Below are 67,642 nucleotides of genomic sequence, written 5' to 3' on the forward strand. Positions count from 1 at the left end.
GTATTTGTGTAAACCCAGCATCACAGCTTAGCTAAAACGAGGTAGAACTTCTTCCTACTCTGAGAAATGATTTGAGGCCAGAGTATTTCAGATGGATCTGGGGTGATGCTTTCTAACACCTGGAGTTCAGATCTCTGTCTGAGATCTCAGGAAGGAATGTTTTGTTGTGGGGTTGCCCAGAGCAGTGGTGGCTGCCCCATCCCTGGAGGTGTTCAAGGCCAGGTTAGATGGGGCTTTGAGCAACCTGATCCAGTGGGAGGTGTGAGTGGCATTGCCTCTGTTTCCTTTAGAGTGACATACAAACACAGACAAAAGAAGACTGGACAGCTGGTACTATTAAGCAGAGTAATTTTAATGAAGATGAAAAAGAGTGAGTAACAGAAAGATTAAGTCTGCAGTTTTGCAAAAGGGTCTTCAACAAGCAGAGTGTGTCTGGTATCGGATGTTGCTCTCTCCATGTAAAAATGGCTGAGTTTGGCACTCCAGATGTGTTTCTTGCTCACAGAGTTGCTTCCAGATAATGTTCGCTGCCAGGTGAGGCACAGCGTGAGTGCCTAACAGGAGCTGCTCTACCAGATGTCATCTTCAGTGACGTTTATAGCTAAGCAAAGTGGGCTCGTTCATGGTAGAACACTCGTAGAAACTCCTATTACTATGACAATACCAACTGGCTGTGAATTAACTTAAAAGGCAATGTTCTCGTGCCTGAAAGTCTTTGCTTGACCAACATAAAAACACCTCAGTACTTGCTGTAATTCAAGTTGCCCTTTAGAGGAAGAGTTGAAGAAATAGGAGATAGTAGAGAGGTATGGGGTATTCCTACAGAGCCTGGCACCTGCATGTCCTGCTGAACCCAGCCAGAGGAACAGGTGCTTGATGTTTCTCAGTGCCGTGAGCTTAGCCGTGAATCCATATCCTGCACTTCATTTCTCGGTTGCTATTTCTGCTGGTTCAGCATGAATAGCAGTTTCCATAGCCGTATCTGTTCCCAAAGAAGGGGTAGCCATACCCAAGTCCATATGAGCCCCCATACCCATAATTGCCTCCATAACCAATCAAGCCTCTGTTCCCATACAGGCTCCCAAAGCTTCTGTAGCCGTACGGGCTCCCGTATTGATTCCGGTAGTAGCCATATGGGCTCCCAAATCGGTAACCACTCAGGCCACCCAAACCATAGCGATATGGTGAATAGAACTCGTTGTTGTAGAGGCCGTTGTAGAAAGTCATTGCTCGTTGGTGTAGGTAGACCTGAAACACACACCAAGAGCCAGATGAGTTTATAGGCTTCCGACAGCAGAATAAAAGGCTCAGAGCTTGGACAGAGCTGAGGAAAAGGAAATTGCTCCCTCCTACAGGTGTTTTTCATCCTTTTAACCATCTCATTTATTTATGTAATCTCCTGAATCCAAAACAACTTCATTCCACCACCCCGAGATGTAAATAATGGCTGACTGTATATAGAAAATATGTTTTTTTACCAACTTAGAACTGAACATTCCCATTCCAGGAGTAAGAGAAATGTGAGTAAATGAAAGAAAAATATGGCAGTTCAGGTACTGATGCTTATTCAGACAAGATCAACAGCTTATCACATGTGTCCCCTTAGCTCCTGGAATGCTGCATGCCACTCAATGTAGGATAAACTCAAAGAATCCAATGAAACAGAGCAATTTCCTTCCAGGATGTCTATTTAAAGCAATAAATGTTTCACAAAGTTTGTATCTAGGTATTGGGATTCCCAACTCCCAATGAAAATAGTCTTGAACTGAAAATTCCTTATGACTTCAAAATTGTGGCAGTAAACTACAAAATTTCAGTGCTTTAAAGCTTATAAATAAATAAGCACGGAAAACCAAAAAGGTTTCTGGGAGGGAATTTGTTAATGTTGCAGAGAATTTTCTGTTTGGGATTGGTTCCAAAATGACAGAAAATTGCTTACACAATGTCTGTTCATAGAATCATAGAATGGTTTGGGTTGGAAGGGGCCTTAAAGATCATCCAGTTCCCCACCATGGGCAGAGACACCTTCCACTGGATCAGGTTGCTCCAAGCCCCATCCAACCAGGCTTTGAACACCTCCAAGGATGGGGCATCCATGACTTTTTGGGGCAAACTGTGCCAGGGCATCACCACCCTTACAGGAAAACATTTCTTCCTAAGATCTCATCTCAATTTCCCCTCTTTCACCTTAATATATATATATAGACAAATTCCGCATACATCATATATATGCGTCACACCAATGGTTTTTTTATACATCAATCTCCATGTGCACCCACACAAATATTTCTACAGGCAAACAAACACATATAGACATGCAAAAATATGTGTATCAGAAAAAGAGAAGAGTTGGAATTGATTTACCTTGTTCACCGATGGAAGTATCTTGAGAGAAGTGAATAAAATTCTGGTGTAGTAGGTCTGTATATATATACCTTCTTCAACTTAGGTGTTAGTTATTCAACATATTTTGTAGTATGCATTATTCCCTCAAGTGATGCTATTGGAGTCAGTGATTTCCATAGTTTCAGAGTTTGATGTTATGACGCATGGGTAATACCTTTAGAATTTCTTTCATCTTAAAACACGAAGAAATAGGCTCAGCACATTTCTAGTAAAATTGCGTGGAATTCTTTTTAGTCAGAGTTGGATAGATAGGGATAATTTGAGGAGATGTTTAGGCCATTGGTGGTTGCTCGAGTTGCTTGTAGGTGCTCCATTCGCTTTGCTTTGGCACCTAAGGTACAAGGGATAAGGGAGGACAGGAGAAGGTTTTCTTTAGTGTGCTGAGATGTAGTAGAGCTTCTACTCAGCATCACGATGACCTGTACGTTCTGCCTGGCGATACCGGTGGGGATCTCTTGCCAGCAGCTTTGTTTGACTTTTGTCTCAGGTCCTACAACAGATTTTGAATAAAAATTTCAGCTTCCTTATGAATTTTGCCAAAATTTTCTTCCTATTTTAGACGAGGTGTTTTTTTATTGGTTTTGAATTTCATAAAGCATATCATCACCTTATTTGGACTTAGGAACAAGAAACTTTGATATGTCTTTTAAGTGACCATATTATTAAATCTGGCGGTGTCTTGGTGACAAACTATTAATATTTAAATACTGCAACACTTTGCAAATTGAAAACATTAATGAGTGTTTGTGAAGTGCTTTGGTATTCAAAATTCTGAGGAAGCCTCAGCATCCTGCTGACTCATTATTACCCTTATTTTCTATTCTAATTAACACCAGAAACTAGGTGAAGGTCACACAAGGAGTTCTGCAGTGAACTCCAGCATTCTTCACTATCGTGTAGTACCTCATAAATGAGTACATTTACGCAAAGAAAATATAAACATGATTCCTTGGAAAACAGCATTTAGTGCATCTCACAAAGTCCTTATCATTTATTGTTTTCTAGATCAAGGTCATTCTTGTTTTCTCCGCTTTGTTCTGCTGAACTCGCGGTCAAACCCTCCTGTGAATAAACTGCAAACAATGCTGTAGTCGTTGATTTCTGTTGCAACAATTCCTTCTGCTCGTGCAGCAGCATGACCTGCATTCACCATGAATGCTTTGGAGGAATGCAATTAAGATTTATTTGTAATTTGTGCTGAATTTGCTGTGTAGTTTAATATAAAATGCCTAAATAAATATTTACATTTCTTTTAAATGGGAATCCTATGCCATGGCGCAGCAGAATTTCTGGTGAACAACAGATATTTTCAAACTTATAGGAAGGTTTTCCTTTTTTTTAACTGAAAATTTCTCTCCCTCCGATGGCTTTGGGAACTTCTAAATGCTTTTCTATTCCATAAAAAATAAACTTTAGTTTTGACAGTGATGACAATAAAATGCTATCAGGAATGTAGTTGGCCCAGAAGATTTTAAGATGAAAGAAACCTGTAATATATGTCACATCTGGGAGGCTGGGAACACACTAATAATCCCAAACAATGAAGAAAATTATATTAATTGAAGATATGACGTGTACAGGCAAATTTGTTTTCCAACCAATAAGGCTGCGAACCTTTTGAATACAAAGAGCGTCTTAGATAAGCCGGGCAGGCGAAGAACCAGTATAAAAAGGGCTCCGAGCTCTAGGCTCCTCATCAGCTCTCTTGCCTTCCTCCTCCTGGTGACCTTGGTAAGCCTCTTCTCCATTCAGGCTCTTCATAATGACTAGACGTTTCAATTAGATAATTTCTGTTTGGATTGATTGCAGCTTCTCTGAAACTTAAAAACTTCTCTGTGCCTCTTGTTGACTACATCGCAGGGACTGGTGGGTTCGGATCTTATTGCTGGGACTGAAACTTTCCTGGTGGTGTTGGTACCTGGGACATCTGGTGTTGCTCGTTATTAGACATATCTGTAGAGCTGCCTCCAGTAGAGCTGGAGAAGGGTTTCCCTACCGTGGCCCCCGATGGGTTCTTCCATAAGTCTTCTTTTTAATTTTGAGGGAGGTGTTCAAGTCTGTTTGGAAGGACAGAAGATATTTGGAAGGACAGAAGATGTCTCTCTGAGGAGACCTTAGAACAGCCTTCCAGTAAAGCGGGCCTATAAGAAAGGGAGTCTTGATCAGGGAGTGCAAGGATAGGATGAGGGGAACGCTTTTCAGCTGCAAGAGAGGAGATTGAGATGAGATCTTAGGAAGAAATATTTCGCTGTGAGGGTGGGGAGGCCCAGGTTGTCCAGAGCAGTGGTGGCTGCCCCATCCCTGGAGGGGTTCCAGGCCAGGTTGAATGGGGCTTGGAGCCCTTGATCCAGTGGGAGATGTCTCTTGGAGCAATGGATCTGATGGGTGAAGCACGATATCATGGCAAATACCAGACAATTCAAGCTTTCTTGAAGGATTTTGGAACATAGAGCTCTATGAAAAGCCGGTATCCTAGAAGAAATGGAGGATTGACAACTGCTAACAATATTCTCTAAGAACAATCCTGAAACAAGAACCAGGAGGTTTTGATCACTAGCAGGTTTATTCCATAGTCAGTTCTTTCACCAATCGCAATAAGCAAGAAATGAAATGGTTTAAAACAAATGGGTAACTGAAATAAATACCAATAGAAATGGGGTGTAACAAAGAGCTGAGGAGTTTGGTCATAATTTCGCTTCTGTCCTTGGTCTTGTTGGGTGAGTGGAGAGGTCTGTGGGCTCAGAGACTGTTACCAACACTGGAATTATTTATTACTTTTGCTTTGCCCCCTCCTGCTGCGTTTCAGATTTGCCTCCATCGCAGCAAGATGACTTACCTCCAAGGACTGTGCGACGATGACTGCTATTCATCCTGCAATTACGGGAGCCTGTATGGCTACCGAGGCTATGACTGCTGGAATCCTTGTGGCTACCGGGGCTATGGGGGCCTCTATGGCTACCGAGGCCTCTATGGCTATGGGGACCGCTACGGCTGTGGTGGTCTGTACGGTTACCGGGGCATTTATGGCTCTGGGGACTGCTATGGCTATGGGGGTCTGTATGGTGGCTACAGGGGCTTCTATGGCTCTGGGGACTGCTACGGTTACCCAAGCTATTACTCTGGCCGCTATGGCTACCCCTTCGGTTCACGTTATGGCCAAAGGTTCGGCTACGGCGGCTGCTACTCCTGCTAAACTCAGTGGGAACTTCCCTGAAATGAAGATCTACCCAGACCTGGCAAGCATGGACTGACATCAAATCTTGGCAGCAGTGGTCCCTGGTGATGGCAGCCATCCTCCACAGGGGCTTGGAGTGATCTGTGCTGCTGTTGAAGTGCTTGCGATGATTTATCTCTAGTCTGCTCTGTGCCTGCTCTCTCTCTCGCCACCCAAACTCTCCTCTTGATCCAAACCTTACTTCTTCTTGATACCGAGTTCTTTGTTTGTCACAAGGATGTACAAAACCTGAATGAATGGTATAGGGAAGGTGTAATGTGTCTTTGGAAATGTGGTCTTCTAGTTCTGTATGGCTTTAAAAATATATCCATCTTTCACCCTTATTAAAAGTTATGCGGCAAAAATACTGCATTTCTGGTGTTATTTTTCACTTGCATTTCTTAAATATCTTCAAATCAAGAGCATCGTGCAGGTTGGGTGACAAAGTTATTGACTTTGTGTGCTCAAGGATTTGCTTGGAGAGAATCGTTCTCCTCAAGCTGAGAAACATGGGCTTTTGTAGCTGCAGGAAGCTTCAGCTCTACCTCTGGTTTGCGTGTTTCTACAAGCTTGAACTCATGCTTGGTGTACTCCAAATAAATGGTTCATTCAAAATACGTCAGTGTTTCTGTAGGGTTGATGTGATCAGGACATGATCCGTCACTACTTGTGATCTGATATGGAAGATGTCATAGGCATCTACAAATGTGCTGTCTTATTTGTGATCAGGCTTTTAATGGGGGTCTCCAGGAAAGCTGGGGAGGGGCTCTTGATCACGAAGGGCAGGGAGAGGAGGAGGGGAACAATTTTCAGCTGAAAGAGATTGAGTTGAGATGTTAGCGAGAAATGTTTTGCTGTGCGGGTGGGGAGGCCCTGGCCCAGGTTGCCCAGAGCAGCAGTGGCTGCCCCATCCCTGGAGGGGTTCAAGACCAGGTTGATGGGGTTTGGAGCCCCTGATCCAGTGGGAGGTGTCCCTGCCCATGGCAGGGGTGGGACTGGATGGGCTTTGAGGTCCCCTCCATACAAAACCATTCCATGAATCTCTGATTCTATCACTTTGAAACGAGTTTGCGTTTTACAAAGAACCCAAGTTGGAAGGGACTGGGAAAGATCAAGGCTGAAAGGTTAAGGGTTCTGTGATGGGCAATTGGCAGTAATTAATCTTTCGTAGTGTAAATATGTTGGCAGGAGAAATGTAGACCTTGTGGCCAGCACCTCCGAGACACGGCAGCAGCGCATTTTTGTCTGTCACTTTAGGGAAGTGCACTCAGAGCTCACTTTCTGGATGGAAGCAGAGACTGATTTTTACCGGCTCTTTTTTTTTCTCCCACTGAATGTTATGGGCAGAGGCTGCAGAACTCTGGAACAAGAACATTTGAAGTTGATTTCCAGGAATAGGAGAATATTCTACTCACATGGACATATTTACTACTCTCTGTAGAGTCCTGGACTAACTATTTTCCATTTGAAACATTATTACAAAAACTATTACAGCCCTATTATCCTCACAGAAGACAATCATGGAATCATTGTGGTTGGAAAAACCCACTAAGATCATCCAGTCCAACCCTCAGCCCAACCCCACTGTGCTGACTAAACCATGTCCCAAAGCACCATGCTCACATGGTGTTTGAACCCCTCCAGGGATGGGGACTCCACCACTACTCTGGGCAGCCTCTGTCAGGGCTACAACACTCTGTCAGTAAAGACGTTTCCCCCAGTATCCAGTCTAAACATCCCCTGGTGCCACTTCAGCCCATTTCCTCTCATCCTATCACTTGTCGCTTGAGAGAAGACATCAGCACCCACCTCACTACAACCTCCTCGCAGGTAGTAATAGTCACTAGGTCAACCCTCAGCCTCCTCCTCTCTAGACTAAACAGCCCCAGGTGCCTCACCACTCCCAGAACCTCTGTGCTCCAGAACCTTTCCCACCTCTATTCTCCTTCTCTAGACATGCTCCAGCCCTCAATGTCCTTTGAGTAGTGAGGGACCAACAGCTGAACGCAGCACCCTCAGGTCCTTTTCTGCCGGGCAGTTTTCCAGCCACACTTCCCCAAGAAATGCTTGACTACGTTCAACTATGCTAGCTTTAAATCACATAATTGTTTAAGTTAAACAAAGGAGAGGGAGAAATTGTGGCATTTCTTGATTTTTTCTGAAGGGTAGAAGATAAGGGGAAAATGTAGAATCAGAAAATGGTTTGAGTGGGAAGGGATCTCAAAGCCCATCCAGTCCCACCTCCTGCCATGGACAGGGACACCTCCCGCTGGATCAGGGGCTCCAAGCCCCATCCAACCTGGCCTGGAACCCCTCCAGGGATGGGGCAGCCACCACTGCTCTGGGCAACCTGGGCCAGGGCCTCCCCGCCCTCACAGAAAATATTTCTTCCTAAGATCTCATCTCAATCTTCCCTCTTGCAGCTGAAAACCATTCCCCCTAATCCTGTCCCTGCCCTCCCTGATCAGAAGCCCCTCCCCAGCTTCCTATAGGGCCCCTTAAGTACTTGAAGGCTGCTATAAGGCATATTTGCTGAGACAAATCAGCTGCTCTGGTTGTAGAGGTGCGTGAAGTCCTCTGCAGTGCTAGGGAACAGAAAAAAAATATCTAGGATGTTGCTGCCTTCAGTATATTCATGCAAACTAGGGAGAAAGGAAAGAAGACAACTTGAAGTCCAACGTGTTTTTCATGCAGAGAGGTTTTAATGCAATAAGAAAAGAAGTTGGCACAGATACAGGAAGATTATAGTTTGGGAAGACTGGAAAGAACTACAAGAGGTGAGTCATGGCACTATGCTGTACAGAACGTTCCTTTTTTTTCGGAGCTGTGTTGCTCATCCTTTAAGTAGTTGTAAATCCAGATCAAAGGAGAGACAGCTGTAATACTTTTCCATTACCCAGTACTGTAGTACCTTACTGGAAGTAGTTATTGAAAATGCAGATGATCCAAAAGCCAATTTTGCAGAAGTCCTTTAACACCGCTGAATCAACTGTAAGAAGCTTCAAATGAGCTGTAGATTGTTGTTCCCGTTGCTAGAGGGGTGTAGGGGGGTTTAAATGCAGTACAGTATCAAGAGAGAGCTCATAGTTGAGAAATATGGAAAGGAAACTGAAAGAGCAAAAGGAATAGAAATGCATAGAAATTTGAGAGAGCAGCTGAGCTCCCCATTTTCAGTCACTTCTGTTGCTGTCATGGGGGGCTCAGCACGTTGCCTCTGAGATTAGCCATCCGTCTTTGCTTGCCGGGTCAGCGTTGATTCTTGATGCACAATTATTGCCAGTGGGTTTAGCAGCAAGGATAGCAGCACGAGTAGCTGTAGTTGCAGCAGGTAGGGTAGCAGTACCGGGTGGTGCATGAGTTGTACCTGCTCCGGTAGCTGTAGAGGCTCCGATAGCAACAGGGGTTGCAGCAGCTGTAGGTCCGGGAGCAGCAGACGGCCCTGTAGCAGGGAGAACAGCACAAGGCGTAGCACGGGTATCTGTAGCAGCAAGACATAGTGCCGTGGAGGAAGGGTAGCAGGCAAATCTGAAACAAAATAGGTAAATGGGAGGCTTAGCTTGGCTGGAGGAGCAGCAGAAGTGCCTTGATGGCATGAGTATGATGGGTTTGGAAAGAGATATTGAGCGGATCTTTCAGTCTTTGGCTTCCATTCCTGTGCTTCTTCCTTTTTAAATTCAGCTCTGAAATACAGTTTCTATTCTTTAGCTTCCTCACTTAAAAGTGAACATAGTATCCTGTATTTTAGGATTTTGGATATAGGAGGTTCACCTTGCAGATATACAACCAAAAGTATGTGTTAGAGAACATTTGGTGTCCAAGCTCCTGGGCAGCTGAGGTCAATCCTGACAGCCAGGCTGCGGCTCAGGACGAGCACATGAAGGTTCCTACTATCTGACCTGAATCGTAGAGTGGTTTGGGTTGGAAGGGACCTTAAAGATCATCCAATTCCAGACCCTCAGCCATGGGCAGGGACACGTCCCACTGGATCAGGTTGTTCTCGCACAGGGTTTTCAGAAGTCTTCAGAAGTGTTCATACACAATATAAGTTCATTAAAATCATCCTCCGTGTCTGGTTGTAAACTCTGCATGTAAATGATTCCTTTTCCTGTCTAACATTGGTTCACACACCTTGTTAGTGCCAGTTCTAGCAAGGATACAGAACATACTCTGCTGTGCAGAGAAAAGCTAAGGTCTGAATCCTCTATCATTTGAGGGTTAGAACTAGATGCTCTTTAAGGTCCTTTCCAACCCCAAATATTCTATGATTCTATGATCATCGCAGATCAGAGTGGCTACGGAGAGACTAAAGCAATTCCTGTGACCTCTGTGTTCATTATTGCACCATCTTTCCATCAAAAAGCCATTTCTACTTTGCATAATACATGTTCTGCCCGTGAACCAAACCTGCAGACATTAAGTATCACCAAGTTAAAAAGACTATTTCTACTGCGTTAAAAAGCCAAAGAAGTAGAGCTGTTGCCTTCTCTTAGGTGAAGACAAAACTTCTTACAACGATTCCCATCTTACCAGTGATATCTGAATGCCTTGTCTGAATGTTCATCAATGTCCCCTCTATTTTTACTGTACAGCTCAAAAGAAGACAGGATAAAATTCTCCTACTATCGTTATGAACAAGGGAACACTAAGAAAGGACTTATTCCAAAGAATCTCTATGAGAACAGTATCTGAACTTACCAAGATCACTGAGGAGAGGAAACCAAGAGGAGCGGTGTGAGAAGTATGGGGTGGTCAGTGCTTTTATAGGGTTCTTTAGACCCGTGGAAGTCTGGGCAATTCCCGTGTTAGTCACCATACACATTTTTGAAGAACATCAATTGCTATAATTGTTTTCATCCACATTCAAGTCAATTTTCAGATTCCTCTGCTAGCGCGTTGTGATTACACCCTGTGAGGTTCATCTTAAAGCTTTCCAGGACAAAGGGATTTCTGGGAATTGACCCAAGGGACAACTGGAAATGAAACTGGAGGATACACATAACTGTTCCACCTACACTGCCAGTTTAGCCGAGGGGGTCCATAGGCTGTTTCATTATGTTATCCTCCAACAAGGGCAGTGGATACTGCGCATTGATGAGTGACGTAAAATATTGAGGAGGAAAGAGGAATTCTGCTATGTATTTAGGGCTTTTACCAAGCATTTTGATTCATTTCCGACGCAATTAATGACAGGCATTCCATTGATTCCTTTAGGTTCTTCTAATGTCTATAATTTGGCATATGCACTATGAGACGTTCAGGCCAAGACACCATATCAATTAAATAAGCATCTAAACAATGTGGTTAAGTCTTACGGTCTGCTTTTTTTTCCTCTCTTCTCTCTCCTTTCCGAATGAAGTGATTGGAAAAATCTTGCTTGAATCAATGTCTTGTGATATCATGCGAGCCCCCTGATCCAGCGGGAGGGGTCCCTGCCCATGGCAGGAGGGTTGGAACTGGATGGGCTTCGGGGTCCCTTCCACTCCAACCCGTTCTGTGATTCTATGATGTACGGATTCATAATACTGAGGCAAATATTGCTGCAGGATCAGAGCAATGTAGAGAAATTAGAGAAATGGGGTACAGCAATCTTTTGGGAAGGCTTGGAAGCCAGTAGGATGGTGACTAGGTGTTCCTGGCAGGTGAGAAGGCTTCAGGGAGTCCTGATAGCAGCCTTCCCGTACTTAAAGTAGGCCTACAGGAAAGATGGGGAGGGGTTCTTGGCCAGGAACTGCAGGGAGAGGAAAAGAGGAATGCTTTTAAGCTGAAAGAGGGGAGATTGAGATGTGATCTTGGGAAGAAATGTTTTGCTGTGAGGGTGGGAAGGCCCTGGCCCAGGTTGTCCAGAGCGGTGATGGCTGCCCCATCCCTGGAGGGGTTCCAGGCCAGGTTGGATGGAATGTTGAGCACCTTGATCCATGGCAGAGTGGATGGAACTAAATGGGCTTTAAAGTCCCTTCCAATCCAAAGCATTCTATGATTCCATGATTTGCTGGGCAGAGCAGCTGGAGACTCTGTTAGCAGGGAGGTGGCCTGGGAAGTCGCTTGCTTTTAAATGGGATTTAGTAGAGCAAAAAGGCTGGTGATGGGCTATAAGCTGCCCACTACAGAAGGGGTTTTTCTTAACAGGGAAAAGAGAAATCACTTTTTAGTTTCTTTTGTAGTGATGTTATGCAGTGAGATAAGGCCGTATCACTGCCAGGCTGCACCATGTGAGGCTGATGACTGTAGTGTCTTGGTTTCAATAAAGAGAAACGTTGCTTAGCCCAGGGGTTCCCTTCCCCGTTCTGTTGTTTATTATAGAACATCGAGGCACCATTCAGTAACAAACCATTAATACTGAAATAATAAATACGTTGCTAACGTAAGTCTTTAATGACTGTTTTGGATGAGCATTGATACCGTCAATTCTGGTGAGGCTCAGCATTTCTAGAACGTCTGTTATTATCCTCATTTAATATGCAAATGAGAACTGGCTCAGTGCAGCGAAGGTCACACAAGAATGTATTTGTTGAGGAAAAAAACCAAAGAAGGCTCTTGACTTTGTGTTTTGCTCTGTTTTCTTTGAGGAACCAGGTTTAGATGAGGCTGAAAACCAGCATTAATAAGTTTTGCTGTAAATCATAGTCAAGAGGAGGCCACAAAGATCGTTGGAAGCCTGGAGCACCTCCCATACAAGGACAGGCTGGGAGAGTTGGGGTTGTTCAGCCTGGAGAAGAGAAGGCTCTGAGGAGACCCTAAAGCATCTTCCAGTACGGGAAGGGGCTCGGGAATGTTAGGGAGGGGCTCTTGATCAGAGAGGGCAGGAACAGGATGAGGGGAACGGTTTTCAGCTGAAAGAGGGGAGATTGAGATGAGATCTTGGGAAGGAATGTTTCGCTGTGAGGATGGGGAGGCCCTGGCCCAGGTTGCCCAGAGCAGTGGTGCTGCCCCATCCCTGGAGGGGTTCCAGGCCAGGTTGGATGGGATTTGGAGCCCCTGATCCAGCGGGAGGTGTCCCTGCCCATGGCAGGGGTGGGACTGGATGGGCTTTGAGGTCCCTTCCAACCCAAACAATTCCATGCTTCTATATTTATAATTTTAATTTCTAAATATTCTGCGAACTTCAGTGTTTCAGAACTTAATTTCCATTTGCTTTGGTGATGAACAGAAATAAATTTTTATGTATAAGCAGGTGCAATGGTGAGATATAGTCTATGCGATTAATTTTTCCTCACTCCCTCTTTTACATTTATAAGTTGATAACAGTTACACAAATGAATGCTGAACTGCCATAAATTCACTTGTTTTCCATAGTGAACCAGACTGAAAAGAAATATTATAAAGCTATAAAAATAAGTATTTTAGAAGAAGAAGAGAAAATCTCTCTTTTTTTCTCAAATACAAACTCCACAGCCACAAGTAGGAGGCAAAGAAAAGTGGTGCAAAATACTTTTGCCTCCTCTCTACCTTGGCAGCAGGATTTTTTGCTACGTAAGGCAGAGAGGGTGCACTGGGTATTATTTATAAATGTATATTAATTATATGTCAGCATACATTTATTTTCCCTCTAGGAAATTCTGATGTAATTCAGGCTATGTGCAAGTTTAATAAGTTAAAATCATCCCAAATATATGATTTTTTTTTTCTCAGTCATCTCTAGGCTGAGGGTTTTTCATTCTCCTGACAATTTTAGTGTCTCCTATCAATTTTGGTGTCTCATCTAGAGGGTGACCCAAAATGTTTTAAGATGAAAGAAGCCTCCAGTGTTCGTCACATGGATTTGAGAACAGTCTAATGATCCTTGTCGGTGTAGAAACCAATTAAACCAATTGAAGTTGTGACGTGTGCAAAAAAAACCTTAATATTGTTGCTGTTTGTACAGGTCAGAAGATCATAATTTCCAAGTGACCAAGCAACCTGGTGACTGAGGCCACATCCCTCACAAAATAGCTGAGGAGCGCTGAAATGGTCATTAATTGTCCTGGAAAGTTAAAAATGTTACCTAAATGCTTAAAATTAATAGAGAATTTTCATAGAATCATAGAATCATGGAATGGTTTAGGTTGGAAGGGGCCTCAAAGCCCATTCAGTTCCACCCCTGATTTTCTTTGTATAAAATCTTATTATTTATAGAAAGATGGAGTCAAATTCACACAGGAAAATATATTTAGATACCTATTTATGAGCGCTGACTCATAAGAACATTGCAGCCCGAAGCGTGTTTATCCCTGCGAAATTCCAATTGCTTTGTGTCATTTTCATTGGTCAAATGATTTCTCCTACATTATTCCTTTTTTTGATGTATTTTCCAGCTGTAGCTTTTATAACAGAACCAACAAATATTTGAAAGTCTGCAAAGCTCCTGAAAAACTTAATGAAAAATATTGATATTTTCTCTCGAGATGAATGCTTGTGTTTTCTCTTTAACCTTTACCTTATCAAATGTCATCTCCTATCACTTAAATATTTTAGATTTTCTAGAAATAATACATGTAATCCTAAATACATACAAATAAGATAAATTTGAATGTTTGTGAAGATACGTTCCCATGTTTGTGTATGTAATCCTCCATTATTTCTTGACCTGTGATTCACCTTTCCTTGAAGACTTGCTGTGATTGGCAATATCTATAGAAAAAACTCCAGTAATTTAATTTTTATTGAAATAATGAAGCATATTTCATATACATTTAAATATCTATTGGTTTTTGCATTTACGTACAAAATTTAAATCTAAATCTTTAGAATAAGTGAAAAATTATTCTAAAGAATAATACAGAAAAATACTAATGGAAAGACGATCTGTTTCCTATTTCTTTTGTGTTCGTCTAAAATAGGAAAATCTGATAGACTGCATGGACTGATCTCTTCCCTTAAACATTTAAACCAAATTTATGCATAAACCAGAGCTACTTTTAGTTGAATAACTTTAGGTGGTGAATTTACACATCGTGACCAGTTGAGGGAAACAGTGATTTGCATTTTTTGGCTGTTATATCAGACGAATATATTCAGTAGAGGGGAATTCCCATAACGTTTCGGCACCGGGAGCCTGAAAAGCCTTTGTTAGAAGGTGTTTTGTCGCAAATAATCTTCCAGAAGTACTCAGAGCGTGGTTGCAGAGCAGAATGTGAATTTTCAAAGCAGAAAGAATGCCTTTCCCAGGCTTGTTTCCTCCAGATTTCTCTTCTGCAGTCTCCTTTTGAATAACCCGTTGAAGAAGTGTCTCGGCTCTGCTTCATTTCTATGCTCCATGGATGCAAATCCGCGTGAACATCACTTCTGCCGGGAGTTGGTTGCACCTGGCGCTTAGGGGATGAGGCAAGAAACCCTACAGCGATCCTTTGCCCCCGGTCTACTCACCAGGGAAAGCGCCAAAGTCCATAATTCTGCTACCTTCCCGCGCATCAGAGCTTGCTGGAGAGCTGAAGGTCCTCCAGACTGGGAGGAGAAACTTTTCCTGTTGGAAACGTCTTCCAAAACTCCGTCGTCTTAGGGCTCTGCATGGCTCCAGCCTGGGAACCGTCCCAGTACATTCATCGCTCCGTCATCAAGCTGGCAGTCGCTTCTACTTGAAGCCAACTCTACTCCCTCCCTGACACGTATCTTCCTATTAATTATGGGGCAGAATGACTGCCGCACCTTATCTGGAATCGGTGTTCTTCTCCTCTTCCTTGGTAAAACAGATTCTCCGGATGGCCAAGGGTGGCACATACTTGCAGGATACGTGCCTAAACCCACCCTGGGCAGGGTAGCGTTGGGGAGAACGACGCTTACAGCTCACACACAGGACGTGAACCACACAAAGTAACTTCTAGTGGAGAAATGGCAATGTTTAAGCCTCAATGTGCTTTAGGAAGAGGTGAATGTGGGCTGCTGTGTGCTCTTATATCAGGGGTCTGTTTCAGCACTGTTGAAATCTTACAGAATCTTGCTTTCTTTTTTGTGTGTCTCAGTGCATTTTTGATCCTCAAATGTATCATAAGCTGGGCTCGATGTAGTGACAAAGTGCTGATTTAAGCTCCATGTATTTTGAAGGTGGTCTTTTGAAAACAATCAGAGTTTTGGTGCGTTTGGTGGAAGAGGATCAGAATTAAGTCACAGTAGATGGGAGTTCTGAGGACTGGGACGTCTGAGCTACTGGGATGTCCCTGCCCATGGCAGGAGAGTTGGAACTAGATGATCTTTAAGGTGCCTTCCGAACCAAACTATTCTATGAGTCTATGACTGCGTTGGAGGAGAAAGAAATTGAGGTGCTCAGTAAGCCCTCAATCAACGTAGGCTCTCCTGCATGCTTAAAATTGCACACTTGAAAAGCTAGTGCCTCATTTTTTTTTGCCACGGGTCGGGTAAGGCATTAGCAAAGTTAAAAATAAAAGAAAAATAACAAATTAAAATACAACAGGAAGAAGAAATGTGATGCAAGTTCTTTTAATAGAAGTCAGAAGCAATGAATGCAGCATTTATAGCCCGTAGAGGTACAGAATTGGAGTGTCAAGAGGTTCATACATTCTTTAAAGAGAGAGTTCCTACATTTCACAGCAGATGATTTGGTTTTGGACCATGTTGGTGTTTGGAGAAGAGCAGAGCCGTCAGCACAGTGTCTGCTCTGCTCCATATCTGCTGTTGCAAAGCTACACATCAAAACCACACAGTATATAAACCAACAAAGACTGTAAAGGAGGACTTGAGGCTGAAAGCAGAGTACTCGAAATAGCTGCAGACATTGGAGAGAGACGCTAAGCACTCGGGACCGTTCCTGATCACAGTGGCTGTCACGGGAGCTTAGCAAAGGTAAAATTCATCCAGGATCCATCAATCATTCTTTTATCTTCTGTATACTATCAGTTGGTCATGTGGACGGGTTTAGCAGCGGTAACAGGGGTAGCAGCTCCTGTAGGTACAGTTGCGGGTGTAGCAAGAAGAGTAGGGGTAGCAGTAGGTGTTGCAGGGGGAGCAGTCGCGATATCCGCACAGACTCCTGTAGCCGCAGGGGCTCCCGCAGTCGTAGGTCGGGTAGCTGCAGGGGCTGCAGGGGGAGCACCAGGTCTCTTTGCACTGGGTCTGGTAGCAGAAAGTCATCTTGCTGGGATGGAGGGAGGTGAGTCTGAAATACGAGAGAAGAGAAGAAGGTAAGGTCTGCTCCAGACTTCTGCTGCTAGCAAAACCTGTGTAACCGTGGGAAAGCGGGAGAAGAGACAATGGAGAACACAGGAACTGAACAAACATCTCCATTCTAGACTATACCCTGACTCCTTGCCCGGCTCACTCCTTTCTATGTTTTTGCCTTCTTTTCCCCACCGAAATACTTAAAGTTGCTTTTCTTGCTGCCATTGTTTAGAACGACCTGTCTGGTTTCATTAGAGAGGATGTTATTAGAATTAGGTTCCTTCTATCAGTGCCTGATGTTTCTCCTAAGACCTTAAGTGATCAGACACTCATCAGGCATGAATTCAGCCAGGACAAGGGACAACACCATGGAGGAAATCCTCCTCTTGTGGAAGTGTGCCGTGCTTTGCTGGAAAAAGCAGCTTGCTTGTTTGGACCAGTGTCCACGCTTGAATAGCCAGCTGAATAGATTTCTTCTGCTAGAAATAATAGGTAAAAAGAATTATGTACTCTTCTTCAATATGTAGAATGTTTCAGTATATCATAAAGTAAGGAAATATAACGCATGTCTACAGGACAAAACCTTCAAAGCTTATGTTGGCATCCTCATATCACACTTTTAACCAGATAGATTTTTAAAAGCGAAGGCTGGGATTTTATAGTCATGCAAGTACAATTCTAAATCATAGAATCATAGAATAGTTTGGGTTGGAAGGGACCTTAAAGATCATCCAGTTCCAACCCCTGCCATGGGCAGGGACGTTCCACTGGCTCAGGCTGCCCAAGGCCCATCCAACCTGGCCTTGAAAACCCCCAGGGATGGGGCAGCCACAACTTCCCTGAGCAACCTATTCCAGGGTCTCACCACCATCATCTTGAAGAGGTTCCTCTTCACGTCCAGTCTAAATCTGCCCCTCTCCAGTTTATCCCCATTGCCCCTCATCCTATCACCACAAGCTTTTATGAACGGCGCTTCCCCAGCTTTCTTGTAACCTCTTCAGGTACAAATGCCATCTGTAGAGCAATGCAGACAAAACACGGCATCTGGACATCAATAAGGACATTGGAGTAAGTCTGACTTACCAAGCTCAACGAGATGGTCAGTCCAGAGACGCGAGTGGAGAGCCCTGAATTTCTCTCCCTTTTATATATTTGTCTGGCCGAGCCTACCGTGCTTTAACCTCATATTCAGCACCAATCAAATTCCCTTCTGCACATGATTCCTCCAGTTAATGTCATTGTTTCCCTTTATTTGTGATCATTAGTCAGGTCTTGGCTTCCAAATGCATGACATTGCATTGAAGTTCTCTTTCATGTTCTAACTGCCTGGGTCCATTATAGTTGTCGAATTAGTGTGGTGACACCTGAGTTCTAGGAGGAAGGAGAAGGAAGGATATTGAGAACAGAATTGATTGACGTTCATAATTCCAGTTAGGGAAATGGACAAGTTTCAGCCTATGAAGTCTGCGATGACTTTCGAGAAGGAAGAACCTCAAAATTTTTTCAGAAATAATCATCCCTCAAAATAATTTATTGTTTGTTTGTTTGTTTTAATTTCAAACTTGAGAATGACGCTCGCTTCTCACGCACAGGATGTGAACCAAGCAAAGTAGTTTCCGGTGGAGAAATAGCGATGTTTAAACCTTGACGTACATTTGAAAGAGGTGAATGTGTGATCCTGTGTGTTCTTGTATTTGGTATCTATTTCAGAGATATAGGAATCTTAGAGAATCTTGCATTTTAAATGTACCTCAGTGCTTTTTGGATCCTCAAAATTAGCATAAGTTGGACTGGATGTAGTCAGCAAGTACTGATTTAATTTCCTTAAATCTTCATGTGTCAAAGATGGTATTTGGAAAATAATCAGTGTTTTGGTGTGTTTGGTGGAAGAGGATCAGAATTAAGGTGTGGTACATGTCTGTTTTCTGGATTGTCTTGGAGGAGACAGAAATGGAGGTGTTCGATATCTTAGAATCATAGATTGGTTTGAATTGGAATGGAGCTTAAAGATCATTTACTTCCAACCCCTTTGCCATCTGCAGGGTCACCTTCCATTGGATCTGGTTGCTAAAAGACCCCTCCAACCTGGCCTTGAACACCTCTAGGGATGGCACAGCCACCACTGCTCTGGGCATCCTGGGTCAGAGAGTCCCCACCCTCACAGACAACATTTCTGCCTAAGATCTCATTTCAATCTCTGCTCTCTGAGCTCAAATCTTATCATTTCCAAGGCAGTATTTTGGAAATTGGCATTGGTTTGGTGTGTGGTGGAGAAAGGTCAGAATGAAGACACTGTAGATGTGAGTTCTCAGAACTGCCTTAGAGGAGGCAAAAATGGAGGTATTCAATATGTTCTTGCCACAAATGAGGATATTATATCTGACTTGTATTTAAATGAAAGTTATACTTTAGATAGGCTTCGATGAGAAGGTCGCACTATTACTGCATGGATGAAATATATGAGGGAAAATTGGGTTGTATGTACTTATAGAAAAAGGATTATATGTGCGCATGCAATTCCCTGTGTTGCTTAACCAAGATTACAAAGTTTCATAACGCTTATCCCCATTTCCCTCTATATTTCTGTCTGGGCATCTGGCATGGACTTGTTCCTGAATTCAAATCTGAGGTTTCACAAATCAGACTCTCAGGCACTGGATTCTATATAAGCATTAATTTAATAGAAGGGTGTAGTGGCATGGTTGTCTCTGGGAAGAGAGAGAGTCCAACACAAACCAAGAAATCCCGGGGTTTGTACCCTTACAGGCGATATATCTGTCCCTCACATGATCGTTCCGTTCAGTGTGAATTTGGGGTCTGGGATCTTCTCCTTCTTGTCTTGATGGCTCTGCTGTTGGAGATCTGTCTCCTTGAAGCCTCTGGATTTTTCTGTTTTTCGCTGAAACTGGTGGCCATGTATTTTCTCCAAAGGTTGAACACATAGGGGCAGTTTTTAGTTGGAAATTCCCTGCCTGTGGCATTGTGCTTCAGTGCCAGCCTCGCAGCACACTGAATCATACATTATTACGTCTCTAAATGTTTTATTCTATTTAAAATGGCAAAGGGGTTGGAAGCAGATCATCTTTAAGGTCCCTTCCAACTCAAACCATTCTATGATTCTATGGCAAAATGTTATTTATTTAGGCTAAGCAACTCATCCCCGTTAATGAGGAGAATTGCCTGGTTGTGCAGCCCCGCTGCCATCTGGGGGCGGTTTCAAATGGAGTAACCAGAGATCTGTCATCGATAAAAGATATCATTGCTTTGAGGAACACATTTGAGAAACGTCCCATCAGGAGAGGAGAGATCTTCACCATGCAGGCACTCTTCTGAGCAGGGCGAGCTCAGAGAAGCCTCATTTAGGCTGTCCTGTGCATGGGATCAAAGTGATTGATTCGTGGTGCAAATGGCATATAATAGAGGTATGGACCTTTATTGCCATTCATGGTATTCCTCTAATCCTTGTGGGTGGCTTAGAGGAGTTCTTGGCTCAACTTAGAGGAGTTCTTGGCTCAACTGTGGTTGAGTCTTTATATCCTATGGATCCTGGACCAAACTGCTGCTGGTTTGGTTAAAGAAGAGGAGTGGAATGCATCTGACAAAGCCCTCAATCACCTCAGACTCCATGGGATGCTTAATATTGCAGATCTAAAATGCTAATGCCTCCTTTTTGGCCATGTGTGAAGTAGATAAATTGCAAAGTAAAACATAAAACAAAAATAACACCTTAAAACATAACGGGAAGCAGAACTGTGATGCAAGATCTTTTAATGAAAGTCAGAAACAATGAATGCAGCATTTACAGCCTGTAGAGGTACAGAATCGGAGTATCAAGAGGTTCATATATTTTTTTAAAGAAAGAGTTCCTATATTTAACAACAGAAGTTTTGGGTTTGGACCACGTTGGTGTTTGGAGAAGAGCAGAGCCGTCAGCACAGCATGTGCTCTGCTCCATACCTCCTGTTGCAAAGCTACACATCAAAACCACACAGTGTATGAAACAACAAAGGCTGTAAAGGAAGACTTGACCCTAAAAGCAGAGTACTCGAAATAGCTGCAGACATTGGAGAGAGACGCTAAGCACTCGGGACCGTTCCTGACCACAGTGGCTGTCACGGGAGCTTAGCAAAGGTAAAATTCATCCAGGATCCATCAATCATTCTTTCGCCTTTCATTTCCTATCAGGTGGTCATGTGGACGGGTTTAGCAGCGGTAACAGGGGTAGCAGCTCCTGTAGGTGCAGCTGCGGGTGTAGCAAGAAGAGTAGGGGTAGCAGTAGGTGTTGCAGGGGGAGCAGTCGCGATATCCGCACAGACTCCTGTAGCCGCAGGGGCTCCCGCAGTCGTAGGTCTGATAACTGCATGAGGTCCTGTAGTTGCAGGGGGTGTAGCAGATATCATCGCATCTGTTCTGGTAGCAGAAAGTCATCTTGCTGGGATGGAGGGAGGTGAGTCTGAAACACAAGAGAGGAGATGAAGGTGCTCTAGAGAGTTTTGGTTGTAGCGAACCCCACGTGAGCACTGGAAAGCGGGAGAGGAGAGGACGACAAAGACAGGAACTGAACAAACATCTGCCACGTGTAGAGCACGGCAGTGAATACAAGTTCTAGAAAGCCATAGCGATGTTGAAGTGAGTCTGACTTACCAAGCTCAACGAGATGGTCAGTCCGGAGATGCGAGTAGAGAGCCCTGAATTTCTCTCCCTTTTATATATTTGTCTGGCCGAGCCTCCCGTGCTTTAACCTCATATTCAGCACAAAACCAATTCCCTTCTGCACATGATTCCTCCAGTTAATGTCATTATTTTCCTTTGTTTGTGATCATTAGTCAGGTCTTGGCTTCCAAAAGCATGACATTGCATTGCAGTTCTCTTTCATGTTCACACTTCCTGGGTCCATTACAGTTGTTGAATTAGCGTGTTGACATCTGTCGAATTAGTGTGGTGACACCTGAGTTCTAGGAGGAAGGAGAAGGAAGGATATTGAGAACGGAATTGATTTACGTTCATAATTCCAGTTTGGGAAATGGACAAGTGTCAACGTATGACATCTGCAATGAGTCTCGAGAAGGAAGAATGTCAGAAATTTTGCAGGAATAATCATCCCTCAAAATAATTTCTTGTTTGTTTGTTTTAATTTCAAAATTGGGAGTGATGCTCACAGCTCACACAAAGGATGTGAAGCACACAATCTCTGGTGGAGAAATCGTAATATTTAAACATTGACAGACTTCGGGAGGAGGTGAATATTTTCTTGTATCAGTCAGTATCTATTTCAGAGCTGCAGAAATCTTATGGGGTCTGGCATTTTAAGTGTGTCTCTGTGCATCCTGAATCTCCAAATGTTGCATAACTTGCGCTGGATGTAGTCAGCATTTGTTGATTTTAGTTGTTTTGCGTCTTCATAGAATGCTTCGGGTTGAAAGACACCTTGAAGTTCATCCAGTTCCACCCCCTGCCGTGGGCAGGGACACCTTCCACCGGATCAGGGACTCAAAGCCTCATCCAACCTGGCCTTGGACACTGCCAGGGTTGGGGTAGCCACCACTTCTCAGGGCAGCCTGGGTCCGTGCCTTGTTGTCTCATCTGAATCTCACCTCTTTCAGCTTAAATCTCCACATTTCTAATGCAGTACTTTGGAAATAATCAGTGTTTTGGTACGTTTGATGATGAAAAGGGACAGAATTAAGACATAGTAGATGTGGATTTTCACAACTATCTGGGAGGAGACAGAAACTGTGTTGCAAGTGAGTTTTTTAGATAAACTTGTATTTAAATAAAAATGCCACTTTAAATATAGAGTTCAACGAGAAGGTCATGCTGTTACTTACTGTGTGGAGGAAATAGATGAGAGAAAATTGGTTTGTATGTGTTTATATCTAGAGAGTAATATGTGTTTATAGCAAAAACGTTATGTGTGCGCACCTGATTCTCTGTGTCACTTAAACAAGATTGCAAACTTTCATGATGCCTGTCCCCAATTCACTTTATATTCCTGTCTGGGCTTCTGGCGTGACTTTGGTCTGGAGTTCAAATCTGAGGTTTCACAAAGCAGGCTCTCAAGCAGTGGATTTTATATAATAAATAATTTAATAGAGGGATATAATGTCATGGTTAACTCTGGGGAGAGCAAGCTGTTCTGACGTGAATCAAGAATTGTTACCCTTACAGACAATTTGCTCGTCCCTCACGTGATGATTTGGTCAAGCGTTCATTTTGATTTTGGTGTCTTCTCTTTCTTATCTTGGTGCCTCTGGTGTTGATGATCCATATCCTTAAAGTCTCTGTATTTTCCTGTTCTCATCAAGCCTGGAGGACCATGTTTTGACTGAACACATTGTGTGCGCTGGGGAAGTTCTTAACTGGAGATTCCCAGCTGGTGGCACAGTGCTTCATTGCCAGTCTGGCTACTCATGCAAAAAAAGCTGAGCAAACAGGATACTGGATCATGCAATATTATATCTCTAAATGATCTATTCCATTGAAAATGGTACTTGTTTAGGTTAAACAACTCATCCCTGTTAAAGGGGAGAATGGTCTGGTTTTGCAGTTTGCTGCCATCCAGAGGCTCACCCGCCGAGATCTGTCATTGGTAATAGATCTCATTTCTTCAAGGAGTGCCCTTGAAAGGCATCTCAGCATGAGACTGATCATCACCATGCAGGCACTCTGCTGAGCATGGAGAGCTCAGAGAAGTCTTGTTTAGGCTGTGGTATTTATGGGATAAAAGTGATTGAATGTTAATGCAAATGGCGTGTAATAGAGATATGGACAAGGTTCCTTATTCGTGGTGTTGCTCTCCTCCTTGTGGGTTGCATAGAGGAGTTCTTGCAGCTGCAGGTGAGCCTTTATCTCCTATGGATCCTGAACTGCTGCTGATTTGGTTAAAGCAGGGAAGTGGAAGGCATCTAGCAAAGCCTTCAATCACTTTGGACTCTACAGGATGCTTAAAATTGCAGATCTGAAAAGCTAGTGCCTTGGTTTTTTTTTTGCCATGGGTCAGGTAAGGCATTAGAAAAGTCAAAGAAAAAAGATAAATAATGCATTAAAATATAACAGGAAGCAGAACTGTGATGCAAGACCTTTTAATGAGAGTCAGAAGCAATGTATACAGCAGTTACAGCTTGTAGAGGTACAGAATCGGAGTATCAAGAGGTTCATACATTCTTTAAAGAGAGGGTTCCTACATTTCACAGCAGATGATTTGGTTTTGGACCATGTTGGTGTTTGGAGAAGAGCAGAGCTGCCAACACAGCGTCTGCTCTGCTCCATGTCTGCTGTTGCAAAGCTACACATCAAAACCACACAGTATATAAAACAACAAAGACTATAAAGGAAGACTTGAGCCTAAAAGCAGAGTACTCGAAATAGCTGCAGACATTGGAGAGAGATGCTAAGCACTTGGGACCGTTCCTGACCACAGTGGCTGTCACGGGAGCTTAGCAAAGATAATATTCATCCAGGATCCGTCAATCATTCTTTTGCCTTTCATTTCCTATCTGGTGGTTGTGCCTGTGGGCTTAGCAGCGGTAGCAGGGGTAGCAGCTCCTGTAGGTACAGTTGCGGGTGTAGCAAGAAGAGTAGGGGTAGCAGTAGCGGGAGCTGTAGGAGGGACAGTAGTCACGATATCCGCACAGACTCCTGTAGCCGCAGGGGCTCCCGCAGTCGTAGGTCTGATAACTGCATGAGGTCCTGTAGTTGCAGGGGCTGTAGCAGATATCATCGCATCTGTTCTGGTAGCAGAAAGTCATCTTGCTGGGATGGAGGGAGGTGAGTCTGAAACACAGCAGAGAAAAAGGTGAGGTCTAAACTAGAGATTTTTGCTTCTAGAGAACCCTGTGTAAACATGGGAAAGAGAGAGAAGAGAAGGACAAACATCTGTATGACAATACAGCAAATACAGCTTCTATACAGCAATAAAGCCATTGTAGTAAGTCTGACTTACCAAGCTCGGTGAAAAGGTAAGTCTGGAGGTACGAGTAGAGAACCCTGAATTTCTCTCCCTTTTATATATTTGACTGGCCAAGCCTCCCGTGCTTTAACCTCATATTTATTACAAACCAAATTTTCCTTCTGCAAACCATTCCTCCGGTTGCTGTAATTGTTTCCCTTTGTTTATGATTATTAGTCAGTTCTTGGCTTCCAAAACCATGACATTGCATTGCAGTTCTCTTTCATGTTCAGACTTCCTGGGTCCATTACATTTGTTGAATTAGTGTGTTGAAATCTAAGCCATAACAGGAAGGACAAGGAGGATATTGAGAGTGGAAGTGGTTGACATTCATGATCTCAGACTTGGAGGAACGAACAGTTTTCAGTGTAAGAAGTCTGCGATGACTTTGGATTGGTTTAAGAAGAAAGAATCTCAGTTTATTATTTTTTTTGTATAATTTGTAGCTCAAAACCAGGCATACAAGAAAGGTGTTTGGACAAATCTGGTCTTTACATTGCTGCAATCAAATATACATGGATGTGATTATTCCATGCCGTGTTCTACCAGGGAAAAGTCATGCTGTAGAAAATTAGTGTACTTGTTCGCTATACTCACTCAATTACATTTACCTGACTTCAACAGCCACCTCCTAAGACTACATAGAACTCTTGGTCCTTTTTGGTGTAAGAACAGTGGGAGTATTTTTGAATGAGTTATTGGTTTAATGATGAGACTTTATGAGAACTGTGAAGCGGGGAGCAGTCAATGATAAATCTGAAATCTTTCACAGAATCAGAGCGGTTTGTGTTGGAAGGTGCCTCAAAGCCCATCCAGTCCCACCCCTGCCATGGGCAGGGACACCTCCCACGGGATCAGGGGCTCCAAATCCCATCCAACCTGGCCTGGAACCCCTCCAGGGATGGGGCAGCCACCACTGCTCTGGGCAACCTGGGCCAGGGCCTGCCCAATTCACAGTAAAAATGTAACCGCTTTCATGCAGAAATAATGGTATTTGATGTTTTCAGGCTTTGCACTGGATATGAAACTTACAGACTCAGCTTTCTGGAGAAACAGCTGAAGCAAGGCAACTTTAGTTGGATCCAAAAATATCTGCTTAGTGCTTGCTTACACTCAGATCAGAAAATGATTCACTCAAGAGTTCATTAAAAGGAACGTATCTCTGTAATAACCATAGTTTCCCCGAGAACTCCCCTAAACGCTAAATATGCTTTAACGTGACGTCTTTGTAATGTTGTTGAGATGTTAACTAAGGCTGTTAATGACGGTGAATAATGCTGAGCCGTGTGAATGTGACCTGGTAAAGCAGCAACAGCCTGGTCTTCTCTGGTGACCTTCACCTCCAAACACTGCTGTTTACTCCCATCTAAGGACAGGATAATAACAGGCGTGTCAGATGTTCTGGGTCTTTCTCTGAATTTTGAATAGCAAAACCTTCATTAATACTTATTACGAATTCACACGTACAAAGAGATTTATTATTTAAATATTAATACCACATTACTGGAAAACGCCCTGATGTTATGTAACACAGTTCCTAAAAATGTATATCGGGTTGTCCTGTTTCTGTGCTTTAGTAAGATTTTAATTTATAGCTTCAGGATTTGGTATCCGGATGTTTTTTCTCTAAAAATACATCATACACATACCATTTCGATGCTTCTAGGTCAATTTTCTAGCTGAATCAATCATGCAATATTCTATTGCATGACAGCACCAAATAAAAGGAATCGTCTTTCCCCCTTTGCTAGGCAGAGGAAATGTTGGGAATTGGTGAGAACGTGCTGTTCATGTGCCTCCGAAGTTCTGAAATACATGAAAAAGGAGAGGCTACTCCTTACAGAGGAATTTCAGAAGGAAAATGCACAACGATGTCCACGGCCCAACAGGAATGGCGAGGCTGGGCTTCCAAATATGCCGTGTTTGGCGATTTGTATGCCTTTACCTGTTCTTTTGGCTTGTTGCTGTACCAAACGAGTAAATTCAGCACAATGATACCAAGACTTAATTGCCCTATATAGTTCTGAGATGAAAGAAACCTGGAGGGTGTAGCCCTGCATCTCACAATGCGGGACCAATAATCAGAAACCCTGGGGAGAACCGGTATATCAATGAGAAGAAGTCATGAGGGAAGCAAAAAGCCTTCCGTAATTGGTGCCGACTCGGCGTGCAGACTTGCCTTTCCCATGCTGGGCGGGACTAGGAGCTCTATAAAAACCCACACTGCTGAGATTAATGCATTCGCTTCTCCCGCCTTATCCTCCTCGCAGAAGTAGGTAAGTCGGGATAGGTTTAGAAAAAACAGGGGATAAAGAAGAGATCTATTTGATACTTTCCTTCTCTTTCCTCACAAGTGTGATGGATTAATGCATTGGAATTAAGGTTGTGATTTGATGAGTATAATTTTATGCAATATATTCTTTCCTCCCTGAATTTTCATCAATATTTGAGTGTTTGAAAATGTGTCAGTCCTGCACGTATCCCTATTTTCCCTTAAAGTCTTTATCTCATTACAGCTATGAAGGATTTCGCAGTTTATTTCCTAACAGCTCATTTTAGACACAAGCGTCAAGGTTCACAATCCCGTCTTTGCAATCCCATTTGCTGTTGGAACGGGTCCAGAGGAGGGCTACAAACATGATCCGAGGGCTGGAGCACCTCTTATATGAGGACAGGCTGAGAGAGATGGGGTTGTTCAGCCTGGAGAAGAGAAGGCTCCGAGGAGACTGTAGAGTGACATTTGAGTGCCTGAAGGGCCTACAGGAAATCTGGAGAGGGACTGTTTACAAAGGCTTGTAGTGATAGGATGAGGGGCAATGGGGATGAACTGGAGAGGGGCAGATTTAGGCTGGACATGAGGAGGAAATTCTTTATGATGAGACTTTGGAACAGACTGCCGGGGGAAGTTGTGGCTTCCCCATCCCTGGAGATGTTCAAGGAGGTGCTTGATCCAGTGGGAGGTGTCCCTGCCCATGGCAGAGGGTGGAACTGAATGATCTTTAAGGTCTCTACCAACCCAAACTAATCTATGATTCTATGATGTCTCGTTGTGATCCACGGGTGCAGCCAGTGGGACTGTGCAGGAAAGTTCAGGAAAGCTGGTCAGGATGGGGGATTAAGGAGCACACCGAGCACTGAAAATCATGATAGATGAACACAGTGTTGGGCATTGTGTCTGGGTTTTCCAGCTCCCTCTTCCTCGCTTCCTTGTCCTTGCAGCATTTATTTGAGTCGCTTGCTTCCCTTATGGGTTTTTCTTCCCTGCTGTGTTTCAGACTCGCCTCCTTCCATCCCACCAAGATGACTTACTACTACCAGAACCAGTGTGATGATATCTGCTACTCGCCCTGCACCTACGGGCCTGCATACAGCTACCGGAGCTACGACTGTGGGAGCCCCTGTGGCTACCGTGGCTACGGGGGTCTCTGGGGGTATCGTGACTGCTACCCTTCCTACAGCTCCCGCTACTGCTACCCCTACTCTTCTTACTACAGCCGCAGATACAGCTACGGGAGATGCTACCCCTGCTAAATCCAGAAGGATTTTATGGGAAACAAGCACTAAGAATTAATCACTGGGTTAATTCTGTTATGGGGTCGGTTTGTAGAAGCTTTGAGTCCAGGACCGCGACTGAAAGCCGTAATGTTTTGGAGAGCTCAGTGCTTCTGTAAAACTTCAATGTTCTAAAATGTTTTGTCTTCCTTTATCTCTACTGACTTTATATGGGTTTGGTGATGTAAAGGAAATGGGGCTTAACATGGGTTAACCTGGGTAAACAACTTCTCAGCTCATTTATAGCTCTTTCCCATTACTGAAATTTAGACTGTACCTGTACTAGCCCTCTTGTGGATATGTTTCTGACTTTACTGCTTTTGAGCTATACCAAGGAGACTGTAAATCATCTGATCTGGTTTGTTTTGTTGGACTTTTGAAAGTTTGAAAATGTAAATTGATAGTCAAATGCAACAATGGCACAAATGAAACCAGGAGATTGTCTGCTGATAGAAATGGATCTCTGTACACGTTATTTCTGCTGCTTCTTTCTGTGTTATTTTAGGTTGTGAGCTGAATTCTTATTAAAATCGTTATAGCATTACTACACCTCTCTGGTTTTTCTTTTCTAGCTTAGATGCACACCAAGTTTTGTCCCTCACTTGGTGAGTTATATGGAGACCTACTGCGCTCTGTAGCTTTTACGAATGCCAGCTCAGCCTGAGCACACATAGAATCACAGAACAGTTTGGGTTGAAAAGGACCTTAAGGCCCATCCAGTTCCACCCCTGCCATGGGCAGGGACACCTCCCACTGGATCAGGGGCTCCAAGCCCCATCCAACCTGGCCTTGAGCACATCCAGTGATGGGGCATCCACTGCTGCTTTAGGCAACGTGGGCAGTGCCTCCCCACTGGAAAAGATCTCCTCACAGGATAACACTTCTTCCTAATATCTCATCTAAATCTCTGCTCTTTCAGCTTAAAAACTGATCCCCTCATTGTGTCCCTGCATTCCCTGATCAAGAGCCCCTCCCCAGCTTTCCTGGAGCTCCTTTAAGATTCTCCTAGGGAAGATTTGGCGCTGTACTTTCAAATTTGCTGTAGCATCACAGTGCGTGTGTAGACGTTGGCCAGGGCAGCAACACATCTTAGTGATTCACAAATACACAGGATGCCTGCAGGAAAACTCAATTTAACTGGGGAACAAGCCAAGGTGTTGGGAGAAATCCCCCTTTCTCAAGTGTTTTTTCTGGTGGTGTCTGGGATACTTTCTGGATTTAGGGATCTGATCTGTTACAGAACAGAAAATTGCACACTTTTTCTTCCCTTTATTAAGTGCTGGTAAGGAGAAGCATTTGCAAGCGTTACTGCAAGGCTCCATTTGAATGACAATGAAATAGTGTGGAGTTCCCAGGCTGCACAGTTGTTATTTGGGTGCGATCCCTTGATGTAAGTATGAAGTGACTCTATTAGTCATGACTGAAGTACCTAATTGGCAGCAGCAGCAGTAACCTCTTAATAGTACAATGCTGTAACAGAGTCTGGGCATTAAATAAGCAGTGAAGTGCTTTGAAAGTCCTATTAAGCCCTAGAACCCTTATTGCGAGTGCAATTGCTGTTCTTTGAACACACACAGAGGCACTTTGAGGTATTCTCACAAGAGCAACAGAGCTCAATTGCGCTAAAATCCACCCATGTACACGACTGTAAAGCTAATTAAGAAACTGGAATTAAAACTGTGGGTTCAAGTCCAGTAAGTTATAGGGTGGAGCTTTCTCATGGCTTCTGAGCAGCTTTGTTCCTGGGAAGGCACTTGCTGACATTGGTAACTGATGTATTACAGAATCATAGGATCATTCATGTTGGAAAAGACCTTTAAGATCATCATGTCCAACCATCAACATGACACCAACACGCCTACTACATGGATCATGTTCTGAAGCACCCTACTACATGCTACAGGACAAGGGTGTCTACCATAAGCTGTTGAACTTCTTACAAACGCTGTTCACAAACATACTTGCTGTCTGGTAATTAATCCTGTAGCTTGAGGTTCAATATCAACATCTCCCTGACCAACATGGAAAATCCAAAGAGCAAAACCATAAAAAGCAACCAAAAGCGAAGTTGTTGATGCAAAGCAGATTCTTTAATAGGGATGGAAAATGTCAGCAAGGAACAAAACCATACAGAAACAATGGATAGAGAAACACAAAAATCATCAGGCTGCAGCAAGGTACAACCCAGGGCTCCACTCCAAAAATTCCCCCTTCCTATTGCAGGCTGAGAGTCTCAGAGCTGCACAGAGCAACGAAGACTCACATCTGAGGATGGGAACAGCTTTGTTGCATCCTAGAGGGGAGCTTTAGGAGGCAGTGAAAGCTGTCACCTGAGATCCCCAAGGTTACTCTGAGCAAATAAGCCAGGATCATAAGGGTGAAGTCAGTGTTTTGCACAGCCTTGCGAGGGGCTGAAAGGTTTGTTCTGCGTCTGTTGGTAGAAGCCAAGAGGGGCTACTTGTGAAAACCCAGGGCAGATGCAACACGGAACTCCAGGGGTATTTGGAGTTTAGCAGGGCCCACAGCTGCCACTGAGGTACCTGTGGCCTCGGGCCCAGCCACCGTATCCGCAGCTCCCAAAGCCTCCGTAGCCTCCATAGCCCCCAAGGCCTCCGTACCCCCAAGAGCCTCCATAGCCTCCATAGCCACCAAGGCCTCCATAGCCCCAGGAGCCTCCATAACCACCACGGCCTCCATAGCTGCCTCCGTAGCTCCCAGCAACAGCGGGGACTCCAGCTGAGCCAACAACGCTGTGCTGTGGGAAGTTGCTGAGGATGGGCCCGGGGAAGGTGACCACTGTAGCTGGGGGCTGGATGACCACCGTGGAGTCGGGGCACTGGCGCACGCAGGGCTCGTTGCAGGAGTCAGCCAGCGGGGCTGGGGTGGCCACCCCACAGGAAGGGGCACACAGGCTGGAGCAGGACATCTTTCAGGCAGACAAGGAGTCCTGGAAAAGACAGAGGGATTAGGCAGGGTTGTAGGAAGTGGCTGTATCGAAGGAGGCTTGGAAAGATCCCAGAGAGGCTTCCAACTTACCCTGTTGATCAGGAGAGTGAAGCAGAGGAAGCTGGATAGAGGGCTGCAAAGCCTTCAGCTCTTTTATACATGTCCCAGACTGCCTGGGGCATCGGCCAAAGGGCGGTGGTGGAAACCCCACGTAATCATTGAATACAATGGACAAGCTTAATGACACGTGAGACAATTATATCCCTCCTTGCTGGGAACATTGGCACGAGACCTTGACCTGGAGAGGACAGAGGCAACGGGAGGGTCAGACCCTGACACACTATTACATCAAAGACAAGGGACTGTTGATGTAGCTAACCTAGCATCACCAATAAACCCAAATTTGTACCTAATCCCCCCAGTTTGCATACGTGGCTGTGTTCTAAGAACCCTGTAGAAGCGCTTTGCAATCCTGTGCACCTCCACCACACCTCTCATTACCTCTCTTTTACAGGCTAGTAAACAGAGTCATCAGAAGATTGACCAGCGAGAGAAGCCATCCCACCTACTCAGGGTGGCTCCTAAGTGTCCCAGTGCTAGCAGTGGTTGGGGGGCTCACAGGCACTATGTGCATCCCTAAGCCTCAGCCATCTCTTTACCCTTGATGGATATTTGGGGCTTGCAGGTTCCCTTGATGAAAGAAAGTGCAAAGAATGGGCTGGCTGACGTGCCCGTGCCTGTAGAGAATTTGAACATGTGCATCCTGCCTTGCAGCCACTCCTGGCACAGTCCTTGCTGCTCAGCTGAGTAATCAAGATCTCCAAAGAGGGCTTGGAGAGGACCACGCTATGCCATGCCCTCAGCTATGCTGTGCCCTACGCTACTTCACCGAGGGCAGAGGCTGCTTCATGGCACCCAGCGTGGGCTGGTGCTTGTCATCGCAGGTGCGAGCAGGAATTGCAGAGGACACCAGGCATCGCCCAGCAGCCTCAGGGCAGCTTTTTCTACCAAGACTCCTGCAGCAGGGCTGTGGTGAGGCATAAAAGCTGTTGCGGCTCCAGGCTTCCCTCACTTCACATCCCAAACACCTTTGACTCGCCAGCCCTGGTAAGCTCCCAGATCTGTTCCTGCCTTCAGCAGCCACAGTTGGAGTCAGACCAGATGCTGTTGGTGCTGGAGGCGTTACAGAGGTGGTGTAGGAATATAGCTGAGGGTGGGCACTGCAGAATCCTGTTCATGCCAGCACGTGCGTTTAACCAATACACTCTCACACTGAGTGCCTACTCCTGCTGCATGGCTGATGCTCTCTGTCCCTCTGCTCACTGCCATGAGATGTGGGCTGTCCTTGGCCAGAGCCCTCCACTTGTCCCAATGCCCTCCTCGTCTGGAACTGAATAAAAGCTGTGTTGCATCACAATATTCACCTCTGTTTTTTCTTCACCCTTACCCCATATCCAATGCCCATAGTGGCAGCAGGAGTTCCCTGGGCTGTCCCAGCCAGCTCCCACCAAGACTATCAGGTTGACCCACTGAAGCTACTTCTCTTCCTCGTGACTGTCCTGGGCAAAACATCGTTCTGATAAAAGATAGCGTGCAGCAAGGGACAATGTTCATCTGCTTCAACAACACCTTCTCCCTCTTGGCTCTGTCTTCTCCTCACTTTGGGCTCCTGCACTCTGTAGAACAAGAACATTTGAGCTCAACAGAGACTGTGCTGCTCACTCTGGCCGTTCCCCAAAGCTCCCTGCAGCCCCAGGGTTACTCTCACACCGGCCTTTTGCTGCCCTTTCTCACCCACCAGCCCACAAAGTAGTCCACACTGCCACACCACCCCAAAGCACCCATCCACAGCATCCGTGATGGAGTCAGCAGATCCCCTTCCACTACTGTGCCCTCATCAGACACACAGTGGTCACCACACGTACCAGGGCCTGGTGGATGGTCGTGAGTCAGTGCAGGGGGAATTTGGAAGATATGGGGACAGACAACCCACCTTTTCCTGAGCTCCCCAGTGGTGACCAGCTGCTGCTACACTGCCCTTCCTGATGGCTCTGGCTGGAACTCGTGCAATCCAAGACTGCCTTCCTGTGCTGGGATCATAACCTCAGAAGATACTTGGGCAAGGGAGGGACATCAGAAGGGTAGGCAGTCCAACCTCTTTCTCAGATTGTTTTGTGCTTCGTGGGACTGGATACCTATGGTCATTTCATGGCTCTAAGAGGAAACGAGTGAAAAGCTGTCTGTGTCTATCTCTCCCCCTCCCAGTGCTCACCACCTCTAGTTGGCCAAGTCTACAAGGCCAGCAGCCCTGCAGATTCAGTTGTCATCTCTCCACTTCTCAATGCCTACAAATGTGACCAATAGAAAGATAGGAAAAGGAGGTGGTGTCAGGCAGAGGAGATGGAAGAGCTTCTGCACAACACGCATGGCATTTTAGGTATTGCCAGTGGGCTTTGGGAATGTATGGTGTATTGCTGGTGGAAGACCAGTGGAAGCTCAATGGGATGAGCTCTATGACTGTCATCGTCAGCGGTAACACATTGAACAAATTGCTCAACCACTCCAAGGGCACAGCCGTGTGAGATTAAAGCAGCCCAGAGTGAGATGTCCAGGTTTTTTTGGGGGTAAGTAGTAAAGAAGGAAGGCAGAAGAAAAAGCATGAGTCGACATTGTGATGCAACACAGCTTTTATTGCAGTTCCAGGGGAGGAGGGAGTTGGGACAAGGGTTCTGGACAGGGTCTCTCCTGTCTCCTGGCAGTGGGCAGGGTGATGGTGAGCATCGGTTGTGCCACAGGAGTAGGCACCCAGTGCGAACCTCTGTCATCAGGGGTCAACGAGTCATGAAGGGATGTTCAGGGGAGGCAGGGTGAAGGCAGAGTTGGACCACAGGCAGATATGAGGTGTCCATGTTCTGGAGCCCAGCAACGCGAAGGGGTTGTCCATTCTTCAGGCTTTGTGTGGAGATGTACCATGGGCTTTTCCAGAGATCTTCATCTGAGGTCGGCTGCAGTGTGAGGCTTAGCAGGGCCCACAGCTGCCACTGAGGTACCTGTGGCCTCGGCGCCAGCCGCCGTATCCGCAGCTCCCATAGCTTCCGTAACCCCCAAGGCCTCCATACCCCCAAGAGCCTCCATAGCCTCCATAGCCCCCAAGGCCTCCATAGCCCCAAGAACCCCCAAGGCCTCCATAGCCACCATAGCCTCCATAGCTGCCTCCGTAGCTCCCAGCAACAGCGGGGACTCCAGCTGAGCCAACAGCGCTGTGCTGTGGGAAGTTGCTGAGGATGGGCCCGGGGAAGGTGACCACTGTAGCTGGGGGCTGGATGACCACCGTGGAGTCGGGGCACTGGCGCACGCAGGGCTCGTTGCAGGAGTCAGCCAGCGGGGCTGGGGTGGCCACCCCACAGGAAGGGGCACACAGGCTGGAGCAGGACATCTTTCAGGCAGACAAGGAGTCCTGGAAAAGACAGAGGGATTAGGCAGGGTTGTGGGGGAAAGGGCTGTATCGAAGGAAGGATGGGGAGATCCCAGAGAGGCTTCCAAGATGTGAACTTACCCTGTTGATCAGGAGAGTGAAGCAGAGGAGGTTGGATAGTGGACTGAAGGCTCCAGCTCTTTTATACATGTCCCAGACTGCCTGGGGCATTCGCCAAAGGGTGGTGGCAGAAAGAACAGGTAATCTTGAAATCCGGGGAATGAGCTTCATGACACATAGTGACATGAGACAATTATATCTTTCCTTGTTGAGGATATTGACGTACTGATGTGCCCTTGAGAAGAAAGAAGTGATGGAAGGGACACATCGTGACATGCTATTACACGAAAGAGAAGGCACTGTTGCAGCTGACCTGGCAGCACCAATAAACTCCTAATCTGCATGTTTACCTGTGCAGAAGAGACTTAGCATCTTGTAGAAGTGCCTTATAATGCTGTGTACAGCTGTCACATTTGTCTTTACCTCTCTCTTACAAGCTGGTAAACACAGTGTGTTATTGGGTAAAGGATTAAGCCTTCCACATGCTTGGGTTGACATCCAAATGCCAGCAAAAGCAGTACATCTCACAGTCCTGTGATCAACAGACACCTCTTTTTTTTGTCCACTTCTAAGCCTCTGGAGGGTATTGGGATTTTTAAGGTCTAGCCACACGTCATGGCTCTGTAGAGCAGATGGGTCCTATGTGTGGCAAAAACGCAACTGCAGTGGGGGCTGGTAGAGATGTGTTGGGCATGGCAGTGGAATAGAAGATGGGAAACATCAGAGAGAGGGCATGTACGCGGAGTAGCGAAAGAGCAGCACTAGGATCAGGTCAATGTCAGGGCCTTCATCCTCACGTATGTGACCATGGACCTCTCTGAAACTTCTCAAGAATAAATCAATTACTAAGCTGGGCATTGAGGGCTGTGACTGGAGATGCTGGCCCAGAACCCACATGGACACACGCTGCACATGGCCATGGTCCCCACACGTGCAGGAATGTTGGGCACTGCTGGCTCTGGGTGCGTGGCTGGGATGCTACTGAGTGTGACGTGGTTGGGCAGAGCACTCTTCTACAAGATGACCGGGATTCTTCCGTGTAAGCAAAGTGGGGGATTAGGGACAGAATGGGGTTTATTGGTGTCGCCAGGTCAGCTACAGCACCTCCTTGTCTTTCATGTGATGATTTGTCACGGTTTGTCCCTCCCACCACCTCTTTCTTCTCCGGCATGCGTTTCCACACCAATGGCCCCAATGAAGAGGGATATAATTATCTCACATCACTATCTGTGTGGTGAAGCATGTCCGCTTGAATTCATAATTAGCTGGGGTTTCTGCCACCGCCCCTTGGCCAATGCCCCAGGCAGTCTGGGACATGTATAAAAGAGCTGAGTTCTTCACAGCTCTCTATCCAGCTTCTTCCACTGTTGACTCTCCTGATCATCGTGGTAAGTCCAACTCTTACCTCCCTCTTACCTCCCTCAGCAATGTCTTTCTCAAGGAGTCTCTTGCTCTGGGCTCCACCGCTCTTCCATGGAGCATAGTTAGCATGGGATGGTGCTGTTTGAGAGCTATGGAAAGGAGGGAAATTTAACCTTGCACGTACAATGCCCACACTATACAAATGCACTCAAGTCCTTTAGGAGCTGGTTGAGTTTCCATCTGCTTTAGATGACAGATATTTCTTCTCTCTTGTGTGCAAGTGAGGCCCAGGGAGCCCGAGAAAGATCAAGGGCATTACAGCAGCATTTCAGCTCTAGAATTTGTTTTTGCTCTGACCTCCTGAGATGATCCAGAGGAAGTCTTGGGACACAGGTTCCAAATGCAAGAGAGTCCGGAGGGATTGGGGCTCAAGCCTCGCTCTGAGCCATAGTTCTGCCTTGTCTTGCAGCTTCACCTCCTGCACCGAAGGATGTCCTGCTCCAGCCTGTGTGCCCCTACGTGTGGGGTGGCCACCCCAGCCCCGCTGGCTGACTCCTGCAACGAGCCCTGCGTGCGCCAGTGCCCCGACTCCACGGTGGTCATCCAGCCCCCAGCTACAGTGGTCACCTTCCCTGGGCCCATCCTCAGCAACTTCCCACAGCACAGCGTTGTTGGCTCAGCTGGAGTCCCCGCTGTTGCTGGGAGCTACGGAGGCAGCTATGGAGGCTATGGTGGCTATGGAGGCCTTGGGGGTTCTTGGGGGTATGGAGGCCTTGGGGGCTATGGAGGCTCTTGGGGGTATGGAGGCCTTGGGGGTTATGGAGGCTATGGGAGCTGCGGATACGGCGGCTGGCGCCGAGGCCACAGGTACCTCAGTGGCAGCTGTGGGCCCTGCTAAGCCTCACACTGCAGCCGACCTCAGATGAAGATCTCTGGAAAAGCCCCTGGCACATCTCCACACAAAACCTGAAGAATGGACATCCTCTTGGCATTGCTGGGCTCCAACGCTGGAACAGCTCATGCTGCCTGTGGTCCAATTCTGCCTTCATCCTTCCCTGCTTGAAAATCCCTTCACAACTCGTTGACCCCTGATGACAGAGGCTCGCACTGGGTGCCTACTCCTGTGGCACAACCGATGCTCACCATCACCCTGCCCACTGCCAGGAGACAGGGGAGACCCTGTCCAGAGCCCTTGTCCCAACTCCCTCCTCCCCTGGAACTGCAATAAAAGCTGTGTTGCATCACAATATTGACTCATATTTTTTCTTCATCCTTCCTTCTTTGTTACTACTTCCCTCCAAAGCCGTGGGCATCTTGTTCTGGGCTTCTTTAATCTTCAACTGTTTTGGCCTTTGAGTGTTGGGCAGTTTGGTCAATGTGTTACAGCTGACAGTGACAGTCACATCGTGGTCTCGTAGATCATGTCCCACTGAGCTTCTCCTAGTCTCCCACCAACAACACCGACTATAGGTTCTCAAATCCCACCTGGAATACCTGAAACTGCCATGGATGTCTTACAGAAGCTCTTCCAACTCCTCCGTAAAAAACAGCATGTCTGGTATCGGCTCCTGTTATTGGCTGGTTATTGGTCATATTTTGAGGCCCCGGGAAATGGAGTGGTGACTACCCTATGTACACACTAGAGCCAAATGCTGACTGTGCCCCCATGCCAAGGCAGAGTTGGGAGCACCGGGAAGGGGTGAGATAGACACAGACAGCTTTTCCCAGGCACCCTCTCAGGCCCATGGTATGCAGTCATGGTATCCTTATCTCAGCCTCAGGTATCCAGTCCCACAAGGCACAAAACTCTTTGAGCAGGTGATTGGACTGCCTACTCTTCTGATGTCCTTCCGTTAACCAAGTATCTCCTAATCTTGTGGTCCCAGCATGGCAAAGTGGTCTTGGACAGCAAGGCTTTGGGAGCAAAGCTTCTGGCCAGAGCTATCAGGAAGGGCAATGTAATGGCACATTAGCCACAGATGGAGAGCTCAGGGTCATCTGTCCCCATATCATAGTACGATAGAATTATGGAATGGACCTCAAAGTCCATCCAGTTCCAAACCCCTGCCACGGGCAGGGGCACCTCCCACTGGATCAGGGGGCTCAAAGCCCCATCCAACCTTACCTTTAACACCTCCAGGAATGGGACATCCATGACTTTCCTGTGCAAACTGTATCAGTGCCCCACCACTTTCACAGGAACATATTTCTTCCTAATATCTCATGGCAATCTCACCGCTTTCATCTTAGAACACTTAGTCCTCCTCCTGTCCCTGCAATCTCTGACCAAAAGACCCTCCCCAGCTTTCCTGGAGCCCCTTTCAGGACTGGAAGCTGCTCTAAGGTCTCCTTGTAGCCTTCTCTTCTCCAGGCTGAACAACTCTCTCAGCCTGTCTTCATACTGGAGGTGCTCCAGCCTTTGGATCATCTTTGTGACCTTCTCTGGACTTGCTCCAGCAGATCCGTGCCCTTCCTTTGTGAAGGCTCCAGAGCCAGATGCAGGGCTCCAGACGAGGGTCTCGTGAGAGAGGGCAGAATCCCCTCCATCACCCTACTGGTCACACTGCTTTTGATGCAGCCCAGAATAAGGATTCGCTTTGTGGGCTGCGAGTGCACATTGCTGGCTCATGTGAAGCTTCTCATCCACCAGCAACCCAAATCCCTCTCTTCAAGGCTGCCCTAACTCCATTCTCCACCTATCCTGCATTTGGGCTTGGAATTTGACCCAGGTGCAGGCTCTTGCACATGACCTTGTTGAAGGTCATGATGTTGGTATAAGCCCTCCTCTCAAGCGTGTCCATGCCTCTGTGGATGTCATCCCTCCCCTCCAGCGTGCCAGCCACATCTCAGTTTGGCATTGTTGGCAAACTTCCTGAGGATGCCCCCAAAATTCCACTGCCTACGTCAGTGCCAAAGATGGTAAGCAACAGCAATCCCAACACCTGCTGAATGCAGGAGCCCAAACCGGGGAGAAGACAGGGAGAGCCAAGAGGAAGAAGCTGTTGTTGAAGGAGATGAGCAGTGTCCCTTCTCCGAGCAACCCTGCTGCAAAGTGCTGTGACGCACAAGGGCAGTCAAGTGGAAGCAAACCAGCTCCCACGTCTCACCCTGAGAAGGCCCTGGGTGGGAGCTGGGTGGGACACTCCTGGGACATCGTGCTGTCACTCGGAGTATGAAGGAAGGACGAAATAAAGCCAGAGGTGGATATTGTGATGCAATACAGCTTTTATTGCAGTTCCAGGGGAGGAGGGAGTTGGGACAAGGGCTCTGGACAGGGCCTCTCCTGTCTCCTGGCAGTGGGAAGGGTGATGGTGAGCATCCGTTGTGCCACAGGAGTAGGCACCCAGTGCGAACCTCTGTCATCAGGGGTCAACGAGTCATGAAGGGATGTTCAAGCGAGGCAGGGTGAAGGCAGAGTTGGACCACAGGCAGCAGGGAGTGTCCATGTTCTGGAGCCCAACAACACCAAGGGATTGTCCATTCTTCAGGCTTTGTGTGGAGATGTGCCAGGGGCTTTTCCAGAGATCTTCATCTGAGGTCGGCTGCAGTGTGAGGCTTAGCAGGGCCCACAGCTGCCACTGAGGTACCTGTGGCCTCGGCGCCAGCCGCCGTATCCGCAGCTCCCATAGCCTCCATAGCCCCCAAGGCCTCCGTACCCCCAGTAGCCTCCATAGCCTCCATAGCCCCCAAGGCCTCCATACCCCCAAGAGCCCCCAAGGCCTCCATAGCCACCATAGCCTCCATAGCTGCCTCCGTAGCTCCCAGCAACAGCGGGGACTCCAGCTGAGCCAACAACGCTGTGCTGTGGGAAGTTGCTGAGGATGGGCCCGGGGAAGGTGACCACTGTAGCTGGGGGCTGGATGACCACCGTGGAGTCGGGGCACTGGCGCACGCAGGGCTCGTTGCAGGAGTCAGCCAGCGGGGCTGGGGTGGCCACCCCACAGGAAGGGGCACACAGGCTGGAGCAGGACATCTTTCAGGCAGACAAGGAGTCCTGGAAAACGCAGAGGGATTAGGCAGGTGTGAGTGGAAGGGCTTCTATCAAAAGAGACAGAGAGAGATCCCCAAGAGGCTTCCCTGAGGTGGACTTACCCTGTTGATCAGGAGAGTGAAGCAGAAGAAGGTGGATAGTGGGCCGTGAAGGCTCCAGCTCTTTTATACATGTCCCAGCCTGCCTGGGGGCATGATCTAAGGGGCAGTGACAGAAAATACAAGTAATCATGCAATCGAGTGCATGAGCTTCATGACACAGATTCTGATGCAAGACAATTATATACTTCTTCATTGGGGGCACTGGTATTAATGTGCCCAGGAGAGGAAGGAGGTGATGGGAGGGAGAGATCATGACACATCATTACATGAAAGACAAGATGCTGCTGTAGCTGATGTGGTGGCACCAATAAACCCTGATCTGTCCATAATCCCCCACTTTGTATGCATGAAATTGTCCTAGGCATCTTACAGAACATTTCTGTGGCCAATCGTGCCACAGTAATTTTCTGCTGCTGTAGCAAAAATACACAGCCAAATTCCAGCTGTCCCCAGTGCCACCAGCGCTCAGAGTGCCTTTGTCTATGGAGAACACCAGCATATGCAGCCTGTGAGTGCTTGGCCATCATCTCCTGACAGAACCCTCAATGTCCATCTGAGTAATCGAGTCCTTCCTGAGAGCCGTCACAGAAGATCATGCTCACAGACATGGGGCCAAGAAAGTTGAATGTCATGGTCTCCTTCCTGCCCTACAGCTCCTCTGTGCACATCCCCTTCACAGAAGACTCTGCCACCTGAGATCTTCTCCTTGCTCATACCAGTGTTGAACTCCCAACACACATGGATCTCTGCCACACACAACAAAGAGCGCCCCTGCTCTTTGCGTGGCTGTTAATCGAGGAGCCACAACCACACACTGTCAGGCATAGGCATGCAGTTGGCCAAAGCTTAGGAATGCTCCTATCCTGTTCCCCAAAGCTCCAGGACGCATGGGCACTGGGAGAAGGTGGGTCTTTGGGAATCACCCGAAGCACGTGGAATGGCTTCTCCTTTGCCCAATATGCCACTGTCTTTGTTTACCAGCTTGTAAAAGGGAGGTAATGACAGGCGTGATGGAAGTGTGCAGGATTGCAAAGCACTTCTGCAAGATCGGCAGGATGCTGGCATGTACACAGAGTTGGGGGATTAGGGACAGATTGGGGTTTATTGGTGCTGCCAGGTCAGCTACAACAGCGCCTTCTCTTTCATGTAAAGGTGTGTCATGGTGTGTCCCTCCCATCACCTCTTTCTTCTCAAGGGCACATTAGCACACCAACATCCCCAACAAGGAGGGATATAATTGTCTCACATCACTATCTGTGTCAGGAAGCTCATTCCCTGGATTTCATGAATAGGTGGGATTCATGTCAACGCCCTTTGGCCGATGCTCCAGGCAGTCTGGGACATGTATAAAAGAGCTGGAGCCTTCACGGCCCACTATCCACCTTCTTCTGCTTCACTCTCCTGATCAACAGGGTAAGTCCACCTCAGGGAAGCCTCTTGGGGATCTCTCTCTGTCTCTTTTGATAGAAGCCCTTCCACTCACACCTGCCTAATCCCTCTGCGTTTTCCAGGACTCTCTGTCTGCCTGAAAGATGTCCTGCTCCAGCCTGTGTGCCCCTTCCTGTGGGGTGGCCACCCCAGCCCCGCTGGCTGACTCCTGCAACGAGCCCTGCGTGCGCCAGTGCCCCGACTCCACGGTGGTCATCCAGCCCCCAGCTACAGTGGTCACCTTCCCCGGGCCCATCCTCAGCAACTTCCCACAGCACAGCGTTGTTGGCTCAGCTGGAGTCCCCGCTGTTGCTGGGAGCTACGGAGGCAGCTATGGAGGCTATGGTGGTTATGGAGGCCTTGGGGGCTCTTGGGGGTATGGAGGCCTTGGTGGCTATGGAGGCTATGGAGGCTCTTGGGGGTACGGAGGCCTTGGGGGCTATGGAGGCTATGGCAATTGTGGCCTTTATGGGGGCTATGGAGGCTATGGGAGCTGCGGATATGGCGGCTGGCGCCGAGGCCACAGGTACCTCAGTGGCAGCTGTGGGCCCTGCTAAGCCTCACACTGCAGCCGACCTCAGATGAAGATCTCCGGAAAAGCCCCTGGCACATCTCCACACAAAGCCTGAAGAATGGACAACCCCTTGGCGTTGCTGGGCTCCAGAACATGGACACCTCCTGCTGCCTGTGGTCCAACTCTGCCTTCACCCTGCCTCGCTTAAACATCCCTTCATGACTCGTTGACCCCTGATGACAGAGGTTCGCACTGGGTGCCTACTCCTGTGGCACAACCGATGCTCACCATCACCCTGCCCACTGCCAGGAGACAGGAGAGACCCTGTCCAGAACCCTTGTCCCAACTCCCTCCTCCCCTGGAACTGCAATAAAAGCTGTATTGCATCACAATATCCACCTCTGGCTTTATTTCGTCCTTCCTTCATACTCCGAGTGACAGCACGATATCCCAGGAGTGTCCCACCCAGATCCCACCCAGGGCCTTCTCAGGGTGAGACGTGGGAGCTGGTTTGGTTCCACTTGACTGCCCTTGTGCATCACAGCACTTTGCAACATGGTCACTCGGAGAAGGGGCACTGCTCATCTCCTTCAACAACAGCTTCTTCCTCTTGGCTCTCTCTGTCTTTTCCCCATTTTGGTCTCCTGCACTGAGCAGATCAAGAAGAGCAGTTGGGCTCCACAGGGATCTGCCACTCAGTCTGGCCGTTCCCCACAACTGCCTGTAGCCTCAGGAGTGCAGGGATTGGGACACACACAAAGTCACTCCAAGGACAAAGGCCCAGGTCACAGACACTCAGGAGGCCATGGGTTCTTAGCGGAGAGACTGACCAATGCCCAGCTCCTCCCCAACTGCCTTACCTTCATCCCCTCCACATTCCTTTATCCTTGCACCAGACCCTCATGCTGTTTTCCCTCTGTTTCACACTGGTCCTCAGAGCACTTTGGCACTATCTTCCCCCGCCTCCACTGCAACAGAAGCTCTCCTTCTTGCACACATTCCCTTGCACAGGCATTCCCTGTGTCACCTGCTGCCACCAGTGGGCACAGCTCTGCCAGGAGGGACAGGAGAGCTTCCCACAGCCTGCTGCTCTGGAGCACACTCTCACACAAGCCCTTTGCTGCCCTTCCTCACCCACCAGCCCATAGAGTAGCCCACACTGACACACCACCCCAAAGCACCCACCAGGGGCACTTGTAAGAAGGTCAGTAGATACCCTTCCGCTACTGTGCCCTCATCACACACACAGGAGTCACCACGTACCAGGGCCTGGTGGATGGTTGTGAGTCAGTGCAGGGGGAATCTGGGTAGATATGGGGACAGACGACCCTTCTTTTCCTGAGCTCCCCAGTGGTGACCAGCTGCTGCTATGCTGCGCTTACTGACTGCTCTGGCTGGAACTCTTGCTCTCCAAGGTCACTTTGCTGTGCTGGGATCACAAATCAGAATAATAGAATCAGAAAATCCTTAGGTTGGAAAAGACTTTTGAGATCATCAAGTCCAACCATACCTGTGTACTACTAAATCATATCCCTAAGCACTTCATCTACATGTCTTTTAAATATCTCTAGGGATGGTGACTCAATCACCTACCTGGGCAGCTGTTGCAGAGCTTGATGTCCCTCTCAGTGAAGAAGATTTTTCCTAATGTCCAATCTGAACCTTCCCTGGCACAGCTTGAGGCCATTCCCTCTTGTCCTGTCACTGATCACTGAGGCAAAAAGATCAACACCCACCTCTCTACAACCTCCATTCAGATAGTTGTGGACAGTAATAAGGTCTCCCCTCTTTTCTAAGCTCAACAACTCCAGTTCCCTCTGCTGCTCTTCATAAGACTCATTCTCCAGAGTCTTCAGAAGCTTTGTTGTCCTTCTCTGGACATGCTCCAGAACCTCAATGTCTTTCTTTTAGTGAGGGGCCCAAAACTGAACACAGTATTTAAGGTGCTGCCTCACCAGTGCTGAGTAGAGGCAGAATCACTTCCCAGGTCCTGTTGGCCACACTGTTTCTGATACAAGCCAAGAGCTACTGATAAAGATACTGATAAAGACAACAAAAGAATAGGCAGTCCATCCTCCTGCTCAAAGAGCTCTGTGCTTCGTGGGACTGGGACAGCAAGGCCATTTGATGGCTCTGAGGAGGAACTTAGAAATTGTTGTTCTTTCTATTTTATACCTTCCCCATGCTCCCCATGTCTCACTGGCCACATCTACAAGGCCAGCAGCCATGTAAGTGCAGTCATCGCCTCTCCATTTCCCAAGAACTTAAGATTTGACCAATAACAAGACAATAAAAGGAGGTGATGCCAGGAATGTCAGTTTTGCAGGGGATTTGGAAGAGCTTCTGCAAGACATGCATGGCACTTTCAGGCCTTTAAAGTGGGCTTTGGGAATGTATGATGAGTATGGCTGTTGGGAGGTCAGTGGAAGCTCAGGGAGACATGCTCTACAAGACCAAACTGAGACATTGATTGTCAGCTTTAACACACAGAACAAACTACTCAAACACGCCAAGGACACAACCATGGGACATTCAAGCAGCCCAGATATGCCCTGCAGTTTTGGGGAGGTGGAAAAGAAGAAGGAAGGATCAAGAAACAACATGGATCAACATTGCGATGCAACACAGCTTTTATTGAGGTTCTGTGGGAGAGGGGAACGGGAAAAGAGCAGGGTCCTCGACACGGACAATTCATCTCTAGGGGCAGTGGACAGCGTGAAAGTGAGCATCAGTCATGCCACGAGCACAGGCATTTAATATGTGTCTCTGTCATCAGGGGTGAGGAGCTTTGAAGGGATCCTGAAGCAGGGTAGGAGGAAGGCAGAATTGGGCCCTAGTAGACATGAAGCATCCAAGCTCTGGAGTACAGCAATGCCAAAGGGATGTCTTCCAACAGAGTGTTGTGTCGAGATGTGCCGGGGCATTTCCAGAGCTCTCCTTCATCTGTGGCTGGATCCAGTGGGGGGTTTAGCAGGGCCCACAGCTGCCACTGAGGTACCTGTGGCCTCGGCGCCAGCCGCCGTATCCGCAGCTCCCATAGCCTCCGTAGCCCCCATAAAGGCCACAATTGCCATAGCCCCCATAGCCCCCAAGGCCTCCATACCCCCATGCGCCTCCATAGCCTCCATAGCCCCCAAGGCCTCCATACCCCCAAGAGCCCCCAAGGCCTCCATAGCCACCATAGCCTCCATAGCTGCCTCCGTAGCTCCCAGCAACAGCGGGGACTCCAGCTGAGCCAACAGCGCTGTGCTGTGGGAAGTTGCTGAGGATGGGCCCGGGGAAGGTGACCACTGTAGCTGGGGGCTGGATGACCACCGTGGAGTCGGGGCACTGGCGCACGCAGGGCTCGTTGCAGGAGTCAGCCAGCGGGGCTGGGGTGGCCACCCCACAGGAAGGGGCACACAGGCTGGAGCAGGACATCTTTCAGGCAGACAAGGAGTCCTGGAAAACACAGAGGGATTAGGCAGGTGTGAGTGGAAGGGCTTCTATCAAAAGAGACAGAGAGAGATCCCCAAGAGGCTTCCCAGAGGTGGACTTACCCTGTTGATCAGGAGAGTGAAGCAGAAGAAGGTGGATAGTGGGCCGTGAAGGCTCCAGCTCTTTTATACATGTCCCAGACTGCCTGGAGCATCGGCCAAAGGGCGTTGACATGAATCCCACCTATTCATGAAATCCAGGGAATGAGCTTCCTGACACAGATAGTGATGTGAGACAATTATATCCCTCCTTGTTGGGGATGTTGGTGTGCTAATGTGCCCTTGAGAAGAAAGAGGTGATGGGAGGGACACACCATGACACACCTCTACATGAAAGAGAAGGCGCTGTTGTAGCTGACCTGGCAGCACCAATAAACCCCAATCTGTCCCTAATCCCCCAACTCTGTGTACATGCCAGCATCCTGCCGATCTTGCAGAAGTGCTTTGCAATCCTGCACACTTCCATCACGCCTGTCATTACCTCCCTTTTACAAGCTGGTAAACAAAGACAGTGGCATATTGGGCAAAGGAGAAGCCATTCCACATGCTTCGGGTGATTCCCAAAGACCCACCTTCTCCCAGTGCCCATGCGTCCTGGAGCTTTGGGGAACAGGATAGGAGCATTCCTAAGCTTTGGCCAACTGCATGCCTATGCCTGACAGTGTGTGGTTGTGGCTCCTCGATTAACAGCCACGCAAAGAGCAGGGGCGCTCTTTGTTGTGTGTGGCAGAGATCCATGTGTGTTGGGAGTTCAACACAGGCATGAGCAAGGAGAAGATCTCAGGTGGCAAAGTCTTTTATGAAAGGGGATGTGCACAGAGGAGCTGTAGGGCAGGAAGGAGACCATGGCATTCAACTTTCTTGACCCCGTGTCTGTGAGCATGATCTTCCGTGACGGCTCTCAGGAAGGACTCGATTACTCAGATGGTCATTGAGGGTTGTGCCAGGAGACGTTGGCTGTGGACCCACTGGTAGCCAGGCTGCACGTGGTGATGTTCATCATAGGCACAGCTGGTGTGAGCACTGCTGGCTCTGGAAGCAGATGAGATGCCGCTGAGTGTGGTGTCATTGGCCACACAAATAATGTTCAAGATGCTCAGGACTCTTCTGAGTAAGCAAAGTGGGGATTAGGGAAACATTTACATTTATCAGTGTTACAACAATGCATTGCCTTTTAATCTAATGGCTTATCCCATCCCCTTTTTTTTCTCTAGGGCATGTTTGCATATCATTGTCTCCATTGTGGAGGCATATAATTGTTTCAATGGCATGAAATCAGTGTCATGAATCTTGTCAGCATTATTTCATGATTACTTGGGTGTTTCCGCCACTACCCCCTTGTCCAATGCCCCAGGCAGTCTGGGACATGTATAAAAGAGCTGGAGCCTTCACGGCCCACTATCCACCTTCTTCTGCTTCACTCTCCTGATCAACAGGGTAAGTCCACCTCAGGGAAGCCTCTTGGGGATCTCTCTCTGTCTCTTTTGATAGAGCCCCTTCCACTCACACCTGCCTAATCCCTCTATGTTTTTCAGGACTCCTTGTCTGCCTGAAAGATGTCCTGCTCCAGCCTGTGCATCCCTTCCTGTGGGGTGGCCACCCCAGCCCCGCTGGCTGACTCCTGCAACGAGCCCTGCGTGCGCCAGTGCCCCGACTCCACGGTGGTGATCCAGCCTCCAGCTTCGGTGGTCACCTTCCCCGGTCCCATCCTCAGCAGTTTCCCACAGCAAAGTGTTGTTGGGTCAGCAGGAGCCCCTGGTGTTGCAGGGGGCTATGGAGGCACCTTTGGAAGCCGTGGTGGCTATGGAGGCTACGGGGGCTCTTGGGGGTATGGAGGCCTTGGGGGTTACGGAGGCTATGGAGGCGCATGGGGATACGGAGGCCTTGGGGGCTATGGGGGCTATGGCAATTGTGGCCTTTATGGGGGTTACGGAGGCTATGGGAGCTACGGATACGGCGGCTGGCGCCGAGGCCACAGGTACCTCAGTGGCAGCTGTGGGCCCTGCTAAACCCCCCACTGGATCCAGCCACAGATGAAGGAGAGCTCTGGAAATGCCCCGGCACATCTCGACACAGCACTCTGTTGGAAGACATCCCTTTGGCATTGCTGTACTCCAGAGCTTGGATGCTTCACAAGTGAGTTTGTCTCAACTCTACTTCCTCTTGTCCCATTGATCTTCACTTCATGATTCCTTGCCCCGTGATGAGAGAGATCTGCACTGGGTACCTACTGCTGCAGCACGACTGGTTCTCACTGTCACTCTGCCCACTGCCCAGACATGTGGGCTGTCCTTGACCTGGACCCTGCTCTTCTCCCATTTCCCCCCTCCTCTGGAACCTCAATAAAATCTGTGTTGCCTTGCAATGCCGACTCACACTTTTTCTTGATTATAGCATCATAGAATCACTAAAGATTGGAAAAGACCAATAAGATCATGAGGTCCCAACCATCTACCCAACACCACTATGCCTAATAATCCATGTCCCAAAATTTAATCCAAGATTTGAGGTGCCACCTCGCCAATGATGAGTCTAGGGGGATGGTCCCTTCCCTTTTCCTGGTGGGCACACTGTGGCTGATTCAAGTTGGAATGCTGCTGGCCCTCTTGGCCATCTGGGCTCACTGCCAGGTGAAGTTCAGCCACCCTCAACCAGCGCCCCCTGGTCCTTTTCCACCAGGGAGCTTTCCAGCCACACTTCCCCAAGCCTGGAGTGTTGCACAGGGTTGCTGTGACAGAAGTGCAGAACCGGGCACTTGGTTTTGTTTAACCTCATACAATTTACCTTGGCCTGTAGATCCAGCCTGTTCGAATTCCTCTGCAGAACATTTCTACCCTCCAGAGAATCGACACTGCTGACTGATTTGGTATCAACTTCACACTTACAGAGGGAGCACTCAATTCCTCATATAGATCATTGATAAAGACAAGAGATTGGCCCCAAAACTGAGCCCTTGGGAATACCATTTGTGACCAGTTACCAACTGGATTTACCTCCATTCACCATAGCTCCCTGGGATCATCAATCAAGCCAGTTTTTTACCCAATAAAGAGTATACCTGTCTAAGGGTGGACTCTAAGGTAATCCTTCTTCTTTTGCACTTTCCCCAAACCCCAGGATATCTCACTCTGGGCTTCTTGAGTCTTCCATGGTTATGTTCTTGGAGTGTTTGGGCAGTTTGCTCAGTATGTCATAGCTGATGATGACAGCCCCAGATGGGTCTTGTAGAGCACATCCCACTGAGCTTCTCCTGGTCTTCTACCAGTCATACCCATCAGACCACGTCAAAGCCTACTCAAAATACTTGAAAGCACTATGTGCGTCTTGCAGAAGCTCTTCCAACTCCTCTGTAGAACCAAGATGTCTGGCATCACCTTCTTTTATTAGCTTGTTATTGATCACATTTGGAGGTCTGAGGAAATGAAGAGATAACCATTGCCAGTACACTCTGAAGACACAGGCTGACTGTGCCCCCACAACTAAGGTAGAGATGAGAAGCAGTGGGAAGTGTAGCAGCAGTTGGTCACTGCCGGGGAGCTCAGGAAAATATGGGTCATCTGTCCCCATATATACCCAGATTCCCCTGCACTGACTCACGACCATCCACCAGACCCCGGTACATATGATGCCCTCTGTGTGTCTGATGAGGAAGAGGATCTGGTGACCCCATCACGGGTATTGTGGGTGGATGCTTTGCGGTGGTGTGTCAGTGTGGGCTACTCTATGGGCTGGTGGGTGAGGAAGGGCAGCAAAGGGCTTGTGTGAGAGTGTGCTCCAGAGCAGCAGGCTGTGGGAAGCTCTCCTGTCCCTCCTGGCAGAGCTGTGCCCACTGGTGGCAGCAGGTGACACAGGGAATGCCAAGGAGAGCTTCTGTTGCAGTGGAGGGGGGGAAGATAGTGCCAAAGTGCTCTGAGGACCAGCGCGAAACAGAGGGAAAACAGGATGAGGAGCTGGGGCAAGGATAAAGGAATGTGGAGGGGATGAAGGTAAGGCAGTTGGGGAGGAGCTGGGCATTGGTCAGTCTCTCCGCTAAGAACCCATGGCCTCCTGAGTGTCTGTGACCTGGGCCTTTGTCCTTGGAGTGGCTTTGTGTGTGTCCCAGTCCCTGCACTCCTGAGGCTACAGGCAGCTGTGGGGAACGGCCAGACTGAGTGGCAGATCCCTGTGGAGCCCAACTGCTCTTCTTGATCTGCTCAGTGCAGGAGACCAAAATGGGGAAAAGACAGAGAGAGCCAAGGGGAAGAAGCTGTTGTTGAAGGAGATGAGCAGTGTCCCTTCTCCGAGTGACCATGTTGCAAAGTGCTGTAACGCACAAGGGCAGTCAAGCGGAACCAAACCAGCTCCCACGTCTCACCCTGAGAAGGCCCTGGGTGGGACACTCCTGGGACATCGTGCTGTCACTCGGAGTATGAAGGAAGGACGAAACAAAGCCAGAGGTGAATATTGTGATGCAATACAGCTTTTATTGCAGTTCCAGGGGAGGAGGGAGTTGGGACAAGGGCTCTGGACAGGGTCTCCCCTGTCTCCTGGCACTGGGCAGGGTGATGGTGAGCATCCGTTGTGCCACAGGAGTAGGCACCCAGTGCGAACCTCTGTCATCAGGGGTCAACGAGTCATGAAGGGATGTTCAAGCGAGGCAGGGTGAAGGAAGAGTTGGACCACGGGCAGCAGGAGGTGTCCATGTTCTGGAGCCCAGCAACGCCAAGGGGTTGTCCATTCTTCAGGCTTTGTGTGGAGATGTACCAGGGGCTTTTCCGGAGATCTTCATCAGAGATCGGCTGCAGTGTGAGGCTTAGCAGGGCCCACAGCTGCCACTGAGGTACCTGTGGCCTCGGCGCCAGCCACCGTATCCGCAGCTCCCATAGCCTCCATAGCCCCCAAGGCCTCCGTACCCCCAAGAGCCTCCATAGCCTCCATAGCCCCCAAGGCCTCCATAGCCCCAGGAGCCTCCATAACCACCACGGCCTCCATAGCTGCCTCCGTAGCTCCCAGCAACAGCGGGGACTCCAGCTGAGCCAACAGCGCTGTGCTGTGGGAAGTTGCTGAGGATGGGCCCAGGGAAGGTGACCACTGTAGCTGGGGGCTGGATGACCACCGTGGAGTCGGGGCACTGGCGCACGCAGGGCTCGTTGCAGGAGTCAGCCAGCGGGGCTGGGGTAGCCACCCCACAGGAAGGGGCACACAGGCTGGAGCAGGACATCCTTCGGTGCAGGAGGTGAAGCTGCAAGACAAGGCAAAACTATGGCTCAGAGCAAGGCTTGAGCCCAAATCCCTCCGGACTCTCTTGCACTTGGAACCTGTGTCCCAAGACATCCTCTGGATCATCTCAGGAGGTCAGAGCAAAAACAAATTCTAGAGCTGAAATGCTGCTGTAATCCCCTTGATCTTTCTCGGGCTCCCTGGGCCTTGCACACAAGAGAGAAGAAATATCTGTCATCTAAAGCAGATGGAAACTCAACCAGCTCCCAAAGGACTTGAGTGCATTTGTATAGTGTGGGCATTGTACGTGCAAGGTTAAATTTCCCTCCTTTCCATAGCTCTCAAACAGCACCATCCCATGCTAACTATGCTCCATGGAAGAGCGGTGGAGCCCAGAGCAAGAGACTCCTTGGGAAAGACATTGCTGAGGAAGGGAAGAGGGAGGTAAGAGTTGGACTTACCACGATGATCAGGAGAGTCAACAGTGGAAGAAGCTGGATAGAGAGCTGTGAAGAACTCAGCTCTTTTATACATGTCCCAGACTGCCTGGGGCATTGGCCAAGGGGCGGTGGCAGAAACCCCAGCTAATTATGAATTCAAGCGGACAAGCTTCACCACACAGATAGTGATGTGAGATAATTATATCCCTCTTCATTGGGGCCATTGGTGTGGAAATGCGTGCTGGAGAAGAAAGAGGTGGTGGGAGGGACAAACCGTGACAAATCATCACATGAAAGACAAGGAGGTGCTGTAGCTGACCTGGCGACACCAATAAACCCCATTCTGTCCCTAATCCCCCACTTTGCTTACACGGAAGAATCCCGGTCATCTTGTAGAAGAGTGCTCTGCCCAACCACATCACACTCAGTAGCATCCCAGCCACGCACCCAGAGCCAGCAGTGCCCAACATTCCTGCACGTGTGGGGACCATGGCCATGTGCAGCGTGTGTCCATGTGGGTTCTGGGCCAGCATCTCCAGTCACAGCCCTCAGTGCCCAGCTTAATAATCGGGTCTTCCCAGAGGGGCTTGGTGAAGGCCGTGTTCACAGATACATAGCTGAATCATCTGCAAGTGTCTTGGTCCTGTTTCTGCCCTCTTGCTCCTGCACACATCTACTTTTACAATGGTTCCACTCTCCTCCCACATCTGTGCCAGCATTCTTCATAGATGCAACTTCATACCACCTGGGAACCATATCCCCTGCTCATTGCTGGACCATCAGGTTATTTGGGAAGCTAAAAATCAAGGAGTCATGCCGTGGCAGGAAAACATTCAAAGCTTCTAGATGCCCTTTGCATTCCTTACTGCAATCTCACCCAGCCTTTGCCAGCATGGGAGCCACAGTTGGCATTCAGAGCTGTTCTGAGCATATGGAATTGCTTCTTCCTTGCCCAACCTCCTGGGACCTCAGTTTACCAGTTGTAAAATAAAGGTAATGACAGGTGTGATGGCTGCGTGCAGTATTGCAAAGTGCTTCTGAGAGATGCCCAAGACTCTTGGACATAAGCAAAGTTGGAGGATTAGGGACAGATTGGGGTTTATTGGAGCCATCAGGTCAGCTAGAGCACCATCTTGTCTTTCATGTAATGATGTGTCAGGAACTGAAACTCCCATCATGTGTCTGTTCACCAGGGCAAATTTACTTGCTAGTAAACCCAATTAGGACAGATGTAATTGTTCTGCATCATAATTTGTTTTATGAGGCTTGTCCACTTGATTTTGTGATTACATGGGCCTTTTGCCACCACCCACTGGCCGATGCCCCAGGCTGTCTTGGACATGTATAAAAGAGCTAAGGGCTTCACAGCCCTCTATCCAGCTTCTTCCACTGTTGACTCTCCTGATCATCGTGGTAAGTCCGACTCTTACCTCCCTCTTCCCTTCCTCAGCAATGTCTTTCTCAAGGAGTCTCTTGCTCTGGGCTCCACCGCTCTTCCATGGAGCATAGTTAGGATGGGATGGTGCTGTTTGAGAGCTATGGAAAGGAGGGAAATTTAACCTTGCAGGTATGATGCTCTCACTATACAAATGCACTCAAGTCCCTTGGGAGCTGGTTGAGTTTCCATCTGCTTTAGATGACAGATATTTCTTCTCTCTTGTGTGCAAGTGAGGCCCAGGGAGCCCGAGAAAGATCAAGGGGATTACAGCAGCATTTCAGCTCTAGAATTTGTTTTTGCTCTGACCTCCTGAGATGATCCAGAGTATGTCTTGGGACACAGTTTCCAAGAGAGTCCGGAGGGATTTGGGCTCAAGCCTTGCTCTGAGCCATAGTTTTGCCTTGTCTTGCAGCTTCACCTCCTGCACCGAAGGATGTCCTGCTCCAGCCTGTGTGCCCCTTCCTGTGGGGTGGCCACCCCAGCCCCGCTGGCTGACTCCTGCAACGAGCCCTGCGTGCGCCAGTGCCCCGACTCCACGGTGGTGATCCAGCCCCCAGCTACAGTGGTCACCTTCCCCGGGCCCATCCTCAGCAACTTCCCACAGCACAGCGCTGTTGGCTCAGCTGGAGTCCCCGCTGTTGCTGGGAGCTACGGAGGCAGCTATGGAGGCCGTGGTGGTTATGGAGGCTCCTGGGGCTATGGAGGCCTTGGTGGCTATGGAGGCTATGGAGGCTCTTGGGGGTACGGAGGCCTTGGGGGCTATGGAGGCTATGGAGGCTATGGGAGCTGCGGATACGGTGGCTGGGCCCGAGGCCACAGGTACCTCAGTGGCAGCTGTGGGCCCTGCTAAACTCCAAATACCCCTGGAGTTCCGTGTTGCATCTGCCCTGGGTTTTCACAAGTAGCCCCTCTTGGCTTCTACCAACAGACGCAGAACAAACCTTTCAGCCCCTCACAAGGCTGTGCAAAACACTGACTTCATCCTTATGATCCTGGCTTATTTGCTCAGAGTAACCTTGGAGATCTCAGGTGACAGCTTTCACTGCCTCCTAAAGCTCCCCTCTAGGATGCAACAAAGCTGTTCCCATCCTCAGATGTGAGTCTTCGTTGCTCTGTGCAGCTCTGAGACTCTCAGCCTGCAATAGGAAGGGGGAATTTTTGGAGTGAAGCCCTGGGTTGTGCCTTGCTGCAGCCTTATGATTTTTGTGTTTCTCTATCCATTGTTTCTGTATGGTTTTCGTTCCTTGCTGACACTTTCCATCCCCATTAAAGAATCCGCATTGCATGAACAATTTTTTTTGGTCCGAATTTATTCTTCAGTGTGGCTGGAATTACATCAAAAACTGAGGGGTGATGTGAAATGTTTTCTGGAAATTCCTTTGTTGAAAATATTCATGTAAGCTCTGAATTTCTCTCAGAAAAGTTTTTTAAACTGCACGGTAGAGAAGTTACTAGGAAATCATAGAATCATAGAAAGGTTTAGGTTGGGTGGGACCTCAAAGCCCATCCAGTCCCACCCCCTGCCATGGGCAGGGACACCTCCCACTGGATCAGGGGCTCCAAACCCCATCCAACCTGGCCTGGAACCCCTCCAGGGATGGGGCAGCCACCGCTGCTCTGGGCAACCTGGGCCAGAGCCTCCCAAACCTCACGGCAAAACATATCTCTTTAAGATCTTGTTTCAATCTCCTCTCTTGCAGGTGAAAAATGTTCCCCTCATCCAATCCCTGCACTCTCTGATCAAAAGCCCCTCCCCAGCTTTCCTCTAATCCTTTTAAATACTGTAAGACTGCTTAAAGTCTTCTCCACAGCCTTCTCTTCTCCAGGCTTGAACTCTCTCAGTCTGTCCTTGTATGGGAGGTCCTCCAGCCCTGATTATTTCTGAAGCCTCCTTTGGATATGTTCTAATAGATCCATGTCCTTCCTATGCTGAGGACTCCACAACTGAATGCAGGACTCCAGGTGAGCTCTCATGTGTTCTGGGTTGAATGGTACAATCCCCTTCTTTGATTGCTGGTCACATTTCTTCTGGTGTAGTCCAGGATATGCTTTGCATTCTGGGTTGCGAGCACACTTTGCCAGCTCATATTGACCTCATCCACCAGCACCCACAAGTCTTTCTCTCCAGTGCTGCATTCAGTCCATTCTCTCAGTCTATATTTTTGTTTGGAATTGCTTGACCCAGGTGTAGGACCTTACCCTCAGTCTTGTTGAACTTCATGAATTTCGCCCAAGCCCGCTTCTCAAGTCTGTTAAGATCTCTCTGGATGGCACCCCTTCCCTTCCTTACAAAAGACTCATTTCAAAGGTGCAATACCACTTTCTGTTTTGTGAGGTCTGTAGAGAAATGAAAACTAAACCAGTGGTGTAATTCTTTCCCGTTCATACTCCCCACCCTGTTCCCAGCAGTCAGACACGATGCTCAGGGTGATGTGCTGACCGTGCACCCCGCAACGTGACCAGTGCATTGATGAGTGTCTGTGGGCAGCCTGAGGGCATCTTTCCCCCTGTGACCCCTGGGAAAGATCCACAGAGTGTGTTGGAAGGCTGTGGGTGGGCTGTGCCCAGATGTTCATGTCTTGCTTTTGGACTTGGGGCAAAGTGCTGGAAAGTTGCTCTGTCCTGAGTTGTACGTGGCAAGTTTGGAGTTAAGTATGACCCAAGCTGCTCTCATAAACAGCAACTGCCAGGGACTCAGGCTGGTTGTGGGGAGCGTCAAATTCTTGACTTATGTTTAATAATATTGGGTAGTAAAGTACTTCTGCAATTTTGTGACATTGGCACTTAAAGAAGCAACGTGAAATACCTACGACCAAGGATAAATATGCTATAAATTCAACCACTAAGTAAAAGAAGAAGAAAAATATTATGTGGTAATAAAAACCAGAAACCATGCTTTGATACAGAAAATTTATTTGGAAAGAGACAGCTTTTCTACAGTTCTGGAATTACACAATATAAAGACCATCTTTCCAGGGGTTCAGGGAGGCTCTGGCCTATCACTAGTGTCAAAGGGAGGCAGTCTGTAAAAAACATGGTTTTTTCGCCTTTGGCACAGTTGCTGTGTGCAGTTTCTAGCATCCTAAGTCACCTCTCTATGATCACTGTCATTAATATAACTGAAATAAGACAAAGCACAACTGAAGCAGATGACTAAACTGGAAAGCCAGAGGATAACAAATCTAAACTAAAGGTAAAATGAGAAAATGCACACGCGAGCCTGCCTTTACACAGGTGCTGAGTGTTTGTAGCTCTCATTCTTTCCAGCTGGAGCCAGACAACACCCAGCTCTGGGGCTGGTGCCTGGGAGCTCCACCCCAATCTGCATCTCAAATTTCCTTTGCTGCTTCTTTAAATTGCTCTACACACCCCAGAGCTGAGCTTAGTACGTCCACCGTTTCCCAGAGCGATATGAATTACATGGATGTGTCCATTGGGAAGAATAGGTGTAGGAGTACTTTGGAGCACACCGTGGCTCAGGTCGGGCAATGACCTGGGGGGTAAATTTCTCAGCTGCTGCCTCCAGCCTCCCTGTCACCTCCGCTGGCAGAGGTGCTACGGCAGGAGACTCTGCTAGGTTGACCTCGGAGGGCTCTGAGGCTCCCACGACGGTTTGCTGTGGGTAGGTGGTGAGGATGGGTCCTGGGAAGGTGACGACAACGGGTGGTGGGTAGATAATCACCCGGGAGTCACCGCAGGTCACGACGCAAGGCTCGTTGCTGCTGGTGGCCAGGGGCTGGGGACACTTGGCCTCACAGGGATTGGTACATGCCAGCTGCTCGGAAGCCATCGCCTGGCCGTGGCAGGGGACTGCCTGTAAATTATTTGTAGAATTAGATAAAAATAAGACAACAAAACCCATGAGTTTGGTTATTGATGCTTCTAAGCTTGGCTCTAAAAGAGCTTCAGACAGAGATGATCTGGATAAAGACAGCAGTCAAGCTCTTTTCCGTATATCTGCCACCTTTTACTTAGCCTGCACCTACTTGTCTTTTCTAATTTGCTGTTTTCAACTTGCTCTCTCTATTTCTCCTCCTCTGGGAGCAAAAATCCTCCCCTTTCTTTGCATGCCTCCTCCCAAAGAGCTACCAGCATTAAAACCTCCCAGTACTTTGTAATAGTTCCTAGAGACAAGCTTGAACTTGTTCCTACAGCGTCTCCTTTCCTCCCACACGCGGCTTCCCAGGATTGAGTCTGCATTTTCCAGATGGGGCACAAGGAAGGGAGGGGAAAAAAAGTCTGGATTTGCAATAGATTTGAGTACTGAACCTGTTTAGCAGCCTGAATTTCCTATATCACATAAAGGTTTTTGTATTATGGACAACCTGATCCACTGGGAGGTGTCCCTGCCCATGGCAGGGAGGTTGGAACTGGATGATATTTAAGGTCCCTTCCAATCCAAACTATTCTGTGATTTTCTTGCGGATTCCTGTTATTTTCAGGCATTAAAACATTCCACTGAAACGAAAGGTGAGGAATAAATGGGAGTTGAAAAATACTGGTTTGATACGACACAGAACTAAAAATATTTATATTATGTTATTGCTAACCCAAATAAGAAAATTACAGCCTGACCTAGGATACACACATTTAACAGTGTTTATTTCTTTCTTCGGATTACATCTTTCTAAGGCAGATAATGCATAATTTGGAGTTAATCTAAAATCAGTAAGGAAATACAGGATCCTAAAATATGTAGCCAGCACCACTTTCTAATAAATAAACTATTCTCTTGCCAAGTATAGAGTAAAAATAGTCTGAAAGCCACTTTCCTGCACTTCAGAAGCTTCTTACTGTTTGTTATAGGTGCAGGGGAAGAGGCAGGACAATGGGCTCTTGGATCTTTACTTGACCCACCTAAATGCAGAGGAAAGCAGAAGAACCCTCAAATACATCTTTCCTTTAAAAAAAAAAGCAGCATGCACAGCATTTTTCCCCAAATCCCTTTAGGTTAGAGGTTAGCTTTAACCTAAAATAATGCTTTTATTTCATCTCTTTAAAAAGATAATTAAATACCAGCAAATTCCTATTTGTAATTATGATAAATGAAAGTGTGTTTCCACGGTTATGATAATAGTATCTAATCGCCACTTGGTGTAGCTTGCTGTTAGGCTAATTAAATTAGCTGTGTTACGAACAACAGCAATGCCATATTGCTGTAGCTGCACAGATCTGAATTCAAAAATGGAGTTTGCTTCATAGAACGAGTTGGATTGGAAGGCACCTCAAAACCCATGTGGTTCCAACTCCTCTGCTGTGGGCAGGGACACCTCCCACTGGATTAGGGGTCTCCAAGCCCCATCCAAGCTGGTCTTAAACTTCAACGGTCCCCTTTGAAATCCCCCCCAATTAACAACTCCTGATTATATATATATATCAAATATATATATATATGAATATATATAGGCAGAAAGAGTTTCACAATCTATTCTGGGAGCTCTTCTGCAAACTTTCAGAAGAGGTAGAAATCCCAAATTCTGCCAGAAAATTAACAGTCCAAAGAAGTCTTGAAAAGCTCTTACTTTTATTTTAGTATCCATTATCTAGCATAGAAAATGTTAGTAGGCATCTTTCTAAAGATGTCTCAGAATATTCTTGTAGGATTTAGTCCCGATTTTATCAGAATTCATGCTAAAGTGAAATTAAACTCGAAGGTTTTAATAGTTGTCAAAACAGACTTACTCAGCGTACCGGAGAGAACAAGTCAAGAGAAGCAGTGAGAAAAGCCTTGCGCAGAGAGGGTTTTTATACCCTTTCCCAGATCGCCTGGAGGAGCAGAGACGCTTTGTGTAAAGGACTTCAATTACTCATGAAGCAAACTTTGTTGCATGTATTCCTCCCGCACTTACTGTAATTGTTTTGCTTGCTGTTTATGATTATCTAAAGCTGAGTGAGGTCATAATACAAAATGCAGATGGGCCCTGCAAGTTCTTTTCATCTGGAATATTTCCTGGTTTGACTTTACTGCTTTCATTAAGAATTTAAAGCGCAGTAAGAATTAATAGACTTGTAGTGGCTTATCTCTGTTGAAAACACAGGGAGAATTAGATGTCAGTGTGTCAGTACACAAGATGTATTTTCCTTATTGGAAATATGAGCAGACATCTCATGTTTGCCTAGATAAACCTCTAGAAGCACTGGGTTTGGTTTTTGTCTGATGTAACCTTAATAACGTTTACAGATGCATTCTTACCGGAGACAGAGGCAGCATCTGCTGAAAAGCCTTAAAAGCCAAGCTATCACAAAGTTATCTTTTAAATAAAGATGAAACCATCTCCAATTATGAGGCTTAAAATGAGGAGCTGATTAAATAAGTGTTTTGCATATGCTCTATATGAAGTCAGAGCAGTCAAAATCCACGAGGATATTATTAATATCAGCATAAAATGATTTCCTTTTATGACATGCGAACATATGTTTGTGAACTCCTTTTGAAATGTAGCTTCCTGATATCTCCAGAATATTCCTGATAATGGGACTACTTCCCATTTCGAGAAGGTCCTCCTGGTGGCCTCTGCCAGTGGAGGGTGCTGCTGTATGCATGGGAGCTCCCACTGCCATGCGCACCGGGCAGAGGGAAGCCCGTGACTGGGTAGTGTTCAACCAGTTGGAATGTGCCATGGCAGAGGTAGCTGTGGGTTTTCATGATGTGGTCCCTCAAGGTGGGATGAATGTTGCATCCTTTGGAGGAACTCACAATTCAAATAGATTCACAGTCTAGGTTTTCTTTCTGCTCCCTAAGTTTTCAGTGTCTCTTGCTTCTAATTCTTTGGTAATTTCTAGCTGGAAGACCTCTCTCATCCAAGGATGCATCCCAAATTTGCTTTTTTTGAAACATGGGTATTAAAGCACATACAGCAAATATGAGATTCATCCTTGCAAAATGACGTAGCTAAGGTCTCTGGATTCACTCCGGGGCCTACAGGAAAGCTGAGGAGGGGCTCTTGATCAAGCAGTGCAGGAACAGGATGAGGGGCAAAGATTTCCACTTGAAAGAGGGGAGATTGAGATGAGATCTTAAGGAGAAATGTTCTGCTGTGAGGGTGGGGAGACCCTGGCCCAGGTTGCCCAGAGCAGTGGTGGCTGCCCCATCCCTGGAGGGATTCAAGACCAGGTCGGAAAGGGCTTGAAGCCTTTGATCCCGTGGGAGATGTCCCTGCCCATGGTAGGGGGTGGTACTGGATGGGCTTTGAGGTCCCTTCCCATCCAAACCACTCCATGATTGTATGTTTCTCCTTTCAGTTGATCTATGCACTGTTTGGGCGATCAATGATGAAGCTACAAGCCAAATCCTGGCTGTTGCATGGAGGTGTGGTCTCTTAACTACAAGGTAATTAACTCTTTAAAACTCTCCCATAATGCAGCAATACTATACAGAATTTTCTTCCCCCTCCCATAATTTTTGTGTTATGCTCTAGAGCGATTAACAAGTTAATAAAGAGCAAAAGAGAGAAAAAAGTAATGCAGACTGCATACACCACAATATAAAATGCTAATATTGTCAGCAGCCATTAATTTCAAACTGTTTTAGAAAATTATATCCTTTTTCAAGGCAGGGAGAGTATAAATAATGGCTCCTGCTTAGCTAAGATATGGTTCCTGTCGTCAAACCAGTCCAACTTCAGAGCAGAGAAGTTTTGTTTATAAAGCTGAGTCAGGAACACCCGCTAATGAAGAAATAGTTAAAGGAAAACGCTTGGGGTTAGATGCTCTGCTGATGTAGATCTGCAAAGTCAATTCTTTTCACTTCAAAGATGCTCTGCATGCTTACGTCATCTGAAGCCATATTATATCGGCAAGAATTCTGCCCATTAGTCAAGTGTGAACTGAAGTATAAGTCCACGCTGGTAGCAAGAGTTTAATTGTGCATCAGTGCATCGAGGCACTGTGTTTTGCTCTATCACAAACTCTGACTTTCTGATTTTGTACAAACTACAAGTGAAAGCTGAATAATCCCAAATCTGAGCCAGTGATTCATGCTCTAATTAGGACAATGCCAGCAATTACCTTGATGCATATCCTTTAAGGTGGTGCTATTGCCCAACTCTAGGCGTCACCTACAGCTATTATCATAACACAGCTATTTGCATAGGCAAGACATTAATAAGTGTTTGTGAAACATTTTTGGTCTTCAGAACATTCCCATGGTGCTTAATTATGCTGGGTGTTTCCAGAAACACCTCATAAATCCTAATTTCATGCAGAAGGAGCATGATTGAACAAAAACCTACAACTACTGGGGAAAAAAAATTTGTGGACTGGATATATGATAGCATGAAGGACGGTCTTTCAAAGTGTACTTGCCAGCTCAAGAGAACAAGCCCTTTTCTGAAGGTCTTTTGGTAACACCTGGTGAGTAAAAAGGGGAAATGCTCTTGCACAATTACCTTGTGTGCAATTGCTGTCTGGATTCTTGCTTTCCAGGCTTGTCAGGACCCCACATTGCACAGGGCTGGAATTTCCTGGCTCTTCCATGTCTTTACTTATTTCTAGGGCTTGGCAGACCAGATTGAATAGAGTACGAGAACCTAGAAGGGCCCTTTTTGTGCCCTTCTAGCTGGGATTAAACTAGATTTTGAATACCGAAAAATGGCAAAGAACGGTCAACAAATTCTGAGTTGGCATTGTAAACTTAGACCAAATACGTGTTGAAGAAGCACAGAAGAAAAAGGAATGAAGGAAGCAGGGTAGAAGAGAAAGACACCTCCCTCATCACATGCTGACTAGAACTGTATGGAAATATATTGTAATACTAGAAAATTGAAATACTGGTTTGTTCAGAGCAGGAAAGCAAATTAAATTATTTAAATTAAATAAAACCTGTTTGGGTTACACCCCTGTTGCATGCTTTCTCTGATCCCACCATGTGGGGTTTTGTGTCGTTAACCCTGTTTCTTGGGTTGTAGGTAGAAACCGGTCATGCAGTTAAGTTTACAAGATGCTGAGTTAACTCTAACTCTTGGCCTCCACAGCTCCCTCTGGTTGTCCCATCTGATATTACACAACCTGCCTCAGTTTCCCTTTAAGGCCTGAGTTTTCCTTTATTTTCCTCGCCCATTTTCCAAGTAGCCACCCCAACCCTTCATTGTGCAACATTAGGTAGAAGCACATAGGTCACAGTTTCCCTTCTATCATGTGTTTATAAAGGCTTGTGGTGATAGGATGAGGGGCAATGGGTATAAACGGGAGAGGGGCAGGTTTAGGCTGGACATAAGGAAGAAATTATTCATTCTGAGAGTGGAACAGGTTGCCCAGGGAAGTGGTGTCTGCCCCATCCCTGGAAGTATTCAAGGCCAGGCTGGATGGTGCTTGGAGCCCCTAATCCCATGGGATGTCCCTGCCTGTACCTGGGGGGCTGGAACTGGATCACCTTTGAGGTCCCTTCCAACACAAAATATTCCATGATTCTATGTATAAGGTGCACAGCTTTTGTCTTAAGCGAACTGTTATCCTTCAATATGAACATAAATATGGATGCTGAAGAGGCTGGTTGATTTCCCAGAGTTAGACACGAAGCGGATCAGACTGGGTTGTAGCTCTACACGTCAAGATTTTTATTATCTTTAATGTCACAAACAAATGAAAGCTACTTTGTGGTGGCTATGAAAAGCCACATAAGGGACAGCCCTTGAATGGGATTGTATCTAGGATCATCAGTCTGACCTGTTAAAGGGTGGAGAAGGAGCTGTTGTCACCATTTATAGATCAGGAACAGATGCACAAAAGTCTGAACTGTCGTTCTAGGTGAAGCACAAGTCAAGAAGAAGATAGAACTTGGCCATTTATGGAAATGTAGGGCAGGCAAATGAAAGGCCATGGGTATAAACTGAAATAACAGGTTCAGATTGACAGAAGGAGTGAAAAAATAGTAAATTAAAATGAATTGCTGATGAAGTGGACTTTCAGCATCGTGGTCTGAATTCGTTGTTGATCGTTGCTTTGAAGAAAATGTGTTATGAGAGAGTGAAAGAAGTGTTAGAAACGCAGAATTAGACCTTCAGCTGGTGTGGGTTTTCTTTATTGAGCTTTACCGCTACCGTTTTCAGTCATGCTATCTGAAAATGCCGTCTACAGATCTGAAACACTGCTTTAGAGCACCGGTCTTTCTTCGTGGGTAGAGAACATGCAGAATATAAGAACACCTGAAAATTAAGGGCAGATTTCAGTTGTGTGGCACCAGAGCTTGCTGAAACATTGATTATTTGTAATGCTATAGTGTGGTGCATGGAGGAGATGATATACAGCCTTCACAAAGCTCTTTGAAAGTATTTGTGCTCAGCCTTCAGCGGGATGTTTAACAAGTGAATTTTTTGCCCCTAGGGGAATACCACATATTCACCTCGAATTTTAAGGACGATTATAGCTTGAAAACCTGAAGTTATTTAGTCAGGATCAAACCACAGGAATGTAAACAAATCAAACGGGAGAATGAATAAAGTATTTTTAGTGATCTGTGGGTGTAGCCGCTAAATCTGATGTGAATCATCCTGTGGACTCCCTGGCAGACCTCAGCCTTGGGACAGTTGCAGGGTGAAAAATGTGGTCCAGCACATGGGCTGCTGCTCCCACATCCCTGCCCTGGAGGAGCTGGGTTTGGAGGCAACTGATGTACTCGGAGCTCAAGGACTAGAACTAATGATGATTATATTAACGAAGTATCATAAGTTATGTGTTTGTGTATACTTTAAAGTGATGTTATTGCTTGATATTCAAACTTAAGGAGTCTGATAAAGAGATGGTTGGATTCATCTCGTCCATTTGTTCCAATGTTTTGTACTTGAAAATTAAAAATGAGTATGAGATGAGGATTTTGAACTTCTAGAATCACAGAATGGTTTGGGTTGGAAGGGACCTTAAAGTCCATTCGGTTCCACCCACTGCCATGGGCAGGGACACCTCCCACTGGATCAGGGGCTCCAAACCCCATCCAACCTGGCCTGGAACCCCTCCAGGGATGGGGCAGCCACCACTGCTCTGGGCAACCTGGGCCAGGGCCTCCCCACCCTCATAGGAACATTTCCTCCTAAAATCTCATCTCAGTCTCCCTTCTTTCAGCTGAAAACCATTCCTCCTCATCCTATCCCTGCAGTTCCTGAGAGTAACTGTAGGTAGGTGTTGTTGCTTGAGAGTTCCTTGAGAGGGCAGACAAAAAACTTGGGATGAACAGTGTAAAAGAAGTTACAAATTTAGGAAATGAGCAAGGGACAAGAATACAAATAGTAAGAGAAGGCTACTCTGGTCCTGCACGTAGGAGAAGCTCTTGGGAATAGGAGAGGAAAAGAGAAGGATGCTAGGGAGGTTTGGGACTGGGAAGTCTGCAGCATGGGAAAGTTTTTGAAGTAATGGACAAACCCTTTGCACATTCAAGGCTTGTTATCAGATGCACCTTATCTAGTTGAAGATGAAATTTGTCCGATGTACTTTAAAAGCATTCATGTGGGGTGATTTCTTTAAAATGAAAAAATGTGAAATAATTATCTCACCTGAACAATGATGCTTGTGATCCTCACACGTCTCATTCTAAAGTGTAGGTGTTGCTCAACATCTGGATGTCTAAATCCAAAAGCAGAGAATTAGTTTTGCAATGCTCTGCATGTGCACAAATATAATTATTGTTGACGAAGCATTCTGCAGACTTTGGAGATATTTGTTATTACTGAAAGGATTTTACAGGAGTTGGGTTTAATTTATGGAAAAGAAGTTGCGTGTTTGCTTTGCAGGCTCCAAGAACTCAAGTACGTTAGATTCTCACCTGGTGTCCTGCATTCAGTTTGAGTCCTCAGCGCAGAAAGGACATGGAGCTGCTGGAGTGAGGCCAGAGGAGGTCAAGGAGATGATGTGAGGGCTTGAGCACCTCCCATAGGAGGACAGGCTGAGAGAGTTGGGGTTGTTTGGCCTGGAGAAGAGAAGGCTCCGAGGAGAGCTTAGAGCGGCTTCCAGTGCTGAAAGGGGTTCCAGGAAAGCTGTGGAGGGGCTGTTCATAAAGGCTGTGGGGATGGGATGAGGCGGAATGGGGATAAACTGGAGAGGAGCAGGTTTAAACTGGACATGAAGATGAATTTCTCTACTCTGAGTGTGGGGAGGCCCTGGCCCAGGTTGCCCAGAGCAGCGGTAGCTGCCCCATCCCTGGAGGGGTTCCAGGCCAGGTTGGATGGGGTTTGGAGCCCCTGATCCAGTGGGAGGTGTCCCTGCCCATGGCAGAGGGTGGAACTGGATGGGCTTGGAGGTCCCTTTCAATCCAACCCATTCTATGAATCTACTGCTACAGGCCCAGCCCAAAGTTATCCAGTTAATTTTGCCCTATTTCCCCCCAAATATTTTGAAAGCGCAGAATAATGAGGGAGAGAAAGAAGTGTTTGATCCTTCTGAGTCAGAGCACAAATAATTAAATGCAGAATCACTGGGCCTGTAGTGCCTTTTGAGGGGAACGTGAGCACATTAACACTCAGCCTAATAACTCATTAGTCCAGGCTATTACTGTGTGTTGGCCAATAAGTTGCACGTATCCACATTGCAGATTCTTCTTGCGCAAGTTGTCCCAATGATGTGACTTGGGGAGAGGGTTGTAACGCCTTGCTGCTGCCCGTATGTGCTTAAGCAACAATTTTTGTCCTATTTTTGAGGAATAGCCTTGTGTGCGGGCTGGGAAGTTCATTCTAGTACTTCAATTCATCCCGAATTCTGCACCTGCACTCCTGACAGCCTGGGAAGGAGTATGGAGAAGGTTTCATGGGGTTCCGTGATGCTCAGGCAGACAGCTCTCCATGAAGAATTTCTTCACCGTCAGAGCGGTGAGGCACTGGAAGAAGTTGCCCAGGGAAGTTGTGGCTGCTCCATCCCTGGAGATGTTCAAGGCCAGGTTGGATGGGGCCTTGGGCAGTCTGATCCAGTGGGAGGTGTCCCTGCCCATGGCAGGGAGGTTGGAACTGGATGATCTTTAAGGTGCCTTCCAACCCAAACTGTTCTATGATTCTGTGAATAAAGGAAAACCCAAAAAGTGCATGCTGCAATGCAATTTTTAATGCGATCAAGAAGCTGAATATACATGTGCAAAATTAGACGGGTAGGATATAGTCAAGAGTTCCAAGACTTCATGAGGGTCTACAGTGAATCTCCAGTTCCATGATTTTGCATAGGTTGTTGTTCTTGGATCAGAAGGATTTTCCAGAGAAATCTGCTATTACAATTGCTCGAAGTTATTTTTATTGCCCTGGTTTGCATTAAATGATTTATAGGCAGAAAAATAAGCTGGAAAGCCATTACATCATCAGCCTAAGTAGAAATAAAGTGCAAGAAAGACCTATGAATGCCTAATTTTAAGAAATGCCAAGTAGAGCTGATTTTTTTAAATGGTAGATGCTGGTTCAGCAGGCTATAGAAGAGGATCTCAATTTTGATAAAATCTAATTTTTGAAACCAAGATTTTCAGTCAGAGAATTTCATAATACTTTATGGCTTTTATTTTGAAAGAAATTGATAATAAAAAGTCAATATTGACACACAAACTTTAATTTATTGAGAGATACATCTTTTTTTTACCAAACCAAACAGATATTTTTGAAAATCTTGTTTCTCGGAAAATTCGACTGTAATTTTTTTTCATTTCATCCTAATTTTGAATAAAATCAAAAGTGAAATTTTCAATTTCTTGTTTGGAAATACTAGTCCTCATGCAGGTTTAGTGCCAGGAAGCCACAACTTTCGTTGACTCCACTGGGAACTGTGGGAGCTCGGCACTTCTATAATCCATTATCCATAAACTTAGTCATGATCTGTCTTAGCGTTCAGTTCTGCTTTTCACTTAATCTGCAGGTATCTGTGTTGGATTTAGATTGGCCTGCAAGTTCTATAGCAAAAGGGGTTGGACAAGTGAGCAGAAAGAGGATTACAGTTTCCTGGATCAACAAATGGAATTCCTGGGTTACACGCTGTCCCAGAACCACACATGCCTCTAAACCCAAGAGAGCCCCTAGAATTGAATAAGTTTCTGATATCGAACAATGCAGTGGTTCCCACTAGAGTTTGCTGAGGGAAAGTGGTGAGTGTTGGGCCAGGATAGATCACGGAATACGGTGGAAAGTCAGGCTCCGCTATGTCCACTACGGTATCAGGGTATTTTATGACACAGGTCTCATTGGAGGTGACGGCGAAGGGCTCCGGGCATGCCACCCCTGGTGGAAAGCAGCAGTCATTGAAGGGAGACATGTGGCAGATCCAGACCTGAAATGTGAAATGAAGGAGAGGTGAGAAAAGGCGGTTGTTAGTCCAGCAAGAAGCTTAAGTATCAGATATTGAGATATCAAGATGATCTTAAAGGTTCCTTCCAACCCAACCTGTTCTATGATTTTATGATTTTGGGAAGAGAGGGTTGTGCTGGATATCGTGGTTGCTGGCAAAAGAGGGAATTACAAGATGAGATTCAGGTGAGAGTTCAATGTCTGTCCAGTTTCCTTTTCCCATCCAGTAACTCTTCTCCTTCCTACGTAACCCTTCTGAACTTCCTTGTTTGAGTATCTGATGATATTTGCAAGATCACCTTTGTTTTAATCCTAAACCCCCTCTTAGTCATAGAATGTTTGGGGTTGCAAGGGACCTTAAAGCTCATTAGGTTCCAACCCCACTGCTAGGGGCAAAGACCTATGATCAGGTTGGAAGGCTGCTATATGGTCTTCCTGGAGCCTTTGCTTCTTGAGGTGCAGCGCTGCTCTGTCTCACTCCTATTTCCAATTCAAACCCTGCAGAAAACCATACCATCAACTCAACACTATGTTTTAAACTTCAGTTTCAACTCTCACTGCACTGGCAAAACTGAAACATGGGGGTGAAGGTAGTTACCTCATCTCAGCTGGTTTGAAGTGGAGCAGTACGATCTGAGATGGAGATCCACCCATCTTTTATTAGTCTCATTATAAATCAGCTGGGTTACGGTATCTTATAGTTGAAATCAAGCAGCTCTTCAAAACTCTACCTGATATCAGGGCACTGGGCATTGTATAATTACAGA

At 46.9% G+C, this 67,642-nt stretch overlaps 11 protein-coding genes and 3 long non-coding RNA genes across 15 annotated transcripts in view; 5 read left to right on the top strand and 9 right to left on the bottom strand.

Moving 5' to 3' along the window:
• Positions 1–333: 333 nt before the first annotated feature.
• Positions 334–3,023, bottom strand: LOC128849326 (uncharacterized). The gene is made up of 2 exons (XR_008447325.1): positions 2,365–3,023; positions 334–1,248 (listed from the first exon to the last, which is right to left on the bottom strand). It is a non-coding gene; the product is annotated as an uncharacterized LOC128849326 (long non-coding RNA).
• A 995-nt stretch (positions 3,024–4,018) lies between these two features.
• LOC104066224 (keratin-associated protein 6-5-like) lies at positions 4,019–5,985 on the top strand. The gene is made up of 2 exons (XM_009568801.2): positions 4,019–4,137; positions 5,213–5,985. Exon 2 carries the CDS (start codon positions 5,234–5,236, stop codon positions 5,597–5,599), a length of 366 nt encoding a protein of 121 aa, XP_009567096.1. The 5' UTR covers positions 4,019–4,137; positions 5,213–5,233; the 3' UTR covers positions 5,600–5,985.
• A 2,315-nt stretch (positions 5,986–8,300) lies between these two features.
• On the bottom strand, positions 8,301–10,479 carry LOC128849327 (uncharacterized). Its single transcript, XR_008447326.1, has 2 exons — positions 10,316–10,479; positions 8,301–9,145 (listed from the first exon to the last, which is right to left on the bottom strand). It is a non-coding gene; the product is annotated as an uncharacterized LOC128849327 (long non-coding RNA).
• A 19,816-nt stretch (positions 10,480–30,295) lies between these two features.
• LOC104066223 (claw keratin) lies at positions 30,296–31,271 on the bottom strand. The gene is made up of 2 exons (XM_054050802.1): positions 31,245–31,271; positions 30,296–31,155 (listed from the first exon to the last, which is right to left on the bottom strand). Exon 2 carries the CDS (start codon positions 31,132–31,134, stop codon positions 30,718–30,720), a length of 417 nt encoding a protein of 138 aa, XP_053906777.1. The 5' UTR covers positions 31,135–31,155; positions 31,245–31,271; the 3' UTR covers positions 30,296–30,717.
• A 2,572-nt stretch (positions 31,272–33,843) lies between these two features.
• Positions 33,844–34,841, bottom strand: LOC104066222 (claw keratin). The gene is made up of 2 exons (XM_054050805.1): positions 34,711–34,841; positions 33,844–34,611 (listed from the first exon to the last, which is right to left on the bottom strand). The coding sequence occupies exon 2, from the start codon at positions 34,588–34,590 to the stop codon at positions 34,174–34,176; it is 417 nt and encodes a 138-aa protein (XP_053906780.1). The 5' UTR covers positions 34,591–34,611; positions 34,711–34,841; the 3' UTR covers positions 33,844–34,173.
• Positions 34,842–36,013: 1,172 nt separating this feature from the next.
• On the top strand, positions 36,014–37,287 carry LOC128849337 (claw keratin-like). Its single transcript, XM_054050801.1, has 2 exons — positions 36,014–36,077; positions 36,521–37,287. The coding sequence occupies exon 2, from the start codon at positions 36,542–36,544 to the stop codon at positions 36,947–36,949; it is 408 nt and encodes a 135-aa protein (XP_053906776.1). The 5' UTR covers positions 36,014–36,077; positions 36,521–36,541; the 3' UTR covers positions 36,950–37,287.
• Positions 37,288–39,495: 2,208 nt separating this feature from the next.
• On the bottom strand, positions 39,496–40,169 carry LOC104066221 (claw keratin). The gene is made up of 2 exons (XM_009568798.2): positions 40,144–40,169; positions 39,496–40,045 (listed from the first exon to the last, which is right to left on the bottom strand). The coding sequence occupies exon 2, from the start codon at positions 40,022–40,024 to the stop codon at positions 39,608–39,610; it is 417 nt and encodes a 138-aa protein (XP_009567093.2). The 5' UTR covers positions 40,025–40,045; positions 40,144–40,169; the 3' UTR covers positions 39,496–39,607.
• Positions 40,170–41,533: 1,364 nt separating this feature from the next.
• LOC128849339 (claw keratin-like) lies at positions 41,534–42,384 on the top strand. Its single transcript, XM_054050807.1, has 2 exons — positions 41,534–41,556; positions 41,655–42,384. The coding sequence occupies exon 2, from the start codon at positions 41,676–41,678 to the stop codon at positions 42,126–42,128; it is 453 nt and encodes a 150-aa protein (XP_053906782.1). The 5' UTR covers positions 41,534–41,556; positions 41,655–41,675; the 3' UTR covers positions 42,129–42,384.
• Positions 42,385–44,855: 2,471 nt separating this feature from the next.
• LOC128849340 (claw keratin-like) lies at positions 44,856–45,650 on the bottom strand. Its single transcript, XM_054050811.1, has 2 exons — positions 45,625–45,650; positions 44,856–45,526 (listed from the first exon to the last, which is right to left on the bottom strand). Exon 2 carries the CDS (start codon positions 45,503–45,505, stop codon positions 45,053–45,055), a length of 453 nt encoding a protein of 150 aa, XP_053906786.1. The 5' UTR covers positions 45,506–45,526; positions 45,625–45,650; the 3' UTR covers positions 44,856–45,052.
• A 1,451-nt stretch (positions 45,651–47,101) lies between these two features.
• On the top strand, positions 47,102–47,914 carry LOC104066214 (claw keratin-like). Its single transcript, XM_054050808.1, has one exon. The coding sequence runs from the start codon at positions 47,118–47,120 to the stop codon at positions 47,568–47,570; it is 453 nt and encodes a 150-aa protein (XP_053906783.1). The 5' UTR covers positions 47,102–47,117; the 3' UTR covers positions 47,571–47,914.
• A 2,131-nt stretch (positions 47,915–50,045) lies between these two features.
• Positions 50,046–51,285, bottom strand: LOC128849410 (claw keratin-like). Its single transcript, XM_054051215.1, has 2 exons — positions 51,222–51,285; positions 50,046–50,782 (listed from the first exon to the last, which is right to left on the bottom strand). Exon 2 carries the CDS (start codon positions 50,759–50,761, stop codon positions 50,354–50,356), a length of 408 nt encoding a protein of 135 aa, XP_053907190.1. The 5' UTR covers positions 50,762–50,782; positions 51,222–51,285; the 3' UTR covers positions 50,046–50,353.
• Positions 51,286–52,590: 1,305 nt separating this feature from the next.
• On the top strand, positions 52,591–53,911 carry LOC128849408 (claw keratin-like). The gene is made up of 2 exons (XM_054051212.1): positions 52,591–52,613; positions 53,051–53,911. The coding sequence occupies exon 2, from the start codon at positions 53,072–53,074 to the stop codon at positions 53,486–53,488; it is 417 nt and encodes a 138-aa protein (XP_053907187.1). The 5' UTR covers positions 52,591–52,613; positions 53,051–53,071; the 3' UTR covers positions 53,489–53,911.
• A 1,620-nt stretch (positions 53,912–55,531) lies between these two features.
• On the bottom strand, positions 55,532–58,465 carry LOC128849409 (feather keratin 4-like). Of its 2 annotated transcripts, none has more exons than XM_054051214.1 (2): positions 58,330–58,348; positions 55,532–56,452 (listed from the first exon to the last, which is right to left on the bottom strand). In XM_054051214.1, exon 2 carries the CDS (start codon positions 56,426–56,428, stop codon positions 56,021–56,023), a length of 408 nt encoding a protein of 135 aa, XP_053907189.1. In that variant the 5' UTR covers positions 56,429–56,452; positions 58,330–58,348; the 3' UTR covers positions 55,532–56,020. The 2 variants fall into 2 exon arrangements, with proteins under 2 accessions (XP_053907189.1, XP_053907188.1); XM_054051213.1 differs by having other exon boundaries at positions 55,533–56,452; positions 58,321–58,465.
• Positions 58,466–66,075: 7,610 nt separating this feature from the next.
• The window catches only part of LOC128849342 (uncharacterized), a 2,776-nt gene continuing 1,209 nt past the window's right edge, over positions 66,076–67,642 (bottom strand). Inside the window, exon 2 of the long non-coding RNA XR_008447339.1 lies at positions 66,076–66,858. This is a non-coding gene — a long non-coding RNA (uncharacterized LOC128849342). The remainder of the gene's footprint in view (positions 66,859–67,642) is intronic.

Source organism: Cuculus canorus, chromosome 28 (assembly GCF_017976375.1).
Source record: "Cuculus canorus isolate bCucCan1 chromosome 28, bCucCan1.pri, whole genome shotgun sequence".
NCBI lineage: Eukaryota > Metazoa > Chordata > Aves > Cuculiformes > Cuculidae > Cuculus > Cuculus canorus.

Bases quoted from the DNA above. Each gene is read 5' to 3' on its own strand.
- LOC104066224 (XM_009568801.2), top strand. From the start codon at position 5,234: ATGACTTACCTCCAAGGACTGTGCGACGATGACTGCTATTCATCCTGC.
- LOC104066223 (XM_054050802.1), bottom strand. From the start codon at position 31,134: ATGTCCTGCTCCAGCCTGTGTGCCCCTTCCTGTGGGGTGGCCACCCCA.
- LOC104066222 (XM_054050805.1), bottom strand. From the start codon at position 34,590: ATGTCCTGCTCCAGCCTGTGTGCCCCTTCCTGTGGGGTGGCCACCCCA.
- LOC128849337 (XM_054050801.1), top strand. From the start codon at position 36,542: ATGTCCTGCTCCAGCCTGTGTGCCCCTACGTGTGGGGTGGCCACCCCA.
- LOC104066221 (XM_009568798.2), bottom strand. From the start codon at position 40,024: ATGTCCTGCTCCAGCCTGTGTGCCCCTTCCTGTGGGGTGGCCACCCCA.
- LOC128849339 (XM_054050807.1), top strand. From the start codon at position 41,676: ATGTCCTGCTCCAGCCTGTGTGCCCCTTCCTGTGGGGTGGCCACCCCA.
- LOC128849340 (XM_054050811.1), bottom strand. From the start codon at position 45,505: ATGTCCTGCTCCAGCCTGTGTGCCCCTTCCTGTGGGGTGGCCACCCCA.
- LOC104066214 (XM_054050808.1), top strand. From the start codon at position 47,118: ATGTCCTGCTCCAGCCTGTGCATCCCTTCCTGTGGGGTGGCCACCCCA.
- LOC128849410 (XM_054051215.1), bottom strand. From the start codon at position 50,761: ATGTCCTGCTCCAGCCTGTGTGCCCCTTCCTGTGGGGTGGCTACCCCA.
- LOC128849408 (XM_054051212.1), top strand. From the start codon at position 53,072: ATGTCCTGCTCCAGCCTGTGTGCCCCTTCCTGTGGGGTGGCCACCCCA.
- LOC128849409 (XM_054051214.1), bottom strand. From the start codon at position 56,428: ATGGCTTCCGAGCAGCTGGCATGTACCAATCCCTGTGAGGCCAAGTGT.